This window comes from Nicotiana tabacum, chromosome 18, assembly GCF_000715075.1.
Source record: "Nicotiana tabacum cultivar K326 chromosome 18, ASM71507v2, whole genome shotgun sequence".
In the NCBI taxonomy this organism is placed as follows: Eukaryota; Viridiplantae; Streptophyta; class Magnoliopsida; order Solanales; family Solanaceae; genus Nicotiana; species Nicotiana tabacum.
This window is the reverse complement of record NC_134097.1, coordinates 40,374,884-40,446,972: the sequence shown is the minus strand read 5'-3', so window position 1 is coordinate 40,446,972 and position 72,089 is coordinate 40,374,884. Positions and strand designations below refer to the sequence as shown.

The following is a 72,089-nucleotide window of genomic DNA, read 5'->3' as shown; positions in this document are numbered from 1 at the left end:
CTTACATCATTTTTTTACACCAAAATGGTGTAAACATTAAAATGGTGCAAATTAACTCCAACCCATTACACTATTTTTATACCAAAAAAGAATATTCCTTTTGTATTCTTCTGTTATACAATAAAAGATAATAATAAATTATTGATGAATAGTGTTACACCAAATTTGGTGTAACATTATTCACACACCAAAATGGTGTAAGAAATGGTGTTGGGTTGGAGCACTAAAACACCAAATCTTACACCAAAATAGCATTTGGCGTCAAAAATACCGTTGGTTTGGAGATGGTCTTACCTGCTGTTACTGACCGAACTCTCTCAATATAGAAAGTAAAATAGTTGTTCGGCTTTATAAGGCTTGGTATGTGTAACTGCTCTGCCATAGTAGGCTCGCTCATAGGCGTTCGGCCACACTAGGCTCTATATCTCGGCCATTTTGGGCTCGCTCATAGGCATTCACCCACAGTAGGCTCAATATATAACTCACCATCTGATATCAGGTTTCCCAATAGGGGCATGCCCATCGATTATAGCTCGATGGTGGTCAAAATTGTCGACGCCCCCTTTTTCTCTAACCGTGGGGTCAGAAATCGGGTATACGACATTGGGAGGACAACCCTATTCCCTTTAGAGAATTGGGTTTAGAAGTTAAAGAGTCGTCACCTAATGATTATTGTGCATTAGGACACTTTAAGAAGGGTTTGAGATTAAGGGACCAGAGATTAGGGTAAGGGCTAGAAATTATCCCGAGGGGAAGGTGTTAGGCACCCCTCAAGATCCACTAGTGTGGTTCCCGGCCATGTTGCAATTGTGACTTTACAAGTAAACAATCAAGGATCAAATAAGGATTCGCACATAACATTGCGACCAAGTTGAAAATTTTCAAAGGTAAGTAGAGAGGGCAGAAATTTATGAAAAAGAGATTCGAACAGTTTTACAAGAAGAGATGAAAGCAAATAAAGGGAGGGGAGTCCTAAGTTTATAATTAATATGGATCACTTCAATGCAATACCCAACGATCACTCCTCAGAAGAGGGGTCGCACGTGATATTAGCGCATCGGTCATCATATCCATATTCTACCCTTCCCACCCCGTTAAGGTATTTAAACGCGATCAGTCTCGTTTACTTATTGCATGCTAGTACCCGTCCCAACCTATCAGTCCCGGGGTATCAGGACTTCTGATCTTAAAGGGGAAGGAAAGGGATATAAGCATATATGGAGTTCAAAGGGTAAAATTCTAATTGCGACATACAAAACAAGTAACAAATATAAGGATGAACAAAACAAATAGGTAAGGCTAAAGTAAACCCCTTAATCAAACAAACACTTAGTTTAGCATGTCTTGACACATACTGATTTGGTCTTTAAATTAAACTTAAACAGCGAACGGACTGGTTCAATCCATATGTTTAGATAGAAAGTCTGCATTAGGAGACTTGGATCCAATTGTCAGAAATTAAGGTATTTCAAGCGAGTGATTTAAAAGGTACTGGTTTCAGGAAAAGTAGTCTAATGCAGAGGAGTTTTGAAAAAAATAAAACACAGAAATGGTTGTGAAAGAGTTTTAGAGATAGAAATATCTAAGGAAAGGGTAAGTGGCAACTGTTTTGAAAGACAATTTCAGGGTCTGAGTAAAACGTTTAGGCAGAATGTTTAGAAAGAAACTGTTTCAGAAAAGATGCCGATTTGAGGGATTCAAAGCATACTGAGTCAAGAGAGTTTTGTCAAAGAATTAAGACTTCTGAAATCGTTGCTATATTAAGACGTTAAGGACTAGTTAATAGATCATTATTACTTTAAGTGAATCATACAAGTTTGATGCAAATCCTATAGGCATGATATCTACTTTGATTTTTAAAACCTGTTATTGAACTTGTAAAAGATGATTGTGTTAATTAACCCTACAGTTTTCCTAATGCATATGCATTCCTTATAGGCATGGTCTCATACATTGATTACATAAACGTTAAGTCCTATAGGCATGATTTCTATGTGATTTGTAACACAATGAAGCGTTGACCCTATAGGCATGGTCTCTAGGTGATGTGGAACCAGAAATATTGAACAGCCCTATAGGCAGTATTTCTACAAAAATTTAAATCCTAAAATATGGTTTCTACCCCTACTAATGCAAGAATGTAAAACCCCTCCCACACCCTTTTACTATATTCCCCAAATCCTTTATACAAATTATTACAGACCAAAAGAAAGAATATAAATACATTAAAAACTAACAGCTAGATCCGAGCAGCCTAATTCAATCTTAATGTCCAATAACATGTGATTAACCAATTCCGAATTCCCAAAGCCTTCCTTTTATCCAAAGTGTTTCAAAGTTCCAAGGAATCTCAAGGATTCCCGGTATTGCTTACACTCAGGATACCATTTAGAATTAGAATAGTGCAGTGTGGAATAGCCAGCCCTCAGGCATTCAAGTTCAGTGGGAGCTCAAGGGTCCCAAAGCATGTCTTGCAAGAGAGGGGCAGAACTTAGAGCTAGGAGTAAGTGCAAAGTGAAAAGGAATTGGGGAGCCATAACAAATGGTGGTCATACCCAGCCACATGTGCAGACTGGCACACCCCTGACCATTTGTTTGGTCAAACAAGTTAAGAGCAGACCTTAGAGGTCAGACCTGAGTCTAGATGGTGATTAGGACACCACCAGACCCAAATCAGGCTCAGCATATAAAGGGGAAAAGGGAAGTGGGAATTGATTCGAGTAAAGGGTTCAAAAGAACCTAGTTCAAAGTCATGGGCAGCAATAATATAGTACTGTCATGGCTGGAACTGTACTCTTATACAAAAGAGTAAAGGGAAGGGATTCACATGAGAAGAGCAAATACAGAGTTGCAGAAACATAAGGAAAGAAAGCGTAACAGACTAAGATGTAAACACATGGTGAAAGAGAGAGCATGACATGCTAGGAAATAAACAAATAGTTAATGGGGCATTATTTAACTAAGAATGACATACCAGTTGCAAGTACTAGAATAGCAGAACAACAAAAGCAAGTAAATAGCTAGAAGTCAGCAGGAGCAAAATCGAGTCTTCAGCAAATACTTGAGAGTTCAAAGAGAACTCAAGAATGTTTCAGAAAGTAGAAAGAGAAGAGGAGCAGGGTGCTCAATACTAGAAGTTGAGAAAGTAGTAGTAGAGAAAGTATTGAAAAGTTCGAAGTCTTTTTGTGTATGTCCGTTTTAAGTGCAAAAGGGGTAGCCCCTTTTATAGTGCAGAAGACAAGTGAGAAGAAGGTAAGAAAATAATTTTGAAAGTCAATCATACAGATTTCCCTTCAGCCAAGTGATTGATTTCAAACGGGCATGACAAATAAGGAAAGGATTTTGATTTTAAATCTTTTCTAAGGCAGTATAACAGGGGTAAATACATGGAAATTCATTTAAGGAAATAGTTCAACATTACACGGTTTGGGCTAAATAAGGGAAGACAATCAATCACAGCCAGTAAAAATCAAGGTTTGAGCCTTGGCATGAATGGATCCAACCAAGAAAAGGTGAAGAGAAACTTAATTTGAAGAAAATCATTAACAATCAATCATACCCTTTTGAAAAGGGACTCGGAATCAATCACAGGCTGGCCAAAGGCCTTTTGAAAGAAGAGAAAGTCATATAAAAACCATACAGAGACAAGAGAGAGTTGTTGCAACACTAGCAAAGAAATCAGAGTAGCAAGGAAGGTTAGGTTCATAGACTCAAAGTGAGTCTTTGAAAGAGGGTCAGGGTTCTGAATGGAACCCTAACCCAAGCACACAGCCAAGCTTGTCAAAAACCTCCAACACTAGGGTTTTCTGACTCAAATCAGATACATAGGCGAAGAACAACAAGTAGAATAGGCTCAATAGCCTCTCTCAGAAACTCATGAGAGAATAAGCAAACAGAGAGAACAACAAGTTTGAAACACAGGGAATACATTTAGGCAAAGCTTTGTTGCTTAAACAAGTTCAGGAGAGACAAGCAATACAGGTTTAGGAAAACAGTAGAAGAATCATGCTTAGGGCTTTAAACAAAAAATCCAGTGAAGGCAGGCAAGGAGCAAAAGTTCAGTAAAAAATACAGTAGAGGGATATGCGAGGGAGACACATAAAGCATGCTTATAGAACCCAGTAGGAGAAAGAACAAAACACAAAAACAGAAGAACGTGCGTAATAACGGCAAAACACAAGAACATAGGAGAAGACATGCGAGGAAAGAACATAAGACATAAGCAAAAAACTCGTAAGAAACATGGCATATACAGATTCACACAAAGAAAAGAAGAAGGAGAAGAGACAGAAGTCGTTTTAAGATTTTTGAAAACCCTAAATCGAATCAGACTAGTTTAAAAAAAGAAAAATTGGGGAAAAGTTTTAAAACTTCGAGTATAACATAGATTTACCACAGATCTAAGAAAATAAAAGAAAAAGGAACCTCGAACAGCTTTAAGGTTTCTCAGAAACCCTAGAAATGAGAAGGCTTGGAAAGGGTCTGGTCTCGAACAGGTCTGAGCCATAGCTATGCTTTTTAAGGCTCGAACACGTCGGAACGGAGCCGGAGAGGCCATAGGACCTCAGATCTGTGGAGGATCTGAACGGGCATCATTGAGGTCGAACCTCGAAATCTCGAACAACCATGATTTGGGAGTGAAGGGAGGTGAGCATAGGCCGTCCATGGCCTGAGAAGCCATGGACTCCGGTGAGATTTGGTCGGAGAAGACGAGGACGACGGCTAGGGTTTTTGAGTGTTAGAGAGCGTTTGAGAGAAAAGAGGTTTTAGAGGCGGCTGTCTAAGAGAAATGAGGGTTAGGGTTGGGGGGTTGGTGGAATAAAAAAGGAAAGGGTCGTTTGTGGCCGTTGATCAAAATGATCAATGGCCTGGATTAAAAGGATTTCCGGGCGGGTTGAATTAAACGGGTCAAGGGGCTGGGTTTGAATGAATTGGGCTGGTCCAATTGAGTTCGAAATTAGGCCGATTTCAGGCTGAAATTGAAATGGAATTTGGGTTATAATTGAAATGAATTGAGGCTACGATTGAAATAACCAATTTTTCCTTTTATTATTTTATGAAAATAGTAAAAAATGTTTTAAAAGCAAATTAAAGGCATTGAGTCAACTAATAATATATAAATATTAATTCAAAAATATTGGGATCAATTTTGTAATTATAAAATGCTATTAAATCTTAAAGGGGCTAGTATTGCAATTACATACAATTTAGTTTTAAAATACCAAACGAATTTGTAAAAATATGCAAAAATTATGCCAACTATATTTGAGGTAATTATGAGAATAAAGTAAATTATTTTCCAAAATGGCAAGTTTTGGGAATAATTATTGGAATTTTATGATGTGAAAATAGGCCGTAAATTGATTTAAAAATCATTAAAAATGCCAAAACCCTTTAGGTGCTTATATATGCACATATATATAATTTTGAAAATATATAGGGAAAAATTGGGTATCAACAAAAATACTGTAATATATATATATATATATATATATATATATATATATATATATATATATATATATATATATATATATATATATATAGAGAGAGAGAGAGAGAGAGAGAGAGAGAGAGAGAGAGAGAGAGAGAGAGAGAGAGAGAGAGAGAGAGAGACAAAAATAAACTGAATGTGAAGGCTCGATAAGGGAGAATGTTGTAACTTATGAGACTAGGAAAATATACATAAATTCAAGGATATGAACTTCTCTTTATGTCTCGTTATCAAAGACATGTAGTTACTAGATCATGCCAAAATGAAAGAAAGGTTTAGCCTAAATATACCTTAACTCTATTGAGTCCTTAATACCTTCCAAGAAATTCTTCAAAGAACTCAACTCAATCTACCACAACATAAGGAGATTAAAAATCAGTGTTGAGTAAAGGCAACTTAAACTAGTAGCTCGTTTACGTAAATTTGGGCAGCATCTCCCATGTACCAAGTCCCTCATCCAATATCATATACCAGCAACACCAAGAACAAAACAATAACAACATGCATGCTTCATTTTTCAACCTTACCTCCATCACAATATATCATAATATAGCCCACACACCCTAATCACTTCATACATAAAACGACAACAAAAGTAGTTTCAAACAACCTAAAAATATAACGACGAATGACCAGCCCACCATTCCGTCATTATGTGGTATTGTGAGCACGTGATTTTTGCCTCATACGAATTACTCCAAAAGAATTCCCAAAATTAGGTCTTTTCTTTAATTATGTGTTATTTTAGGTCTTTTCACCACCAAACAACCCCAAAATTGAGTGGTCTCATACCACCAAACAACCCCAAAATTATACCATACAATCCCCTCTGTCTCCTCTTTCCAAATCCTAGACTAGTTTCCCTCGAACATCCCTAGAATCCTTCAAATCTCAGATCGAAGATCCGACCCCGAACCCTAACTTACCCAAGCACCCCCAAATTAACACCCTGAAGCCACATCATTCCCTTCTTCCCTAATCCACGATCTGTTACCCTCGAATCAAACCAGAACTTGTCGAATAACGAATCTAAGTTTTAAACCTAAAACTGCAGAGTCAAGATTCGTTGATACTTTAAGCTAATTTTGACTTTATCTATGTGTTCTTGATAAGAACACACAGTTAAAGTCAAAATCTGGTTTAAAAATTGAAGATTCGAAGGTTTTCTTCAATTAATATTGGCCGGTGAGTTCTTTCATAGTTTGTGTTTATTCTCGTTAGTATTATTCTATTGTTCATCTTTCCCCATCTCTTTTTCTTTTTCTCTGGTCGATTTCAATTAAAAACTCGACCAATCTTCTGATATAAACTATTTTCTATTCGTTTTTTTATTTTTCAGAATGTTTGGTGAATTTGTTCTTGGTTTCATAAGTTTGTGTGGTCAATATGTTTAGAATTTGGAAATCATATCTTGTTTAATAATTTAGTCAATTAAATTAAGGATTAGCTTGAGTTTGGTTAAATATGTATAATAATCGACTGATTAATGTAAGTTTAATTCAGGTGTTTACCTACTTAAGAAGTTTCTAGTTGATGGTAGGGTTAAGATTGCACTAATTGAGTGGACAATTGAGTGGATAATTAAAGAAATGAAAAGTTGAATTGATAGTGGTAAATGCACTAAGTTGAATGCCTATATATAGATACTAAGTTCATACAAAAGGGGGGGGAGGGACTGAGTGCTGAATACTTTGAAAAAGGAGTGAGGAGAAAAAAAAAGAGATAGAAATCCAGAGATAAAAGAAACAGAGGAGATTGAAGAGAAATAATCTGAAAAATTAATAGGTTGTACTGTTTTTACTGTTTCATTGATCATTTGTACATTTTTTGTTACTTTTCAATCTCTGAAAGAACATTTAAATCATCTGAGGTTAAAAAAATAGTTTGAGATGGGTTTGTGAAAGTCTGGTTTGATGTGTTGAAGTTCACTGTTCGATCAAACTTTTCTGGGCTTGTTGCATATAAATTTTCTGTTCAAATTGGTTCTGTTGGTTGCTGAATTTCTACTGCTGTGCTGCTTGGTTACTGATATTCATTTGCTTTCCTACATTTCATATTCCAGGTACATGTTCCTAGATTTATCTCACATGAGGTTTTGATATTGAAATGAAATGAAATCCGGAGTTCCAAATGTGACTTCTGCACATTCAAATCTATTAGTTTGGTTTCATTTTTTAGTTAATTGACATGTTGTATGCTCACATGGGAGCTATTAGTCAACTTGCCTCTGTTGAAGTTAGTATAGCCTTTGCGATAATTTTACTTGCTTCTGAAGTTCTTGATGTTATAGTTGGTTTTGGACTGTTGAGGCAAGGAACTTGATAAAAATATTGACCCTTAGCTAAGTGTTGTGATTAAACCATGTTAGCTAAGGATATGGTATTTTGGAACTGTCAAGGTAATGCAGCAACATACTTCTTCAAACACCTGAGTTTTAGCTGTAATTTTGGTTGAAATAGGTGCTCTTGTTTGTAGGTGAATTTGTATTAGAACAACTATTATGATAATTATAAGTTAGAGGTGAAAGTGAATGATGTATATTCTATTATGTTTAAAGTATTTTGGTATATTGTTAAATACGGATTTGGTTGACGTGTGAGGTTCAGTCATGTATTCATGATAAATATAATTTGATTTATCTATCAGTTTGTTTTAATTTTCCTACAAATCAATTTTTCTATTGTTCCCCGTTTAGGTAATCAAAAATTCAAAGACGGGACTGTTGGTATTAATTGAAGAGCATCTTAAATTAGCATAATAAGTTTGGGATCCAATTTCTATAGTTGGATTAAGTTGAGCTCGCAGGGACTCAATCTAGGATCCACACGTTAACATCTCCTCTTACCTTGTTAGATTTGGGTTTAATTTGGGCCCAAAACCTTGAAATCATTTGGAAATAGACAACAACAGTTCTTGCTATCATGTGTGCTTCATGGGATCAATATTTAATTCTAAAGGGCTATGTGCAGTCTTGAGTTCTCGCAGGGGTTCTATCCTGAGTCCCAGCACTACAGTTGCCTACATTTTTAATGTTGGGCTGCATGTGTAATTTAGTTTACGTCATCAAAAAATCATTGATTCAGTAGCATGCGCAGTAAGCAATTGGGCTCCTTTTTAGGCCCAGGTTTGAAAGATGATTGGACTTTTAATTATTTGTTCTTACAGCGTAAGTTCAAACTTGGCATAAAAGGCTTTTTGAATTCCTTGAGTTTTATTAATTAGCTTGACTTTTTGGAGATGTACTATAGTAGACAACATAAATAGTTCATGGCCCTTCTAAATATAATTTAATTTTTTTTAAAATTAGAATTGAGGTGCGCCATGCCAAACAAAAATGACAATTGCATGGCCCTCATTTAATTAATCTTGTTTTGATCCTTAGAATTCGAGGCGTGCCACTTAGTTGAATTTCCATGACCCTCACACAGTTGCTAATGCGTAGTTGCTTTAGGCGCACTATTTAATAATTTACCTTCCTAAACTTGGGTGCGCATTTATGTGACCCAAATCCAAATCTCAACGTTAGCTGAAATGTGTTGCGAACTGCGGGTGTATTTATGCGAACTGCGGGTGTATTTATGTGTTGCAATCTTCCTTTAATTAATTAATTAAATAAAAGCGGTTTTAAGTAAAAATACACATAGGTTTATAATGGTTTTAAAATCAGATAATTGAACCATTGATAACAGTTTAGCGACCGTGCTAGAACCACGGAACTCGGGAATGCCTAACACCTTCTCTCGGGTTAATAGAATTCCTTACCTGAATTTCTGGTTCGCGGACTGTTAAACAGAGTCATTCTTTTCCTCGATTCGGGATTTTAAACCGGTGACTTGGGACACCATAAATTATCCCAAGTGGCGACTCTGAATTTTAATAAATATCATCCCGTTTCGATTATCACTTAAATTGGAAAAAACTCCCTTACACCCTCGGGGGTGTAGGTAAAAAAGAGGTGTTACAGGTGTTTCTACACACCTTCTATCCTCCAAAACTCCATAAAACATCAGTAAAATAGACATCCCAAAAGCAACATGAAACAACCCACAAAACACTCCACTACAAGTCGAATAACTCGAACTCACGGCTTCTGATCACCGTCCCGTGAGTTCTAACAATTAGGAAGCGAATTTATCAACCTTCCTTGATATTTAAAGATTAATTATAGTAAGTAGACGTTTTCTTAACTATGAAGTACCTTCCAAAACTCAAACTACAAAGAAAAAGAGAGGCGATATAGAGATACTTACATCGTAGGGATCGTTCTAGTGTTATCGCTTCTTGATTTCGTACCCGGAATGTTAGTATTCTTGTAAACCCTTGTGGAGAGATTGAGGATAAGTTTAGGGGTCTTATTCTGGTTGTGGTATGTGGAAAAGTGACGAAAAAGAGGATATAAGGCCTATATATATATATCCATTTTTAAAAAGTCAAAGAGGTGCTAGCTTTACACCCTATTATTGATTCTTCTTCAGACGCTTATATCTTTTTATTCGGATGACATATGAATGAACAGTTAAGAGAGTTAGAAACTAAATTCCAAGACCTTCAATTTGATATATAATATTTCCCAAAAAGACCTCATATAACACATGAAATGTATTTCTCAAAAAGCTTTAGTGATACACCTACTTGTCACCTATGCAGTCTACGCAGTCTCGCAAAACTGCAAATATCAATCTACTCATATGTCGTATCAATGAATGACTTAATGAATTAGAACATAGACTCGTAGATATTTAATTTGGTAGGTATATTATCCCCTAATTCTAAGTATATTGGGAGAAAAGCTCAGTTATATTTGACCTAAATTTCAGCATATTTATGAATGTAACTTGTGATGATCTTTGCCAACTTTTGTTCCACAAGTCACTTGACTTCAAAACATATCACACGACTATCATAAGACAAAAATAACTTATAACATAACCTCCTTATCATTTTGAGCACCCTAGTCTCACCCCAAAAGTACATGTTGTAACATTCTCAACTTGTCGACTTTTAACGAAACTTATTTTCTTCAATTGGTTTAGCTTCTAAGCCTGCCAACCCTCTTGGTACGTGTAGTCCATGATCTTAAATATTTGTAACTTCCAAGTTGCATGATTAACTTACTTTATGTACTTTCAAATATGATCTCATTTGTGAGCTTACATCAATTGATTTACGGCGTACTTCACGTACGAAAACATGGGGTGTAACAATCACGAACCTTTCGGTCGACATAACACTTCTGTCTAGATTGCACCGTGCGAAGCCGATCCTGAATCAATTTAACCTTGTCCAAAGCATCCTGTACCAAGTCAGTACCCAATAGCCTAGTCTCACTGGGCTCAAACCAACCCACCGGAGACCGATATCATCTCCCATACAAATCCTCATGGGGAGCCATCTGAATGCTCAATTGGTAGTTGTTGTTATAGGCAAACTCTGCAAGCAGCAGAAACTGATCCCAAGAACCCTCAAATCTATGACACAAGTGCGTAGCATATCCTCCAATATCTGAATAGTGCGCTCGTATTATCCGTCCGTCTGAAGGTGGAATGTTGTACTCAACTCAACCCGTATGCCTAACTCTCGCTGCACTGCTCTCCAAAACTGCAATGTAAATTGCGTGCCACGATCTGAAATGATAGACACCGGCACACCGTGAAGGCGAACAATCTTGCGGATGTAGATCTCAGTCAACTACTCCGAAGAATAGTTAGTCCCACCTGGAATGAAACGTGAGGACTTGGTCAACCGATCCACAATCACCCAAATCGAATCAAACTTCCTCGAAATCCGTGGGAGACCAACGAAAAATTCCATGGTGATAGACTCCCATTTCCACTCTAGAATCTCAAGCCTCTGAAGCAATTCGCTCGGTCGTTGATGCTCGTACTTCACCTGCTGACAATTTAGGCACCGAGCTACAAACCCCACTATATTTTTCTTCATCCTCATCCACCAATAGTGCTTCCTCAAGTCCTGATACATCTTTGCGGCACCTGGATGAATGGAATACCGCAAACTGTAGGTCTCCTCAAGAATTAACTCACGTAGCCCATCCACATTGGGCACACAAATCCGACCCTGCATCCGCAACACCCCATCATCTCTAATAGTAACATCCTTAGCATCTCTGTGCTGAACCATGTACTTAAGGACAAGTAAATGGGGATCATCATACCGATGCTCTCTGATGCGATCGTATAAGGAAGACCGAGAAACCACACAAGCTAGAACCCGACTGGGCTCCAAAATATCTAATCTCATGAAGTGATTGGACAAGGCCTAAACATCTTACGTGAGTGGTCTCTCACTAACAGGAATGAATGCAAGGCTACCCATACTCACCGCCTTTTCACTCAAGGCATTGGCCACCATATTGGCCTTCCCGAGATGATATAGAATGGTAATACCATAGTCCTTTAGCACTCCAACCATCTCCGCTGCCTCAAATTTAGATCCTTTTGTTTGAGTAAGTGCTGGAGACTCCGATGATCTGTAAATACCTCACGAGACACACTGTAGAGATAATGCCTCCAAATCTTTAATGCATGAACGATGGCTGCAAACTCCAAATAATGAACATGGTAGTTCTTCTCACGGGGCTTCAACTGGTGCGAAGAATAAGCAATCACTCTACCCTCCTATATTAAGACACACCCAATACCAATCTGAGAAGCATCATAATACACTATATAAAAGCCTGACGCTGAAATCAAAATTAGAACTAGGGTTGTGGTCAAGGCAGTTTTGAGCTTCTGAAAGCTCTCCTTACACTTATCCGACCACCTGAATGGAGTACCCTTCTAGGTCAACCTAGTCAAAGGCGCTGCAATGGACGATAAACCCTCCATGAAACGATGATAATATCCGACCAAGCAGAGAAAACTCTAAATCTAAATAGCTGAAGATGGTCTAGGCCAACTTTAAACCGCCTCTATCTTCTTTGGATCCACCTTAATCCCCTCACTAGACACCACGTGACCCAAGAACGCCATCGATCAGAACCAAAACTCGCACTTGGAGAACTTGGCATAAAGATTCTCATCCCACAACCTTTGTAGTACAATCCTCAAATGTCGGGCATGCTCTTCCTAGCTACTCAAGTACACCGAGATATCATCAATGAATACTATGACAAACGAATCAAGATATGTCTGGAATACACTGTTCATCAAATGCATGAATGCTTCTGGGGCGTTGGTGAACCCAAAAGACATCACAAGGAACTCATAGTGACCATAGTGAGTCCTGAATGCTGTCTTTAGAATATCTTATTCTCGAATCATCAACTGGTGATACCCAGACCTCAAATCAATCTTAGAGAACACTCTCGCTCCCTGAAGTTGGTCAAATAGATCATCAATGTGCGACAAAAGATACTTGTTCTTGATTGTAACTTTGTTCAACTGCCTATAGTCGATGCACATCTGCATAGTACCATCTTTCTTCTTCACAACAGAACCGGTGCATCCGAAGGTGACATACTCGGCCTAATAAACCCCTTACAAGAAGCTCCTGAAGCTGCTCTTTCAATTCATTCACTTTGCTGGTATCATACGATATGGAGCAATAGAAATGTGCTGAGTGTCCGGTACCAAGTCAATACCAAAATCAATATCCATGTCGGGTGGTATGCCTGGCAGGTCTTTAGGAAACACGTTCGGAAAGTCTCACCCCACCAAAACAGATCAATAGTATGAGTATTAGCACCAACATCCCTCACAAAAGCCAAATATGACAGGCACCCCTTCCCAACCATCCGTTGGGTCTTCAGATAAGAAATCACCCTACTATGAATATAATCTAGAGAACCTCTCTACTCAATCCTCAGCAATCCCGGCATCGCCAACATCATAATCTTAGCATGACAATCTAGAATGGCATGACATGGAGACAACCAATCCATACCCAAAATCACGTCAAAATCGACCATACTAAGCAATAAGAGATCAACTCTAGTCTCCAATCCCCCAATAGTCACTACACACGACCGATACATACGGTCCATAATAATAGTATCGGCCACCGGCATAGATACATGAATAGTTGAGACTAAGGACTCACGGGGCATATCCAAATAATTAGCAAAATATGATGACACATACGAATAAGTGGAACCAGGGTCAAATAATGTAGAAGCATCCATGTGACATACTGAGACAATACCTGTGATCACTGTGTCTAAAGCAATAGCCTCTAGCCTGGAAGGAATAACATAGAATCGAGCCTGACCTCCACAGGATCGGCCTCCACTGCTAGGGCGACCTCTAGCTTCCTAAGCCCCACCCCGAGCTAACTGCGTGAATGGTGAAGTAACTGGTGTAGAAGTTATAGCCTGACCCCTCTGCTGAACTGGCCCTCCCAGGAGATAGGGACATTGCCTACTTATATGCCCAAGCTCCCCACACGTAGAAAACTCGCTCCATAAATGGTGGTGGTGCCTGAATCGGACCCTGAGAACCATAATAACCGCTAGAAGAACTTGGTGCAGATGAATCTTGAACTGAAGGAGCACGAAATGAACTCTGAGCTGGGAGAGCACTGAGAGATGATTGTCCCAGGAGAGCACTGTATGAACCATGGCTAGCTAATGCACCACGATGAACCTGACAAGCCATCTGAGCGGGCCTATAAGGACGACTCCTGCTATGGTAGGATTGCCCCCGGAAGGAACACCGCTGAAACCACCCAAACCATGAGGCCTCTTGGCCTTCCTCTCCTCATGCTTCTGGCTACGAACCAACTCTAGCCGCCGAGTAATATCAACCACCTCATCAAACCTAGTACCTGATGCATTATCCCGAGTCATAACAAAACGCAACTGATAGTTGAGGCCACCAATGAACCTCCTAATCCTCTCTCTCTCAGTGGGAACCAACCAGATTACATGATGAGCCAACTATGAAAATCTCATCTCATACTAGGTCACATACATACTTTCCTAGCATAGTCACAGACAAATTGACTATGCAAATCCTTCCAAGAAGAGAACGGAGAACTTGTGCCATAAAAGTGGTATAGCATCGGCTGGCCTACTCTGGTCATAGGCTTCCTACCATCTAAAGGTTGCCCCTATTAGCTAAAAAGTGGTAAATGAAACCCTACTAGTCTTCAGAATACCCGTCGTACGAAGAATCTGCTAGCACCTATCCAAGAGGAGGCTTAAGCCTCCCAACCCCCTCTAGTCTTTTCTGCTCCTTATCACTCATAATGAGACCCACCTGGGCCTGAGCAACTACAACTGGTCGGGCTGGTAATACCTCGGCTCTGAAGTCCTTATATCACCTGCTTTGGGGTATGGGCGGCGGGAGTCTGAGCACCTCCTCTGGCTTGAGAAATGGCTGGCGTGGCCGGAACTGAAGCCGCCTGAGCAAGGCTAGTGCAAACATTCAATATCTAGGCCAGAGCCTCCTAAAGTCTTGGAATCATGATTGGCACAACTAGTGCCTAAGCTGGCCCTACCGACTCAAACACATTTGGAACCTGCTCCTGAGCTAGAGCAACTGGTAGGTCTATGGGTAACTGCTGTACGAGCTGCATCTCGGCCTCTACCGCGGCCTCGGCCTCTCGTGTCCCTAGCTGGTGGTACAGGTGGTCGTCTTCCTAATCCGGTAACAAGTGTCCTCACCATATGTGAGAGAATAAAATAACAGAAGTTTAGTTCCCGAAATCAACAAATTCGCACGACAAAAATACAAGAAAGTGAAATTTTCCTAAGGGTTCAGCAACCTCTCGAAGATAAGTACAGACATCTTCGTACCGATCCGCAAAACTCTACTAAACCTTCTCATGACTCGTGATACCTATGTAACCTAGACTATGATACCAACTTATCACGACCCAAAATATAACATGTCGTGATGGCGCCTATCATAAAACTAGGCAAGCCGACATTCACAATAAATCTAGGCATTTGGTATTAAAATTAAGATGAAGCAAGTTTAACATAAATAACTGATATAAAAAACTATGACTCGAATACAATTTTCCCCCAAAATCGAGGTGTTACTACGTATAAAACACCGTCTAGAAAGGTAGGACAGCATAAGTAAAACTAATATATAGAGGAGGAGAGACAAGGTCTGCGGACGCCAAAGCAGCTACCTCGATGATCTCCGAACGAGTAAAAACTCCAAGATCAGCAACCACCGTGGGTGAAAACACCTGGATTTGCACACAAAGTGTAGGGTGTAGCGTGTGGTCAACTAACTCAATAAATAACAAGTCTAACCTTTGGGCTGAAAGCAGTGACGAATAGTACAAATATAGAGTTTAACAGCACATAAAATGTAGGCATGCTTCCAGGTTTAACATTTAAGTTCAATAGAGATAAAATATGCCAAGTGTGACTGATATGAGGAATATGACATCTCTATATCTATATGCCAATATAAATACCGTATGTGCTGTAATATAATGAAAATCTCACATACGCATACTCTCAAAGCACTCAATCTGACTGCCCCAATTCTTGCTCGTCACACTCAGTCACTTCAGCACTGTATGGTGCCTACTGCGACGTGTAGCCTGATCCATATATAGAACTAAGGTCTGTTGCGGCGTTCAACCCAATCCACATATAGCCATAAGGTCTGTTGCAGCTTGTAACCTAATCCGCATATAGCCATAAGTCATGTTGCGGCGTGCAACCCAATCCACATATAGCCATAAGACTTGTTGCAATGTGCAACCCAATCCACATGTATCCATAAGGCATGTTTTGGTATGCAACCCGATCCATAAATATCACTCACATTACGACTCTCAGGCCCCAACTCAGTTACCAATCTCTCTATTCTCTCGGGCTCACAATCTCATGCCAATTAGCCCCAAACAATGACATATAACTCAACAATACTAGTAACAGAGACTAAGATATGATATGCAAATAATGGATGTGACAGAATTCAAAATTTCCATCTAAGCAAATAATTCAACAGCAGAATGACCACAGTGGGTCTCAACGGGATAAACATATAGTCTAACATGATTTCTAACATGAATCGGTAGCTCAATTACTCTAACACATAGAGGACGCATGAATGGCTACAAGGTATAATGATTATGTAGTGTCGCACCTCCTTTTTACCGCGCCCGCGGGGGCGCGTGGGGAGTTTTCTCCAATTAAAGGACAGTCGAAACGGGATTTATTTAATTATTTAAGAGTCGCCACCTGGGAATTTTAAGGCGTCCCAAGTTACCAATTTCAATCCCTGAATCGAGGAGAATATGACTCTGTTTATTATTCTGCGAACCAGAAATCCTGAGTAAGGAATTCTGTTAATCCGGAAGAAGGTGTTAGGCATTTCCGAATTCCGTGGTTCTAGCACGGTCGCTTAACTGTTTTTATTATTGGCTTAATTATCTTGATTTTATTAAATATATTGATGTTACATGATTTTACTACCGCTTATACTTATTGTGATTGAGGACCCTTCTTTGAATCGAATTATGCGTACGTATATTCGTGTTATAAATTTAAAAATGCGGAATTGTGTCACGCGTACGTGTACACGATAACTTTTGGTAATATATTTATTAAACAATCATTTTTTCGAAATTGTGTCGAAATCAAGAATATTTGTTTTTCTTAAATAGTGAACCGTACATCTCGGGTTTTTATGAAATTGATTTAACGCCTTTGGAAAAATGCTTTTATTAAATATTCGCTCGAAATTGCGCGTACGCATAATCCGAATTTTTGCTTTTAAAAATATAATCAGGGTACACGAACGTATCCCTAATTGCGCAAAATATTTGTAATGATATTAGGGTTTTTTCCACAAATTGTTTATTATATTATGAGAAATCTTCATTTAAGATACCCTTTAATTCTTGAAAAAGAATTCATAATTTATTGAATGTTGCCCGTTGATTATAATTTCCGCATATAATTTATGTTCATCCAAGGCTATTCAAATTCAAAATAAAGAATAAGAATATGATTAATACTATTCTTCACAAATACAACATATATACATATACCAAAGAATGAGGGACATATAAAACTCACCAAATGATTTATGAAGGGAAGAAATATTTTTGAACAATTTTTATTTATTTCTTATTTATTGCAACTTCTATTTCTACTTACCATTGATATAAGTATTGCAATTTATGCTTGTACACCTCATTTTATTCTCATATACTTGCTTTTGATCTAATTGGCCTAATTGTTTGGTTAATTTATTTATGAGGGTGAATAGGCATCAAGTTGATAAGAAAAGAATTATTATACAAATTGATTGACAACATTGCCTTACATGCAACGTATTTGTATGTCTTGAAACATTCATAGCATTTTAACATCATAATGAGCCATAACAACTCAACTTACCATCCACTAATGGTTCTATAGATACCTGTTATCATACCACATAAGAACGTACAACTTATATCATTCCATCCATAACTAAATCAAGTATCAGAATAAACTAGCAATATGGTTTTGACATTTTCACTCTATTCTAACAACGCCACAAGGCCTAGTTAATGGCCAATCTTTATATCATGTTTCCTACCTTGACAGTTCAAATATGACTAAACTAATGAGATGAAGGGCTAACATTATTACAAAGCTTTATACGAACTTTCAAAGTAAGACAATTAGCTCATAGCTATCAAATTGAATTCACTACTAATTAACTAACATGAAACAAAAATGAAATTTAAATTGATGAACTTGGACAAATGGAAAACAGAATTTCAATTCAAGCTTCATTGATTAGTCATGTTGAATCTCTTTCCAACTTAAAATTTAAAAGACATGTACCTGAAAATGAAGGTAGAATGAGTAAATTTCAGCAGTAGCAGCAGTAACAAAATCAGCAGAATAGCAGTCTTTCCACAGACTTGAGTAATAATGAGACCCGAGAAACCCAGATACACAGTAACGGTATTTTTAAAAGAAAAACTTCAAATTTTAACTGAACTATGGATTCAAATAAATCCGAACAGATTCAATAAAGGGACAATATTTCAGATTTCAATTTCCTTTCTGTTTCAAATTCCTGTTTTTTGATTTTTCTGTTTCTGATTTTTCTGTTTCTTCTTTCTCTTCAAATCTGATTTTTTCTTCTCAGATTTCTGTTTCTCTCAAATGTATATGTATTTCTATGTGTATTTTCTATGCTTTGGAAATCAGCCTCTCCTTTCTTTCTTTTTCTTTCTTCTCTTTTCTTTCTTTTTCTCTGATCTTTTTTCTGTATGAAAAGCTCTAAATCAGATTTTTTCTCCTCTTCTCCTAAATCAGATTTTTCTTCTTCCAAAATCTGCCCTCTAAAGTCTGTCCAGCTCCCTGTATTTATACAGGGCTGGTCCTATACAATTTAGTGCTGGATGGACCCTTTTCTCCTTTAAAAATCAGAAAGTTTTTCCATTAAAACTACTTTTGAATAATTTAAAACTAAGTGCTAATTATCCTATTTTTTTCAGCAGCCCCATTACTCTTTGTTTCCCATTATCACTTTAAATAATAGCCACTAACTTTTTACTTTCAGCACATTGCTATTAACATATTATCCTCATTGTTTTGTCTCAAAAATGTCCCAGAAATCCTACTGTGATCACTATTATTACTGCCTTAAATGCAAAATCATAACAGAATTTATAAAACAGATTTAAGAATCTGTTCAAACTTAATTATCAACCTGATTTAAAACAGCTATAACCAATTCTCTTAAGTTTGGATTGAATCCTAAGAATGTAAACCTTCTATCACAATTACATCTAACCAACATTTGTAAACTTGAATTCAAACTTGACAATATTACACTGAGTTCAGCATAATAATTCAAACTGAACTTCAAATTGAACTAAGATCAAACATACACAGGAGCATTGTCAATATACTAACAATGCCCTGTTCAGAAAACAACATATATACAGCATACATTTGAATTCACTGATTCACAAACAAACATGATTTAATTGACGAGTATCAATCAGTTGACTATTTACAACATTTGTCAATAATTAGTCTAAAACAATAGAAGCAGACTGTTTCAGTCAGCATTTTCAGAAATGAAAATTCGTAATATAACTAATCGACGAACTTAATCGAGTCGATTACACACATTGTAAACAATCACAATTAACAGAAACAATTCGCATTTGGAATCAAGTAGACGGGTAGGGGACAGTATAACAAAATTGAGTAGAAAATTATATAAAAAATCAAACAAACTAATGAACGAACATAGAATACACGTAGAATACACATAAGCAACAGAAAATTACCTCTGAACCTTCAATTCATCCGGACTCAACTCAACTTGGATTCGGACATTTTTGAGGCTGAACAGACTTTACTCACAGTATTCTCAGTTGAGAATACCTCGATTAAAGTCTCTTAGACCTCAGTCCTTTACTCGAATCGGAAAATTCCAAGATTGGAAAATTTTTAGGGTTTCAAATTCCTGGATCTTAAATCCGAACATTTTTTGGGCAGATTCGAAGGGAACCAAAGATGACACAAGGGTGAGGGAGGCCTAGAGGTCATTTGGTGTTAGTTAGAGGCAGGTTAGGATAGGTTCAGGTTTTACTCGAATCTTCAAATGAAGATTCGAGCAGTTCTAGTAGGATTCGAGCCATGCAACTAACAGATCCGTGATGAGGGTATCTAGGGGAAGTTGTGGTGTTATTTTGGAAGCCATCGGAGAAGGTAAGGTTTTCAGGCCAACCTTCGATTTAAGATTCGAAGAGTTGGGACCTGATTCGAAGGAAACCAATGTTAGATTTGTGTAGAGGATGTTCAGGGGATTCTAGGGTGTTATTTTGGTGACCGGCGGCGTTGATGCCGCCGGGTTTCAGGCGGTGGGATCTTAGGGCGGCTAGGGTTAGGGGGGGTCTGAGGAAGATGATGAACAGTGAGAGGAGGGGGGTGTTCAGTTAGGGGCCGGGGTAGGGGCTTGGGACTTATATAGGGGTGGGGTGGATTGATACTATCCGTTAGATTAGATAGAATGAAGGGCCAGGATCAATTCATTAAACCAAACGATGTCATTTGGTTTAATGCCAGGGTCGGCTGAGTCGGGTCACTAGATCGGGTTACGGGTTACGGGTAAAGGGGGTGAGATCTTGACCGTTGGTTGGATTTGATCCAACGGTCCCTGATACACCCCAATCAAACGATGTCGTATTGACTCGTTTGATTTGGACCGGATGCCTGGGTTGTTTGGATTGGGCTGTGGGGGGGTAGATTGATTTGGGCCTGGATTTTAATCCAGGTCCAATTTTTACAACTTGTATGTATTTTTATTTTCTAATTTCATTATTAATTAATAAAATCCTAATCAAAAATTATAAAAACAAAATTATCATTACAATAATATTAACTATCTTTTAATAACCATTAACGCGTAGATGAAACATTAATCACACAGTGGAATAGAACAAAAATGCATATTTTGGTGATTTTATTTAAATTACCTTTCAAATACATAATTAAATCCTATATGCATGTAACATGTATTTTATTTTAATTTTCATTTTATTATGACAAAGTAAACACTTACGAACATAACACAAATATTTAACACCACGCAAATTCAAAAATTATACACTAAAAGAAATTTATTTTATTTTTTTGATTTATTTTGGAGTAATTTTTCGTAAGGCAAAAATCACGTGCTCACAGCTGCCCCTCTTTGTGCGGAAACTCGAAGAGTTTTCGTGCAAAGATAAAGTGAGCGGATACGAGCGATTTTTGCCCGTTCGAATATTCCGTGGGAAGCATTTTTAGAAATATTTGACCGAACCTCTGCTTCAAAGGTTTCCTACATATCCTTGGCTATAAAGGAATCAGGTCAATGTAGTTCGGGAATTTTGGGTAGCTGGGACTACCGTGGGACTGTGATGTTACTGCTGCTTCGTGCTGTTTTTACTGCTTGCTGACCTCCTTATTACACCTTACTTTAAAGGAAATACAAAAAGCTAAACTAGACTATGGTACATGAATTATAAAAATCTTATCTAGATCATGCCCTTGTGTTTCTTGTTGTCTTGATATCTTGGTGACTCTTGGGCATTTGGCTTATTCCGTATTCCTTTTGGAACTCTTGTTGTTTCTTGCTGGGGATTCTGTTGGACTCCTCTGCTTTATTGATTCTAAGTGCTCTTTTTTCATATGAGCGGGCTTTTGATTTCAACACTTCAATTTCATTCCCTCGTTCTTCAGGTGGGTGCCTTGACTGCTTCTTTTCTTTCTTCATCCTCATTCTCCAGGTGGACGCCTGACTTCTTTTTTTCTTCATCCTTATTCTCCAGGTGGACGCCTGACTTCTTTAATTCTTCATCCTCATTCTCCAGGCGGACGCCTGACTTCTTTTTCTCATCCTCATTCTCCAGGTGGACGCCTGACTTCTTTAATTCTTCATCATCATTCTCCAGGTGGACGCCTGACTTCTTCTTTTCTCATCCTCATTCTCCAGGTGGACGCCTGACTTCTTTTAATTCTCATCCTCATTTTCCAGGTGGACGCCTGACTTCTTTAATTCTTCATCCTCATTCTCCAGGTGGACGCCTGACTTCTTCTTTTCTTTGTCCTCATTCTCCAGGTGGACGCCTGACTTCTTCAATTCTCATCCTCATTCTCCAGGTGGACGCCTGACTTCTTCAATTCTCATCCTCATTCTCCAGGTGGACGCCTGACTTCTTCCTTTTCTCATCCTCATTCTCCAGGTGGATGCCTGACTTCTTCTTTTTCTCATCCTCATTCTCCAGGTGGACGCCTGACTTCTTCTTTTCTCATCCTCATTCTCCAGGTGGACGCCTGACTTCTTCTTTTCTCATCCTTATTCTCCAGGTGGACGCCTGACTTCTTCTTTTTCTCATCCTCATTCTCCAGGTGGACGCCTGACTTCTTTAATTCTCATCCTCATTCTCCAGGTGGATGTCTGACTTCTTCTTTTCTCATCCTCATTCTCCAGGTGGACGCCTGACTTCTTTAATTCTTCGTCCAGGTATTTCCTGACACAAATATTGTATTTGCCCCTGTTTTAAATCAAAGAAAACTTCGTTAGTTTAAACAGGGTGGTTGACTGGGGTATTCTTGCCGATGGTGATGATTCTCTTCGTTTCTCTTTGTTGCATTGGAATGGTTGAAAAGACTGTTTTGTTCTTGTAATTGATCCTTGACTATAGGATTCCCCTCTGTATGTTTTCCTTCAAACCCTTTTAACTGTAATCATATGTCCCTTCTGACTTTGCTGATCCACTTTCGATTTTACCTTTCTTATACCCATATCTTTTATCTCCCACCTTTCGTGGCCGTATTTTGTTACCTTGAATCTTGGTAGTATACCTTGACATTCCTTCTTATTTGTTTGGAATAAAACTTATCTCGAAGCTTTTAGAAAAGTAAGATTATTAGTGACGAAATGCGCTGATTTCGAAAATTATAGAATGAAAATAAAAATCCAAGTTTTGGATGACTGTTGGAGAAAGAAATAAAAACTTATCTGATTGGAGTTACTGGCACCAATGATCAGGGTATGCATTTCGGATTAATCAACCCAGTCTTTTAATCAATCTCCTTTCAATTGTCTCATTTTTGTTTTTGCCAAAATTTCCATAACCCAACTTCATTTTTCATTTCACAGACCTGTTGGACTTGCAACGTCTCAAAGAGTTTTTCACCGATAAACCTTCCTCATTTGTTTATTTCTCACTTCTTTTTCGCCTTAGGGTGCCTATGAAGGTTTTCACTAATAAGACTCTCTCATTTTACTTTTCTCTCAACTTCCGTCGCCTTATGGTGCCCGTGTGGGTTTTCACCTATAAGACTCTCTCATTTTTACTTTCTTCTCTTGTTTGCATCAGAGTGTTATGAACCATCTTCATTTGCTTGACTCAGCATTTTTCTAAGATTGGTCGAAAGGTCTTTCTGGTATGGGGTTAGAAATGGAAAAGGTATTAAAAGCTAAACAGTTCTGGTATGGGTTTAAAATTACAACTCTTGGAATCTTTTTCTTATTTCCAATACAATTTCTGCCCCAGTTTTTGATTGGGGTCGCTTGACATAACTTTTTGTGCACATCATGTATATTGTGCACCCTATGACCGAGCCGTGAGGCGCCTACGTATCCTTCTTTGAGGAATCAGGTCAAACGTAGTTCACTAAATAATAGTGATTTTTTTTATTACTTATTTCATACTTGATTTTTTATTGATTCCAAGAGAGGGTAGGAAAGAAACCAGTATGGCTCAAAGGGGAAGCAAATGGTATAGTGTTTGGATAGCAGAATAAATTGCCTTTGTCATTCCAATCTTCGAAATAATGCTAAATACAAACACTCAAAAAGTTATGCATAATATCTCTTTATCGCGTCAGAATTGATCGCCATGTCTATGCATTTGCCTTCAATGTCTGTTAAGCATAGTGCACCATTCGATAATACTCTGGTCACAATGAATGATCCTTTCCAATTCGGGGCAAATTTGCCTTTTGCTTCAACCTGATGTGGAAAAATACGTTTCAGCACATGCTGACCTACTTCAAACTTTCGGGGACGCACCTTTTTGTTGTATGCTCTTTCTATTCTTCTTTGATATAATTGACCATGGCATATTGCGGTCAATCGTTTTTCATCAATCAAGTTTAACTGTTCTAGACGGGTTTTGACCCATTCATCATCATCAATCTTTGCTTCGGCGATGATCCGAAGGGAAGGAATCTCAACTTCTGCAGGAATTAATGCTTCAGTTCCATATACCAACAAATAAGGAGTTGCTCCTACTGAAGTGCGAACAGTAGTGCGGTATCCCAATAATGCAAATGGTAATTTTTCATGCCATTGTTTTGAACCTTCTACCATTTTCCGAAGTATCTTCTTTATGTTTTTGTTGGCTGCTTCTACTGCTCCATTCGCCTTGGGCCTATATGGGGTAGAGTTACGATGTGTAATCTTAAACTGTTGACATACTTTCTTGCTGTTAAGATTAGCACCGTTATCTGTGATGATCACCTTCGGGATTCCGAATCGACATATGATATTTGAGTGGACAAAATCGACCACAGCTTTCTTGGTCACTGATTTGAATGTCTTGGCCTCAACCCATTTGGCAAAATAATCAATAGCTACCAGAATGAACCTGTGTCCATTGGATGCTGCCAGCTCAATTGGTCCAATCACATCCATGCCCCAGGCAACGAAGGGCCATGGTGCCGACATTGTGTGCAACTCGGATGGTGGAGAATGAATCAAATCTCCGTGTATTTGGCACTGATGACACTTGTGCACAAAACTGATACAATCTCGCTCCATGGCAAGCCAATAGTAACCAGCTCGGAGGATTTTCTTTGCCAACACATATCCACTCATGTGGGGTCCGCAAACTCCTGAATGTACTTCAGACATGATAGCTGTAGCTTGTCTGGCATCTATGCATCCTAATAATCCAAGATCTGGTGTTCTTTTATACAAAACTCCTCTGCTTAAGAAGAATCCATTTGCCAATCGCCTAATAGTCCTCTTTTGATCTCCTGTGGCTTGTGCGAGATATATCCCCATCATGATATACTCCTTGATGTCGTGGAACCACGGTTCACCATCAAATTCTTCTTCAACCATATTGCAATAAGCGTGCTGATCGTGGACTTGAATATGTATTGGATCTACATAAGCTTTGTCCGGATGGTGCAACATTGATGCCAGGGTAGCCAATGCATCGGCAACCTCATTATGGATTCTTGGAATATGTTGGAATTCCACTGATTGAAACCACTGACAAAGATCATGCAGACATTGTCGGTATGGTATGAGCTTCAAGTCTCGGGTTTCCCATTCTCCTTGAATTTGATGTACCAAAAGATCCGAATCTCCCATGATTAAGATTTCTCGGATACCCATGTCTGCGGCTAGCCTTAACCCCAAAATACAAGCTTCATATTCAGCCATATTATTGGTGCAATAAAATCGTAATTGAGCCGTAACAGGATAGTGATGCCCTGTTTCAAAAATGATTACAGCTCTTATCCCGATTCCTTTCATGTTAGCGGCTCCATCAAAGAAAAGTTTCCAGCCAGGTTTTTCAATTTGCTTCACCTCGTCGATATGCATTGTTTCTTCATCAGGAAAATAAGTTTTCAACGGCTCATATTCCTCATCGACCGGGTTTTCGGCTAAATGATCGGCCAGTGCTTGAGCCTTCATTGCAGTTCGAGTCACATAGATGATGTCGAATTCTGTGAGTAATATCTGCCACTTTGCCAGTCTTCCCGTTGGCATAGGCTTTTGAAAAATGTATTTCAATGGATCCAACCGAGAAATGAGGTAAGTAGTGTAGGATGACAAATAGTGTTTCAATTTTTGAGCTACCCATGTTAGGGCGCAACATGTCTTTTCCAGATGAGTATACTTAACCTCATAAGCTGTGAACTTCTTGCTAAGGTAGTAGATGGCCTGTTCTTTTCTGCCAGTGAGGTCATGTTGCCCCAATACACAACCAAATGAATTTTCCAAAACCGTCAAGTAAAGAATCAAAGGTCGTCCTGGCTCTGGCGGGACCAACACGGGTGGGTTCGACAAGTACCCTTTTATCTTATTGAACGCTTCTTGACACTCATCGGTCCATTTAACCGCAACATCCTTTTTTAACAATTTGAAAATGGGCTCACAGGTTGTTGTGAGCTGAGCAATAAACCTGCTGATGTAATTTAACCTTCCCAACAAACTCATTACTTCAGTTTTGTTTCTTGGAGGTGGCAGTTCTTGGATGGCTTTGATCTTTGATGGGTCTAGCTCGATGCCTCGTCGACTGACTATGAATCCCAGCAACTTTCCAGATGGAACTCCAAATGCGCACTTGGCAGGGTTAAGCTTGAGGTTGTACCTGCGAAGTCTTAAGAAGAACTTCCTCAAATCTCGAACGTGGTCGGCCTGATGCTTTGATTTTATGATCACATCGTCCACGTATACCTCAATCTCCTTGTGTATCATATCATGAAACACTATGGTCATTGCTCTCATATAGGTTGCTCCGGCGTTCTTTAAACCGAATGGCATTACCCGGTAGCAATAAGTTCCCCATGGTGTGATGAATGTTGTCTTTTCTGCATCTTCTTCATCCATTAGAATTTGATGATACCCGGCATAACAATCCACGAAAGACCCTATATCATGCTTGGCACAATTGTCGATCAAAATATAGATATTGGGTAATGGGAAATTATCCTTTGGACTTGCTTTGTTGAGATTGCGATAGTCGACGCATACTCTAATTTTGCCGTCTTTCTTTGGTACAGGAACGATATTAGCCAACCAAATAGGATATCGAGTGACTCGAATGACCTTTGCTTCCAATTGTTTGGTGATTTCTTCCTTAATTCTCACACTCATGTCAGGCTTGAATTTTCTCCGCCTCTGCTTGACAGGAGGCACCGTTGGATCGGTGGGCAATTTGTGAACCACTAAATCAGTGTTCAAGCCCGGCATGTCGTCATACGACCATGCAAAAACATCTTTGAATTCTATGAGTGCTTTAATTAACTCCTCTCGGATCTTTGGTTCCAGATGGACACTTATTTTAGTTTCTCGGATATTACTCATGTCCCCTATATTGATGTCCTTGGTATCACTCAAGTTAGGTTTGATTTTTTCCTCAAAGTGAATTAACTCTTTACTAATCTCTTCAAAAACCTCATCTTCATCATATTCTGATTCATAATCACAATATATTTCTTGAATTAATATTTCGGAACCAGATTGATTTTTAAGACTGGGCTGAGGATTTCTCATGCATGCCATATCACTAGAGCCAGCGTAAAAGGAACAAGACTCCTTTCGAATTGGGAGAGGAGTGGCTTTCCAATTATTGAGCTTTGTTTCTGGCCCAACGAATTGAACTTCTGCGTTGCTACACCCTTCTCCGCTTTCCAACATATTCACATCACTAAACAATTTCTCGAACCTTTCAATTAATTCCTTCTCAGAATTGACCCGAGATTTAGGAATTGTTGTTATCGGGCGATTTTTAGCACCGGTCTTGACAAAAAACTTTGACAGATGTGGGACTGGTTTTTGAAGAACCCATGCTTGGTATTTCAGCTTCTTAGCCCTTATCACGTCATTGGCAGTGGGTATGAACCCCAAACCGAATGTTTCCCAGTTCTCGGGGAGAGATACTGGTTGTATAATTCCTTGCAAAGATAAACCCAGACCTTTGCCGGGTATAAAGCCATTTTTTAACATTTCATAAGCTACCATGACTAATGCAGAGGATATCTTTGGATTTGGAAGATATTTCCCCTCTGGAATTTTCTCTATCGATACTGTGTCGGTCACTTGGTATACCCATGATCCCTGGTCATTTTCTGTTCCCTCGACCGGTACAATGGTACTGCTGTGAGCATTTAAACTTTCTTCTCCATACACGACTACTTCTTGATGATCCCATTCAAACTTGACAGCCTAATGTAGTGTTGACGGGACTGCTTTAGCAGCATGGATCCATGGTCGACCCAACAACAAGTTGTAAGAAACAGTTATGTCCAACACTTGGAATTCCATTGTGAATTCAACTGGCCCTATAGTTAACTCCAACACTATGTCGCCAAATGAATCTCTGCTTCCACCGTCAAACCCCCGTACGCAGATACTATTTTTCTGGATCCTCTCCTCTTTAATTTTTAATTTGTTTAAAGTAGAGAGAGGGCATATGTTTGCACTTGACCCATTGTCAACCAATACCCGGGTTACTACGGAGTTTTCACATTTCACGGTGAGGTAAAGAGTTCTGTTGTGCTCGGTACCTTCCACAGGTAATTCATCATCAGCAAATGTAATTCTGTTTGTCTCAAAGATTCTGTTGGCTATTTTTCCCAAATGATTTACAGAGATCTTTTCAGGAACATGAGCTTCATTCAAGATTTTCATCAACGCCAGACGGTGTTCCTCTGAATGGATCAGTAATGACAACAATGAAATTTGAGCGGGGGTCTTCTTTAATTGATCCACAATAGAATAATCATGGAGTTTCATTTTTCTTAAAAACTCCTCCGCCTCTTCTTCCGTCACAGCTCTCTTTGTTGGCGTTGGATTGTTTTTAGTTTTTCTCAACTCTTCGGGAGTAAAACATCTTCCCGAACGTGTCAAGCCTTGCACCTCACATACTTCTTCCTTGATTTCTTTTCCCTTGTACATTACAGTCACCCGTTCATAGTTCCATGGGATGGCTTTGTTGTTGATGACTGGCAGCTGAATTACAGGTGCAATAATAACCCGATCTGTACGGGCTCCTTCCACGAATACAATGGGTTTGTTAGCAACCCCTAGTACTATCACTTTCGGCTTTTCTTGTTTTGCGGCAACTTTGCTCGATGATTCCTCCTCGATAGATGGTTCATTACCATTTCTGTTCTGCTTGGATACCGGCTTCTCCTCTGTTAACTGCTTATCTGGCTTGGTTTCATGAGATTTGATCATCATGATAGTTTGTGACGGCTTCTTTGTATCCCCATCAGCTTGTATGATTTCTATCATATTAGCCTCTTGATGGGCTGGCATTGGATTTCTATTGATATTTGGGGCTTCGGGGTTTTGAACCTCGATTTTATTAGTATCAATCAGTTCTTGTATTGCATTTTTCAAATGCCAACATTTCTCTGTATCATGGCCTGGTGCACCGGAGCAATATTCACAGCTAATGGTGTAATCCAAATTCTTTGGAGGAGGATTGGGTAGCTTGGATTGTATTGGTCTCAGCATGTCTAGCTGTCTCAGCCTGTGGAACAGACTAGTGTAAGACTCTCCCAATGGAGTGTAAGTTTTCTTTTTCTGTTCCCTTTCTCCCCTAAATGCTGGCCTAGGCCTGAAACCTGGTCCGGGATAGGCTCGTGGGTAAGTATTTGGTGTGACAGGAGCACGCCAATTGGTGTGAACAGGTGGCTGATTGTATGCTTGAGCATGGTTAATGGAAAAATGAGGCTCTGAAGGGTGATAGTAGTGTTGGGATGAATCATGGTAATAAGCTGATTGGCGAGGTCGTTGCTGATTATAGTAAAGCGGTGAACCTCTGGGTCCCGGCCAAATTCCTGAATCAACTACTGCTGCTTCCTCCCTCTTCTTTCTTCCGATTCCTCCTACCCCGCCTTGAATAGCTTGAGTAGTTGCCTTAATTGCTGAATAGCTCATGATTTTATTTGTCTTGAGGCCTTCTTCCAGCATACCTCCCATCTTTACTACTTCGTTGAATGATTTCCCAACCACTGAAACCAAATGGGCATAGTAAGTCGGTTCCAAGGCTTGGAGGAAGTAGTCTACCATTTCGCTCTCCTTCATAGGAGGATCCACTTTTGCTGCCTGTTCTCTCCACCGAAAACCATACTCTCTGAAACTTTCATTATGTTTCTTCTCAAATTTTGTCAAAGATAATCTATCTGGGATGATTTCCAGATTGTATTGGAAATGGTATGTGAATGCCTGTGCCAGGTCATCCCAGGTGTACCATCTCCCATGGTCCTGGCGTGTATACCACTCCAAAGCTGATCCGCTTAGACTTTGACTGAAGTAAGCCATTAATAATTCATCTTTTCCCCCAGCTCCTCGCATCTTGCTACAGAAACCCCTTAAGTGGGCTACTAGGTCACCGTGCCCGTTGTATAAGTCAAATTTGGGCATCTTGAAGCCAACTGGTAATTGTACGTTTGGGAACAAACACAAATCTTTGTAGGCTACACTGACTTGCCCACCTAATCCTCGCATGTCTCTGAACGATTGTTCTAGACTCTTGACCTTCCTGAACATCTCTTCTTGTTCAGCATTTTTGGCTGGCTTGTCAATTTCGGTTGGGAGATCAAAACGAGGAGTAGTTGAATGAATTTCGGAAGCTTTGAGGGTGGGTTCCGGGGGTAATATTGGTTGTCTTGGGCCTGGAATGTAGGCTCACTTGGAGATTTATGAAATGTAGCAGGGGGAGGTGCTACGAAAACAGGAGTCATAGGTGGAGGAAAATATGGAACGGGTTTTGGAAGTGGAGACTGCGGTGTCTGAGAGGTGGTGCCTCGGTAGTGCTGGTAAATGGGGAAGTTTGGGGATAATTCAGTGGTGATATTATCCTGAGTTTGGGTCATTGATGGAGCAGGGTTATTTGGGTAAGATGGGGGTAACTATCCTGTAGACCAAGCTTGGTACATCTCAGCCATTTGCTGCTTGAGCTTAAATATCTCTTCTTTCATTTTCCCGACATCCATCTCCTCTATCTCCATACCTGTGTCAACATCTGGGATAGACATACTTTCAGGTATTGGTCCTTTTGATCTTGTGTGATAGTGATAATATGCCAGTATACTCTTTAGAGAAACTAACTGCTTGAATTCTGGAAATGGACAAATTTGTTAGTTTTGAGAATTTAACACATATATAATCACACGTTGAGATGCAATGCTCCTAGACAAATAATCCCTTTCTATTATGCATTTGCTCGGCTGCTTGTGTCGTCCCAGCTTTCTTGAAATTTTTATTTTTGTTCACTTTTATTTATTATATATATCTTTTATCGTGGTGGTCGAATCTTAGAGATTGCCTACGTATCATGCCTCACATGAATCAGACCTTACGTAGTTTGGATCAAAGGCAATCACTTTTATTCATTACACAAAGATGGAATTACATTTGAAAACTTTAAGAAAATGGCTTGAAAACACACACTTAAATCAAAATAAAAGATACAATTCTTAACATCTCACAACGTGCCCCACTTTCCACTTTTGTTGTCAAATATTGGATTATCTGCTCAATGTGGGGCTTGACCCGGATGGCCTCCCAGCGTACGATACATCCTTTCCAACTCCATTGCTAGATGACGAGCAAAAGTGGGCGCATGCTCTGTAAACCTTTCATAATCCATTCCTTGGCAGTTTACATAACTTTGAGATGTGAAGACTGCCAGATCGTGGATTTGTGCCCTGAAACCTTGGAGACGTTGGTCTTGGTCTTGCAATTGTTGCTGATGAGTGGTGGCTATATCTCTGACACGGTTCTCACGATCTACAGCTGATTCTAACAGAGCTCGGAGTCTGGCCTGCTCTAATCTTGCTTGCGCTCTTTCCCTGTCGAGGTCTGCTTGTTGGTGTTCTCTGTTGCATCTTCTTGCCTCTTCTAGTTGTGCACGAAGCTGGTCTTCTGATCGCATCCAATAGTCCTTTTCCTTCTTGAATTGTGCCTTGTCTTTTTCGGATTGCCTATCCTGGCGTTCCTTGTTAGATCTGGCTTCTTCGTTTAATTGTTGGATCCTTTCTTTTGCCTTGCTCAATGCCCTTTCGTTTTCCGCAAGAATGGAATCATAATCTTGCATTCTTTCAAAGAGATTGGCGATGGTTTTTTGATCCTTCCAGCTCCTCTTTGGCGTTTCAGAAAATCTTTTCATTTTTTGGAATCGGGCTTGAAGATTTTCATTCTCACAAGCTAGACTCTTCTTCTCGCCTTCAGCTTCTTGTGCTTGTAAATCTTTCTCCAAACTGAGGCTTCTTAGATTTTCTTTTAGGGCATGGATAGTTGCTTTGTACCCTTTTTCCTTTTCTCCCCAGATCAACCGTTCTTGGATTTTATCATTGAAGTTTTGAACATGGGGTCTTTTTGTTGGCCTTCTTAGTTCAGGCTCTGGTACATCATCTACGCGAGACCGTTTTTCAAACCACCTTGCATATCCAGGATTTATCTCACCCTTTGTAGCGTCTGGGACTTGAGTATCACTTTTCAAGTATCGGCACCCATTCCACATCTGCTGAAGTAGAGCCTCGGGAATAGTGGTTTCTGGGTGTAATTCGATTACTTGCACACTCAAATCTTTATCATCAGGAACTATTTGATATCTCCCTAATTGCCTTAGGACTCTCAGTGGTGCATACGGCTGAATGCTTCTCAATCCCAATAGTAGTAGATAACTATTTGAGGCTGACATGTGTATTACTTCCCTCATCGGGAGCCATCCCAGAGTCCATTCAATTTGATTTGCCGTTAAAGCCTTTAGATGAGATACCCATGCTTCTATCCCTTCTGCAACATGATAATTTTTTGTTCTTTCCTCATAGCTTTCGATGCAATTATCATTGTTTGACCCATACTGTATGATCTTGGGCTGTTGTTGGAGATGCTCCATCACCCACATTTGCAACAAAATTTTGCATCCTTCGAAAACTTTTGCTCCTGATTTGCATAAAGTCAAAGCCCGATAAATGTCTGATAGAATGATGGGAACAAAGGTGTGATTTTCTTTGGTGGTGAGGATTTGCACAATTTTTGCGGTGCGAATATCAATTATTCGCTCTTTATTTGGGAAGACCATGACTCCTAGAAAAGCCACCATGAAAGCAAATCGACGGTGCATCTGCCAAGTGTCTTTGTTTTGCTTATTAGTAAGGCCTTTCTCATGAATTTCAAACCCATCTGACTTTCCGAACCTTGAATACAAAAAGTTGAAGGAACAACATCCATTGATGACATTGCTTTTCCTGATTTGACTGCTGATGTTCAGAAGACCGAAGAATCGATGTACCGAAGGAGCCTTTGTGAATATCAAGCTTTGATTTCTTAAACTTCCGTCAAAACCAGCATATCCAGCTATCTCCTCTAATGTAGGAGTAAGCTCGAAGTCAGAGAAACGAAAAACATTGTGAGCAGGGTCCCAAAAAGTTACTAACGCCGCAATCAGATCATCACGGGGTTTAACTTTCATAATGTCCGTGAGATTTCCCAAATGCTTGATGACCCATTTTTGACCGTCTTCGCCTAAATCATACCACCACATTTGAAGCTGACATAGAAATTCTTCCGTACTTGTGGATGAGGGGCTTTGTGTGGTGCTCATTTTGTATCTGAAATTTAATTTTGATAAAGTCAAAATTCATTTTTGAAAATTTATACTAAAAAAAAATCATTTTCGATTTTTTTTTTATTTATTAAATACCTTTATTTCAAAATTTAAAACTATTTTTTTTTTCGAATTTTTTTTTTTAAAAAAAAAACAACCCATTTTATTCCCTTCTTCTCACCATGATTTTATTTAAGCTGGTCAACAAGCATGTTCGAGGTAAATGAATGCACAAGTAACAAGTAGGATGCATCATGATGGTCTTTTTATTTTGGGTTCACCTGTCCTAGACAGACCCAACCCCTGTGTTGAGTCTCCAAGGCCAAATGTGTATGATGCAAAATAGACGTTCCTACTAGGGATCCGGTACATGGCTGAGTTATTCTAAGTGTAAAACCTTAGGTTGATTGTTCTAAACCTGGATTACCCAAACGGACAGTTTGAGCCGAAGCGGGGGCAACGTACCGGGAGCACGAAAGTCTGTCCGGCCTAGTTACTTGTCCCAACTCCGTCTTATTTGGTATGACTTTAACAGAAAGGTGGGTCACGCGCACGTGTACACCATAAATTCAGAAGACTCAGAAAGAAGGGGGTTTCGTAGCAGTTGTATATATTCACAATTCAAATAATATTAAAGCGGTAAAAAAAACATTTAGCATATTAGCATGTAAACAGTTGAAAATCATAAAGCCAATTAACACAGATATTTTAAGCTCGAATTCTTTAAACCCTGAACCAATGGTTCTGGGTTACAATAACACTGGTTTAAGTCCCCAGCAGAGTCGCCAGAGCTGTCGCACCTCCTTTTTACCGCGCCCGCGGGGGCGCGTGGGGAGTTTTCTCCAATTAAAGGACAGTCGAAACGGGATTTATTTAATTATTTAAGAGTCGCCACCTGGGAATTTTAAGGCGTCCCAAGTCACCAATTTCAATCCCTGAATCGAGGAGAATATGACTCTGTTTATTATTCTGCGAACCAGAAATCCTAAATAAGGAATTCTGTTAATCCGGAAGAAGGTGTTAGGCATTTCCGAATTCCGTGGTTCTAGCACGGTCGCTTAACTGTTTTTATTATTGGCTTAATTATCCTGATTTTATTAAATATATTTATGTTACATGATTTTACTACCGCTTATACTTATTGTGATTGAGGACCCTTCTTTGAATCGAATTACGCGTACGTATATTCGTGTTATAAGTTTAAAAATGCGGAATTGTGTCACGCGTACGTGTACACGATAACTTTTGGTAATATATTTATTAAACAATTATTTTTTCGAAATTGTGTCGAATCAAGAATATTTGTTTTTCTTAAATAGTGAACCGTACATCTCGGGTTTTTATGAAATTGATTTAACGCCTTTGGAAAAATCCTTTTATTAAATATTCGCTCGAAATTGCGCGTACGCATAATCCGAATATTTGCTTTTAAAAATATAATCAGGGTACACGAACGTATCCCTAATTGCGCAAAATATTTGTAATGATATTAGGGATTTTTCCACAAATTGTTTATTATATTATGAGAAATCTTCATTTAAGATACCCTTTAATTCTTGAAAAAGAATTCACAATTTATTGAATGTTGCCCGTTGATTATAATTTCCGCATATAATTTATGTTCATCCAAGGCTATTCAAATTCAAAATAAAGAATAAGAATATGATTAATACTATTCTTCACAAATACAACATATATACATATACCAAAGAATGAGGGACATATAAAACTCACCAAATGATTTATGAAGGGAAGAAATATTTTTGAACAATTTTTATTTATTTCTTATTTAGTGCAACTTCTATTTCTACTTACCATTGATATAAGTATTGCAATTTATGCTTGTACACCTCATTTTATTCTCATATACTTGCTTTTGATCTAATTGGCCTAATTGTTTGGTTAATTTATTTATGAGGGTGAATAGGCATCAAGTTGATAAGAAAAGAATTATTATACAAATTGATTGACAACATTGCCTTACATGCAACGTATTTGTATGTCTTGAAACATTCATAGCATTTTAACATCATAATGAGCCATAACAACTCAACTTACCATCCACTAATGGTTCTATAGATACCTGTTATCATACCACATAAGAACGTACAACTTATATCATTCCATCCATAACTAAATCAAGTATCAGAATAAACTAGCAATATGGTTTTGACATTTTCACTCTATTCTAACAACGCCACAAGGCCTAGTTAATGGCCAATCTTTATGTCATGTTTCCTACCTTGACAGTTCAAATATGACTAAACTAATGAGATGAAGGGCTAACATTATTACAAAGCTTTATACGAACTTTCAAAGTAAGACAATTAGCTCATAGCTATCAAATTGAATTCACTACTAATTAACTAACATGAAACAAAAATGAAATTTAAATTGATGAACTTGGACAAATGGAAAACAGAATTTCAATTCAAGCTTCATTGATTAGTCATGTTGAATCTCTTTCCAACTTAAAATTTAAAAGACATGTACCTGAAAATGAAGGTAGAATGAGTAAATTTCAGCAGTAGCAGCAGTAACAAAATCAGCAGAATAGCAGTCTTTCCACAGACTTGAGTAATAATGAGACCCGAGAAACCCAGATACACAGTAACGGTATTTTTAAAAGAAAAACTTCAAATTTTAACTGAACTATGGATTCAAATAAATCCGAACAGATTCAATAAAGGGACAATATTTCAGATTTCAATTTCCTTTCTGTTCCAAATTCCTGTTTTTTGATTTTTCTGTTTCTGATTTTTCTGTTTCTTCTTTCTCTTCAAATCTGATTTTTTCTTCTTAGATTTCTGTTTCTCTCAAATGTATATGTATTTCTATGTGTATTTTCTATGCTTTGGAAATCAGCCTCTCCTTTCTTTCTTTTTCTTTCTTCTCTTTTCTTTCTTTTTCTCTGATCTTTTTTCTGTATGAAAAGCTCTAAATCAGATTTTTTCTCCTCTTCTCCTAAATCAGATTTTTCTTCTTCCAAAATCTGCCCTCTAAAGTCTGTCCAGCTCCCTGTATTTATACAGGGCTGGTCCTATACAATTTAGTGCTGGATGGACCCTTTTCTCCTTTAAAAATCAGAAAGTTTTTCCATTAAAACTACTTTTGAATAATTTAAAACTAAGTGCTAATTATCCTATTTTTTTTCAGCAGCCCCATTACTCTTTGTTTCCCATTATCACTTTAAATAATAGCCACTAACTTTTTACTTTCAGCACATTGCTATTAACATATTATCCTCATTGTTTTGTCTCAAAAATGTCCCAGAAATCCTACTGTGATCACTATTATTACTGCCTTAAATGCAAAATCATAACAGAATTTATAAAACAGATTTAAGAATCTGTTCAAACTTAATTATCAACCTGATTTAAAACAGCTATAACCAATTCTCTTAAGTTTGGATTGAATCCTAAGAATGTAAACCTTCTATCACAATTACATCTAACCAACATTTGTAAACTTGAATTCAAACTTGACAATATTACACTGAGTTCAGCATAATAATTCAAACTGAACTTCAAATTGAACTAAGATCAAACATACACAGGAGCATTGTCAATATACTGACAATGCCCTGTTCAGAAAACAACATATACAGCATACATTTGAATTCACTGATTCACAAACAAACATGATTTAATTGACGAGTATCAATCAGTTGACTATTTACAATATTTGTCAATAATTAGTCTAAAACAATAGAAGCAGATTGTTTCAGTCAGCATTTTCAGAAATGAAAATTCGTAATATAACTAATCGATGAACTTAATCGAGTCGATTACACACATTGTAAACAATCACAATTAACAGAAACAATTCACATTTGGAATCAAGTAGACGGGTAGGGGACAGTATAACAAAATTGACTAGAAAATTATATAAAAAATCAAACAAACTAATGAACGAACATAGAATACACGTAGAATACACATAAGCAACAGAAAATTACCTCTGAACCTTCAATTCATCCGGACTCAACTCAACTTGGATTCGGACATTTTTTAGGCTGAACAAACTTTACTCGAAGTATTCTCAGTTGAGAATACCTCGATTAAAGTCTCTTAGACCTCAGTCCTTCACTCGAATCGGAAAATTCCAAGATTGGAAAATTTTTAGGGTTTCAAATTCCTAGATCTTAAATCCGAACATTTTTTGGGCAGATTCGAAGGGAACCAAAGATGACACAAGGGTGAGGGAGGCCTAGAGGTCATTTGGTGTTAGTTTGAGGTAGGTTGGGATAGGTTCAGGTTTTACTCGAATCTTCAAATGAAGATTCGAGCAGTTCTAGTAGGATTCGAGCCATGCAACTAACAGATCCGTGATGAGGGTATCTAGGGGAGGTTGTGGTGTTATTTTGGAAGTCATCGGAGAAGGTAAGGTTTTCAGGCCAACCTTCGATTTAAGATTCGAAGAGTTGGGACCTGATTCGAAGGAAATCAATATTAGATTTGTGTAGAGGATGTTCAGGGGATTCTAGGGTGTTATTCTAGGGTGTTATTGAGGACGATGATGAACAGTGAGAGGAGGGGGTGTTCAGTTAGGGGCCGGGGTAGGGGCTTGGGACTTATATAGGGGTGGGGTGGATTGATACTATCCGTTAGATTAGATAGAATGAAGGGCCAGGATCAATTCATTAAACCAAACGATGTCGTTTGGTTTAATGCCAGGGTCGGCTGAGTCGGGTCACTGGATCGGGTTACGGGTTACGGGTAAAGGGGGTGAGATCTTGACCGTTGGTTGGATTTGATCCAACGGTCCCTGATACACCACAATCAAACGATGTCGTTTTGACTCGTTTGATTTGGACCGGATGCCTGGGTTGTTTGGATTGGGCTGTGGGGAGGTGGGGGGGTAGATTGATTTGGGCCTGGATTTTAATCCAGGTCCAATTTTTACAACTTGTATGTATTTTTATTTTCTAATTTCATTATTAATTAATAAAATCCTAATCAAAAATTATAAAAACAAAATTATCATTACAATAATATTAACTATCTTTTAATAACCATTAACGCGTAGATGAAACATTAATCACACAGTGGAATAGAACAAAAATGCATATTTTGGTGATTTTATTTAAATTACCTTTCAAATACATAATTAAATCCTATATGCATGCAACATGTATTTTATTTTAATTTTCATTTTATTATGACAAAGTAAACACTTACGGACATAACACAAATATTTAACACCACGCAAATTCAAAAATTATACAGTAAAAGAAATTTATTTTATTTTTTTGATTTATTTTGGAGTAATTTTTCGTAAGGCAAAAATCACGTGCTCACATGTAGTACCATGGAAATAACCAGATCACAATTTCTATGGTGCACGCCCACACGCCTGTCACCCAGCATATGCATCACCTCAACACCAATCACATAACACGTAATTCAGGGATTCAAACCCTCAGAACCAAGTGTAGAAGTGTTACTTACTTCAAACTGTGTAAATCTCTACTCCGATAATCCCTTGCCTCACGAGTCGACCTCCGAACGCCTCGAATCTAGGCACAAATAACTTGATACAATCAACAATAGCTATAGAAATCAATTCCATATGAAAATGCTAAGTTCTTAATCAAAAGTCAAAAAGTCAACCCCGGGCTCACGTCTCGGAACCCAGCAAAAGTTACAAAACTCGAATACCCATTCAACAACGAGTCCAATCATATCAAACTTTTCCGACTCTAAATCGTCACTCATATCCCCAAATTTTATCATCCAATTCCTAGTCCAAAGCTCCCAAAATTGCACCTTAAAAACACATAAACTAGGTAGGAAATTCAATGAGTAATCAATGTTATTGAATAAAAGTTACCAAAAGTGGTTTACCTCAAGAAATCACTTGAAACCCCTCTTAAAAATTTCCTTACTCCGAGCTTGCAAAGTCCCAAAATGAGAAAAACTTCAAACCCTTCGAACTTAAGTTCTGCCCAGACCTTTCGCTCTTGCGGCCATTTTTCCGCTTCTACGATACTGCTCATGCGGTCGAATTTCCGCATATGTGGAGCTCACTTAAACTCCGCCCACTGCTTCTGCGGTCCAAAGCCCACTTCTGCGTACGCGCTTCTGTGCAACAATGCCCACTTCTGCGGACTTCCAATCCCAGCTCACCCTTCGCTTATGCGGAACCAAACACGCATCTGCAGGCTCACAGATGCGACATACTCATCGCACCTGCGACCACTGGCCAACACCCTTTAGGTACGCACCTGCGACCCCCAGCTCGCTTCTGCGAGCTCGCACTTGGGACCAATCCCTCGCAGGTTCGGTCACACAGGTAAATCACAGCTTCATCACTTCTAAGTCCACAAATTCAATCTGATTCCCATATGAATCATTCCCGAGGCCCCCGGGACGTCAACCAATTATATCAACAAGTCTTAAAATACGATACTAACTTAGTCGAAGCATCAAATCACATCAAACAACATCAAAAACATGAATCGCACCCCAATTCAAGCCTAATGAAAACTAAGGAATTCCAACTTCTATGATCGGTGTCGAAACCTATCAAATCAACTCCGATTGACCTCAAATTTTGCACACAAGTCATAAATGATACAACGGACCTATTCCAACTTTCAAAACCAAAATCCGAGCCGATAACCTCAAAGTCAACTTTTGGTCTAACTCCTCAACTCTCCAAACTTCCATTTTTCTAACTTTCGCCAATTCAATCCAAAAATCAACTCTGGACCTCCAAATCACTATCCGGACACACTGCTAAGTCAAAAATCATCCTACGGAGCTATCGAAACCGTCAAAACTCCATTCCAAAGCCATTTATATATAAGTCATCATCCAGTCAACTCTTTCAACTTAGGTTCTAACTTTGGGACTAAATGTCCTAATGTTTTTCGAAATATCCCCAGAACCAAACCAACCATCACATCAAGTCACATAACAACAATCGATCATAGAATAGGCAGTAAATGAGGGAACGAGTATATAACACTCAAAACGACTGGCCGCATCGTTACAACATGGATTACCACAATATTTTATGTACATAATTTGAAAATTAGCACTGTTTATATATAATCTAGGGAGGGGAGCATGGGTGCATGTACCCCCACTCCTCTCCACATAATCCGTCTCTGATGAGATATGCATATTAATATAATTGGAACAGTAATAAAAAGCTTTGCTTTTTTTCTCTGTTTTGGGGTGAAAATGTGAAACCTACATTTGGCTCCCCTGACGTTATAATAAAGCGTTTTACATCTTTTAAGCTGATAAACGATTAGATTAATTGGAAAAGAAGACAAAAAAAGGTTCTCGCTGTCTAAGACTGACCTCAGCCAGCCCTTTAAAAGGATTAATTCAGGGGCGGCTCAATGGAATTGATGGTCTAAAGTCAAATCTTGATTAGAAGTCTTAATTTTTTTTTAATCAAAAACTTCGTATATATTTTTATTTGAAGTTTATTTATCTAGCTTTTTAAAATATAAAGTTAGATAATAATCTTTTTGTAGTCAATTTCTTCTAATAATATTTTCAATTAAAAATATGTATAGATAATCCATTTAATGTATCTTGAGATATTGTTGAGCTTAAGTGAGATTTTATAAATTTTAATTTTAAAAAAAATTCTTTCCATAAATGCAACTAATATTAATAATGTTAATATTATTTTATAATCAATATATGTATTTGAAAAAGAATCAAATCCTCTTATATAATTAAATATATCGAATTATCGATTAGAGTGTTAACTTATAATTATACTATTTTTCTTAATAGTTTTAATTTGAAAATTAAGTCTAAATCGTTAATATAAATTGACTATTATGTTTTAAGGAACTCTTGAGGTTAATGCAATATATTTGACCTCTAAATAGAAATCAAAAATATTTCACGTGCTTCGAATTATTCAAATATATGAAAATTTTCTTTTCATTTTATTAAAAAATATACTTTTTTTAACTTTAAAATGCATTGAAAAAAAATAATTTACAAAAGTACTACTGCTAGTAAAAAATTAGCCCCCATAATATTGGGGCCTAAGCCTTTGTTTTACTTTCCTTACTCTAAGGACGGCACTGGATTAATTTCATTTCCGACAGATATAGACATGGAAATTGGACATATTTACTTTTCATGGTCCAGAAACTTTTAATGTTATAATGTATGGTTACCAAATTGAAAATGACGTGGAATAAAAAGCTTGTTGTCAGATGACGTTAACTTTCAACCACCATCTCGAAATTTTTTTTCAGAAAAAATCTTGCACTAGATTAATGCTATGTGGTCATATCAATGGTAACTCATAACAATGACCTAAATCTACATTTGTCAATTCACTGACTGGCTACCAGACTAACAGGTACGGTCAAGTAGATACATGTGCCATTGTGCCTGTTATTGTGGTGAGTTATGGGTGCTAACGTGTATTAAATTTCACCATGTTAATCATGTCGATATATTCTTTATATAAAAAGCGCATTACTTTTTTAATGGGATTACTCGACACAATTTGTTTAGAGCAGTAGGTTTTTAATATCTAAAATAAAAAAATTCATATATTATTAAGTCAATCAACGTAATAAATTGAGCTAAATCCCATCTTTGGTAAATTTTATTTGGTAATACAAAATTAAAAACTCCTCTATAATTCCTTTTTTCTCTTACTTCTTGTCTTATGTGTAAGACAAGAGTCTCGTAAGATTTAGAAAGAGCAGTCTTTTTCTCTTTATATTGAATTGTCCTTTATTGGACTTGTAAAAAAGTAATAAAAGGGAGTAACTCACGCACGTGAAAAAATAGGCCTAAAGGCAAAACTAGTCGATTTGCTTCTCCATACACGCGAGATATATGTGAGGCTTAATCCAAATCTGATTTAAATACATTTAAATTTTACAATAATTTAGTTTATAGAACTGCTCTGATTTAAATTCTTTTTCTGTAACAGCCCAATAGCTTGACATATACAAACAACCTCTTTGTGAATTTGTAACGACCCGGCTGGTCGTTTTGAACTTTAGAGTTCCGTTCGGTAGTTTGAGATATTAAGTAGCTTCATATTATGTGAGTGACTTGTTTGCATGGTCGGTTTTGATTTTCGAGCTATTCGGGATTGATTTGGAAGAATGATTCTTATTTTAGAAGCTTTAAGTCGGAAGACTTGACCAAGTTTGACTTTTACGTATTTGATATTGAATCAGAGTTTTGATGGCTCTGATAGGTCCGGATGGTAATTTTGGACTTAGGCATATGCCCGGAATTGAATTGGAGGTTCCTAGGTTAATTTGATACTTTTTGGTGAAAGTTGGCAATTTGAAGGTTTAGAATTTTCCTAGGTTTTACCATGGTTTGATTTATAGCTATCGGGTTTGAATTTTGTTTCGGAACTTGGAATAGGTCCATTTTTTCATTTAAAAACTTGTCTGCAAAATTGGTGTCATTCTGAGTTGGTTTGATAGGAATTGGACGCATGGTTGTCTTTTTATCATTTCTTGAGTGTGATTTTCTATGTATTTTGGTATCTGATTCGTAGTTTCGGATGTTATTTTGATTAATTGATCGAGCGAGCAGGTTTGTACGATATTTTTAGACTTGTGTGGATGCTTGGTGTAGAGCATCGGGGGCTCGGGGTGAGTTTTTAGATGCATTTCAGAGAGTTTGAGAGAGGTTCAGATTTTTGCTGGTGTTATGTTCTCGCATTTGCGACCACCATTGCGAGATCCTTCTAGCTTTTGCGATGTTGGGCTACGGGACCAGCTTTCGCATTTGCGGAACTAAGATCGCATTTGCGATGGGTTCTGGGTTTGCATATGCATTTGCGATGGGGAGCTGGGGCTGGAGCAAGCCGCTTTTGCAATGGCTTTCTCGCATTTGCGAGCCTGCTGGGTTCGCATTGGCGGACAAATTGTCGCATTTTCAGGATTCTCAGGGCTAAGGCAGGCTTCACTTTTGGGACGCCTGTGTTGCATTTGCGGAGGTCTCATTTGCGAACCCATAGTCGCAAATGCGACATCTGCAGTTGGTTATATGTTGTGTATATCGGGACTTAGTAGTCTCATTTTATCATATTTTGAGCCCCAGACTCGGTGGGAGGTGATTTTGAGTAGATATTTTCTTACCAAACTATTGGGCAAGTGACTTTGATCTATTTTTGATTATATAACATTATTATTTATGAGATTTAACATCTACATCATGAGATTTGAAGAGGATTTTGGAGATTTTTGTCTATGTTCTGAAAAATAAAAAAAATTGAGATTTTAGAGTCGAATCGGATTCGGATTTGAAAATCGAACACATATTTAGACTCGTGGGGCTATGGGTAATCAAGATCTACCATTCGACTCGGTTTTTGACTGTAGGTCCGGGGTGGACTTTTGGGAAACTGTGTAAAGATCTTAACTTTATTAATTGAAATTGGTTTCTCTTACATTATTGATGTTACTAAGTCGATTTTGGTTAGATTTGAGCCGAGCATAGGTGAATTTTAGAGGAAAAGCACTTTTAGAGTATTGATTGAGGGCTTTTGAGGTAAGTATCTTGCCTAACCTTGTATAGGGGAACTTCCCCATAGGATTTGGTCTAATAGCATTATTTGTACGATACGAACGACGTGTACATAAGGTGACGAGTATGTACACTGGCATATATTTGTTGGTTATGACTGGATTTGACCTGAGGTTGCTCTTATTACATTGTTTTGGTTGTGAGGTCTCTATACTACATGTTTCCTATTGTGGATGATTACTTGAGTTCATATTACAGGCTAGAGATCACGTTCTAGGTTTTTATTTCCTTAACAGGCCAAGTTGGGCGTTTGTGAAGTTGTTGCTATTCATGTTATATGTTGAACACCCATCCGTTTTCCTTTATTGATTGTCCATGTGCACTGTGTTGGCAGATTTGTGAGTTGATATACGATGACCTGATAGGTCATTTTGAGCTTTAGCCTTTATTTTTGTATTTCGAGACCTCAATTAGCATTGTTTTAACATTTTTCGATTTGCGTGTATAGTATGTGTCTTATTCCGGAAAGCCTTTATGTAAAAATTTGAAGAAAGTGTAAATTCTTACTTTAAAAATGATTTGAGTTGACTACGATCAATATTTTGTGTAAACGGATTCGGATCAGTATTTTGACGGTTCCAACGGGTCCGTATCATAATTTGGGACTTGGGCGTATGCCCGGAATTGAATTCGAAATTCCTTAACTAGATTTAACGTGATTTGTTGAAAACTAGTAATTTGAAGGTTTAAGGAATTCCGCAGTTTGACCGTAGATTGACTTTATAGCTAACGGGTTCGAATTTCGATTCCAGAACTTCATATAGATTCATTTTTTACTAATTATGACAATTCTGCAAAATTTGGTACAAAATGGAGTTAATTTGACATGATTCAGACGTTCGGTTGTGAATTTGAAAGTTCTTAAGTTTCTTTGAAAATTTCATGTATTTTGATGTCTAATTCGTATTTCTAGGTGTTATTTTGATGTTTTGGTCATGCGAGCGAGTTTGTATGATATTATTACACTTGTCCGCATATTTGGTGTGGAGCCCGAGGGGCTCGGGTGAGTTTCGGATAGGATACATATCAATTTTTGACTTTGAGGATCTGCTGGTTTTGCTGATATCTGGTGTCTGTCATTTTGTGCTTCGGGATCGCAAAGCTACTCTCGCGATCGCGAAGGGGAAGTTGGGCTGGGGGCGGATTTCTTCATCACCATGATTTCTTGGTCACAATCACGAAGCACTGCGGGGTTTACCCTTCATGAATGCGACCAGCCTCTCGCGAACACGTAGGGTTATGGGGCCTGGGAAGGGAGCTATGTGGTGTTCTACGCGAACGCGATCCTTGGACCTCGAACGTGAAGGTCAGGGGTGAGAGGCCATCGCAAACGCGAAGAGCATCTTGTGAATGCGAAAACCAGTTGAGCCGTAATGCTAAGCGATTGCGTCTGGTCCTTCGCAAGACCTGACGCCAGTGATTAAAACAAACCAAAAGTCAGGATTTATCCCCATTTTCACCATCTTCAAGTTTGAGCTTGACCTACAAGCGATTTTGAAGAGATTTTTCATCCCTAACTTCAAAGGTTAGTAGATTTTAACTTATTTACTTCCATTTTCATAAACACCCATTGATTTTAACCTTTAATCTATGCTTTTCCATGGTAGAAATTAGGAATTTCGGTAGAAATTGGGGATTTAGAGAAATTGAGATTTAGACCTCAAATTGAGGTCAGATTTCGAAACTAATCACATAACCGAGCTCGGGGGATGAATGGGTAATTGAATTTTGGTCCGAATCTCGGGTTTTGATCAAGCGGGTCAGGGGTTGACTTTTGTTGAATTTTTTCAAAAATATTAAATATTGAATCTTTTTCACTCGTGGGTAGTTTCTAAAGCCTACTTTGAATTATTTGAGCTATATTTGGCTAGAGTTGATTAGTTTGGAGGCTACTTCTAAAGAAAAAGTTGCGGTTGAACATTGATTTGGTAACTTGTGCGTTGGCGTCGACTGAGTCAGCGATTGGGACACCATTAGGATCAACAAGGGGCACGTCGTTGCTTAGTACCACGTTATAGTTTTCATTGTGGTGACCTGACTCGGTATCAATATTCAAGTGAGCAGACTGAGAGTTTGACATTTTAAATGGACCTGAAATCATACTTCAAAGAGCAAGTGTATAATAGGGTGTGTTATGGAGATTCGTATTAAATAACCACTATTATCCTTATCCCCACGGTGGGTGCCAAACTATTTACCCTTAAAATGAGTAACAATTTAATTTATACACGGTTTAAAGAATACGTGATTTAATTCAATACGAATGGTCTAAGAAAAACAAATAATTGAATTAAAGGAAAATAAAATGATCAAACTAACGCGATGGATGATTAAGCCTGACTTTATGATGAACATTGAAAGTAGGTTCCTATCAAGCCCTCGAGACGGGCTCGGTTACCACTAAATAAGTAAGCAGCTGAAGAAGACTTTGAACAGTAATTAGAGAATAAAAATTAACTTTATTGCTTTGATATGCGTGCCAACAATGACCTTAAAAATGAAAAAGGTTCTCCCTTTTATATAGTAGGGGAATTTCAATCCTAGTACAAGTCTAAATAAAGTAAAAATCTTTCTCTTCTGATAAATTGTGATACGCCGTTGATATTGGACGAGATTTGCGCCGTAATATCCGGTTAAGGGCGAATATTTCGATCCCTCGTTTGTCCCGTCTAACCGTCTTTCCCTTAGCCTCGGTTCTTTATTTGCTCGAACTTGATTCTTCTCATGCTTGGCTGTGTCCGATTCTTGGCGCACTATTCGTCCTCCCCGGGCTCTGGTCTCTGGAGCCCTCAGCTTTACCCCAGGCCATATCGGACCGCGCTGTGCTCTCATTTCTTTACCGAGAAATCAGGTGTAACTTTATCCCCGATTTTACTCATACATAAACCTGATACCAATAAGCCAATAAATTATTTTGCAATTCGATTATCGGTTATGGTTAGATTTTGAATCGCCTTAAGGACCACACCTAAAATAGCTAAAAACACACGGACTAACACTCTGTTTGGATCATTTTTCCTTATCGTTTTATAATGTATTGTATTGTTTTATGAATACAATGTTTGAATAGATTGTATTGTTTGTTATTGTTAAATAATATTTTGCTGTTTGGTTTGACTGTATCGTATTGTACTGTAACTGATAAGTTTACTAAAATACCCTCAATTGTTTAAATATTAAATTTATCAAAAATTATGCATAAAAATAATTTTAAAAAACAAAACAGAAGAAGGCAAAACACCTTAAGAAAGGTGAACAAAGGAGCGCGAGACAAAAGAAGGCAAAACAAAGGAATACAACTAATTAGAATTGAGTTAAAAGCAAATTAGGAGAAAACATCAAACAGAAGGCGGCAAAATACCTTTAATGTTGACGACAGGAGTTTGGGAAACAAATAAAGTAGGTTATAGGTTGGAGATTTGAAGTTAAAATAGAAAAAAAAGTTAAAGGGTAAAATAGAATTATGGAGTAATAATTTAGGGCAAAATTGGAAAGAAAAATAGGAAACAATCCCACCACACCAAATCGGTTGTTAAAAAAAAAGAACTTTTCATTGTTTCGGAACAATAAATTTAACAATACAATACGACCAATTTTATTGAAACATTCAAAGCAAACATTGTTTTGGGATAACAATACAGTACAACGGAACAACCCTCCAAACAAGCTGTAAATACGTAAAATCTCTAATTCCGCCTTCCAAAAATCTGTCACCCGAAAACCGTCCGAAGACACGTTCCCTAGGGCTGGGGGCCGGGTCTGGCGGGAGAATGTCGGAAACTTCCTTAAATGAAATCTCCGGTGACCGGTCGGCAGATTTTCCGGCTTCAGTCACCGAAATCACCGGAAATGCTGATCTACTGACAGAGATTCTCCTCCGGATACCCCCAAAATCCCTTCTCCGATCCCAAACCGTCTGTAAATACTGGTATTCCCTTATTTCAAGCCAAAGTTTCCGGCGACTTCAGTGCCGGAGAAAACACAGTTCCAGAAAAGTTGACGGACTCTGTTTCTGCTGGTGGGTTTATGGAAATGACCATTTGGAGTTCATCCCTTTCAATGGTATGCCTAAAAAACAAATGAGTATGATTCCTTTAGCATTCAAGAATCTTGCCACGTGTACAACTTCAAAGCTTCAATCTTTACATTCTTGTAATGGGTTGTTCTGTATTAACTTCAACTTGGGTGTTGCAAATCAGGTGTACTATGTTTATAATCCCAGTACAAATCAGCATAGGTTGATTCCACTTCCAGATATGAGAAAAAATAACACTTTTGAGGTTATGGTAATGAATATGGCTTTTGATCCTATGGTTTCTGATACTTATAGAATTGTATGTGTCATTAAATCAAATGGGGTTTATGAATTTTCTGTATACTCATCAGAATCTGGAGTTTGGGAAGATTCTAAGGAGATATTGGATATAAAGCAATACTCTTTAGCTCGGGGTGTGTTCATGAATGGCTGTATGCATTGGGTTAGTGAAGGTGGGTCCTTTCTAAGGTTCGATTTGGATTCTTTGTGCTTCAAAACTATGCCTAGCACTGTAATTCCTAATGGCTTGTTGAAAAGGAATATAAGGTATTTTGGGCAGTCCGGTGGACATTTGCATCTTATTGAGGTACAAGGTTTTAGTTCAATGAGTTTTGAGGTTCTCGAGTTGGAGAGTGATTATTCGAGGTGGTTTGTGAAGTATCGTGTTGATCTTAGTGCTCTGCATACTGCATATCCACTGATGTTGAGTGAAGAACTTGCTTTACTAGATGTGAATCGTCGAACGTGCAATATTGTATCTGTTATTGTCGATGACAAGGAACAGACATCAAGATTTTTGGTAAGCATGCCAGAAGTTATTATTGAATATGATGCTCGTCGTATGACTATCAAGGAGGTTGCTGATTTAGGGACAGCGAAGATCCCGGTCATGTGGGAAGATGTTTCCGTGTTTGAATGGTATGACACCCACCAATATGTTGAGACAATGGCTTGTGTCTGATACTGGTATGGCTTCTTGTATGTAAGTTTACTTAAAGAAAAGAGCTGGTGATAGATGGACCTCATTCATGTATGCCAAATGATGTGGTCACTGATCATTGAAGACGCCTGCGTATGATGTTTGTGGTCTATTTTGCTGCAAACAAATCTTGTTTTTTTTCTGCTTAATGGCCTCATTGCATGGCACATCAGAGAATAGTATCTGTTGCAATCTTAAGTTTTCTTTCGCGAAGATCAAAATTTGAAAGCTGTGGTTGCTCTCTTCATTTGTAAAGTACCTATGTTTGATAAACTACTAGTTCCTTGCTGATGCAGTTGAAGTGTAAATGAGTTCAACTACATTTACAACCTTTGATCATGTAACAGAGTTGCACATTTACTTGAGAAGTAAAAACTTGATTACGGTGTCATGAAGTGGTAGTTAGGGTGAGAGCCATGGTTTGCCCTATGTTAGATTTTCTAGAGGAGTTTGGCAGAGATGATGACATTGGTAATCTATTGTCTTCTTCTTCTTTTTTCCCATCGTACTACACTTGTTGCTGATGACCTAACTGTTTAAGTAGGATCTCAAGTTTTCTGGCAGGGGATGCACCCTACTGTATATAATCTGGTAATACAGTAGCTTCTATTCACAAATGCAGAAACCATTAAGTTGAATTGGTTTCGACTTGTTCGGAGGTAAAATGTTCTACTCAAGTCACACAGGCAGTGTGATGTAGAGCAACATGGTTGTTAGGTCTGTCTCGTACACCTATCGAATCGACCAAACATATTGACAAAAATATTGACCACAATGCTCTTGTTCAATGGAGAAAAAGATTTTCAAGCATGCCATAGATTCTATATTCTCAAGGATTCATCTTCTGCAAACAAAGAAATGAATTATCTTAAGGAATTTGCTGCAACCTTAAGGAGAAGATTGGCCTAATTGATCTGTTGCATTTATCACATAAATTAACTAAAGGTGATGTTATGAGCCATAGCCATTCGTAGCAGGTATGTTTTTAAGATTGTTTATTGCTGTCTAGGTCACATTTCATGTTGCATCCAAAGGAAGTCAAAGATTGAGTTTGAGCTTTTCCATCAACACCCTTTAATTTACTTCCTGTTCATCTTCTCGAAACGTTGCAAGTATGTAGTTTTGGTGCCACAGCTGTAATTGTGAGTTCATCTGTTGCAATTATCCTCAGTGCAACTGGTTTTAATACTAAGCTAAAGACTGGTTTTAAATATTTCTCCTTTTCTTCTTACCATATCCCAATCTTCCATGTATGATGTAGGTGTACTTATCACCAATAATACAGAGGCAAAACAAAAAGTGAAATGATTTGTTGACCTCTCGCTGCCATTCTAATCTAAGGGGGCATTTGACATAGCATTTATTTTGTGAAAGATGACCTGGTGTTGGATTATATAGAAGGCGAATATAAATGGCCCCTTTAGGTTGTTTCCAACAATCAACTAAACACCTAAGTGAGTCCATTTTCAGTTGTACCCTTCTACTCAATAGAATTATGACTTTTAAATATCCTTCGTTGACCTGGCAAATGCGTTTGTTCTACCAAAATTTTTAGCGCGTGAGTGTCTTTTTTTTTTTTTTGGTTGAAAAGACTACTATTAATTAAGATGCATTGCAGGGTGTTGCATGGATGCTGCAGAATTACAAACATACGGATAATTACCACTATTAGTACTATCTATCCTTAGGAAATTACTATTACAGTTAGTCCAACTAGACGAAGCTTCATCGGATGTTTGACAAAAAGATTTAGCATAAGGTTGTACTTGAAAACTATTACTAATATAGCGTCTTCGTTGAAGCCCCAGCTTATCAACTTCTAGGTTTGCCATAACAAAAGGTGGTGGTTGTTCCAAAAACGTGATGTTGCACCCCATTAGTTCCATGACAAAATGAGCTAGCTGGTCTGCTACGGTGTTTTGCTCCCTGTAAGCATGTTGTAGTAGTGGATCACCCAGCTGGTGAATCAGGTACCTGCAATCATTGAGTATATGTGAGAAATTGGTAGAGGTGCTACGTAGATTTGTAATTACCTGTGCAACATCCAAATTGATTTCCACTGGTGTAAGGCTATGAGCTAAGTGTCACGTCCTTAGTTGTTAACTAAGTACACGTGCGGCACTTGACAACTCGCTCACGATCTTGCACAACTTGTTCACGTTCTTGCTATGTCAAGTTAGCCTTACTACACTCAAGATCGCTAAGAGAATGAAAGAAAGAACACAAGAGAATTGTTAAAGGAGGCTTTGTATTAGAGATAACTTGAATTGTTTGCTTGATTGATGAATTACAAATGAATGGCCCCCTTTATATACTAGTTTCCTAGGGGCTAGTGTGTAAATATTAATTATTACACAAGTCCCTGATATTTACAAGATAAGGGCTTTTTCTAGAATTCTCTACAAGCCTAGAAGATTCCAAGGACTTTCCTAGCAAATCCATAAGGATCTAGGTTCTTCCTAAGGAAATGTCCATACTTCTCTAGAATCTTCTCACAAATGCTAGCCTTCTTCTTATGTAAGCTTCCACATGGTATTAATATATGCCAAATGGCGCCTATGTGGCATGATGACATGGCGGGTCATCACACTCTCCCCCACCTAATATTGCGACGACCGCGGCGCAATGCTGTTGCATAAACTCTCGGATCTTATCTTTGAATTGCCACAAGTCTTCATATCGTTCCCACGTGGCCTCCTCCGGTGATTGCCCTTTCCAATGGATGAGGAACATAGCGGTGGCTTTTTGCCCTTGTTTTCGCCTGGCCTGGTAATCTATGATAGCCTCAATCCCCCGATCATGCGAGGCGGTGATAGTCATTGGCGCTCGACTTGATTGGCCCCTACTCGAATCATCCTTATCTTCATGATATGACTTAAGCATGCTAGCATGGAAGACAGGGTAGATCTTAAGATATGATGGCATGTCAAGCTTGTATGAGATCTCGCCTACCTTGGCGACGATCTTAAATGGCCCCTCATACTTGCGAATCAAATTCTGATGCATGCCCCGTAGTGCTTTGAACTGTCTTGGGTTAAACTTCACCATGACCATGTCCCCAACTCTATAGTCCGTGGGACGTCGCTTACGGTTCGCAAACTTCTTCATCTTCTTAGCTGCCTTATCCAAGTAAGACTTAGCAGTGTCGAGTTGCTCCTCCCATCCTTTGGCCATATGATAAGCCCCTAAACTCTTTCCCTCGAATGCGGCTGGTAAAATGTGGAGTTTGTGGTTGTTGGCCTGTGGCTAGCTCAAATAGTGTCCGCCCCGTGGACTCACTCCGCTGCAAGTTATAAGAGAATTGGGCAATGTCTAGAAGCCTTGCCCAATCTTTCTGATGCGCGCTTACATAATGCCTCAAGTAGCATTCTAGTAAAGCATTGACCCGTTCCGTTTGTCCATCCGTCTGTGGGTGAAAACTAGTAGAAAAGTGCAGTTCCGTGCCAAATATGTCGAACAACTCTCTCCAAAAGTTCCCAGTGAAGCGGGGGTCTCGATCACTGATGATATGCCTTGGTAAGCCCCAATACTTTACCACGTTCTTAAAGAATAGCTTGGCGGCTTCCTTAGCTGTGCAACCCGGTGAGGCGGGCATGAAGGTGGCATATTTGGAAAATCTATCCACGACCACCATAATAGTACCATAACCATCGGACTTCGGTAGGCAAGTAATAAAGTCCATAGTCACGCTCTCCCATGGACGCTCTGCAACTGGTAGTGGCTCCAAAAGTCCTCCGGGCTGTTGTTGCTCCACCTTGTCCTGCTGACATACTAGACAAGTCTGCACATAACATTCTATATCATCTCGCATGCGTGGCCAATAGTAGACTGACTCAACTAAGGCCCTGGTGCAACGTTGGCCTGGATGACCAGCCCACATTGTATCATGACTCTCCCTTATGATCCGCCGTCTAATGTCTCCAAACTTAGGCACGTAGACCCGCCGACCTGTGGTAAGTAGTAGACCGTCTTCTATCCAAAACCATCTCGTCTTGCCTTTGTTGGCTAATTCGATAAGTTGTTTGGCTGCTAGATCATGCTGCATGCCTTCTTTTATAGCCTCCCGAATGTCCCATCTCGCTGAAGTGATTGCCGCAAGCTCGGCTTTCCGGCTCAAGGCATCAGCTACAACATTACCTTTTCCCGGCTTATACTCCAGCGCATAATCAAACTCGGCCAAGAAATCCTGCCACCTAGCCTGCTTTGGTGTGAGCTTCTTCTGTGTCTGAAAGTAGCTAGTAGCCACATTATCAGTCTTGACCACGAACCTCGACCCGAGCAGGTAATGTCTCCATGTACGAAGGCAATGCACCATGGCAGTCATTTCCTTCTCTTGCACCGTGTAACGTCGCTCCGTCTCATTTAACTTGCGACTCTCAAATGCTATGAGATGCTTATCCTGCATCAGGACACCCCCAATTGCGAAGTCTGAGGCATCTGTGTGCACCTCAAATGTCTTGGCAAAGTCAGGTAACGCCAAGACTGGCTCCTCTGTTACAGCTGTCTTAAGGCCTTCAAACGCCTTTTGACAATGCTCCGTCCAAACCCATGGCTTGTTCTTCTTTAGTAACTCAGTTAATGGTGCAACCTTTGTTGAGTATCCATTGATGAACCGACGATAGTAGTTAACAAGGCCAAGGAAGGATCTCAACTCAGTTACCTTTGTGGGTGCCTCCCACTCCTGGATAACACGTACCTTAGCATCGTCCATGCATAGCTCGCCATTGCTAATGACATGGCCCAAGAAGTGCACCTTTGATTGCGCGAACTCACATTTCTCCCTCTTGATGTATAGCTCGTTCTCTCGCAAGACTTGGAAAACCTTCCTTAAGTGCTCCATGTGCTCCTCCAAGGTGTTGTTGTAGATGACTATGTCGTCTAGGTAGACTACCACGAACTGGTCAAGGTAGGGATGGAAGATCTTGTTCATAAGGGTGCAAAATGTGGTCGGTGCATTGGTTAAGCCGAAGGGCATCACCAACCACTCAAAGGCTCCATATCTCGTCACACATGCTATCTTTGGCTCATCCCCTTCCGCAATGCAAACCTGGTAGTAGCCCTTTCGAAGATCCACCTTGGTAAAGTACTTGGCTTGCCCAAGTCTATCAAACAAGTCAGCAATGAGCGGGATCGGGTATTTATTCTTCACGGTGACCTTATTAAGTGCTCGATAGTCTATGCACAAACGCAACGATCCATCCTTTTTCTTCTGGAACAATACTGGTGCGCCAAAAGGTGCCTTTGATGGGCGAATGTGACCAGCATCTAGCAGCTCCTTCAATTGTTTCCTAAGCTCCTCTAGCTCGGGAGGTGCCATATGATATGGGGCAAATGCTGGTGGCTTAGCCCCTGGCTCCAACTCAATCTTGTGATCCACCTCTCGCCTAGGCGGCAAGTGCTTAGGCAACTCCTCGGGCATGACATCTTTGTTCTCCTCAAGCAACTTCTCTATGCAAGACGACAATGTTTCTTGAAAACTCTTGTTTTCCTCCAGACTTGTGATGGTTGCCACGAATGTCGGCTCCCCCTTCTTGATCCCCTTGACAACCTGCATAGCTGAGAGTTGTGCTTGGCTCTGTCCGTGTGGCATAGTCATTGTAGGTACCATGCAAACTCCTTCTCGCTCCATAACCAAGAGACGTTGGAGGTAGGGGTCGATTAAAGTATGACAATGTCTAAAGAACTCTTGCCCCAGTATGATGTCAAAGATATCCATAGCGGTTACGGTAAAGTTTGTCATACCTTTCCAAGTTCCCAATTTGACACCAACTCCATTAGCTACCCCACGAGCATTCTGTATTTCGGCATTCACGGTCTTGACGCGAGAATTGGTTGGAGCAAGCTTCAATTTCAGTCTCTTTGCGGCAGCCTCAGTCACGAAATTATGAGTTACTCCAGTGTCCACCATTGCACGAGCGGGCTTGTTGTTGATGGTGAGATCCACGTACTGATTGCCATTCTCGGTAGGTTGGATAGCTTGCTTCGTGACAGCACCACATAATCCGATCATACCCAACTGTGCGGTTCCCAGACTCTCTCCTTGTGGCTGCTCCTTCCGCTCACGTACCATGGCACTGAGGCTCTTGAGGTCAGGACAATTCCTGAAGCCATGTGGCCCTCCGCATATATAACATCCCTTCTTCTCGACCTGTGCCTTCTTCTCGGCGTAGCCCTGACGACCACTCGACTTTTTGAAATCTTGAGTCTTGGAGTATTGTTGTTGTATCTCCTTGCTTTTGCCACGGTCTCCCCCACCTTTGACATTGTTAACCTTTGACTCCTTGCCATTGCCTTTGTCGTGCTTGTCATGCCTGAAGTCCATCAATGATTCGGCCTCCACTATGGCTTGATCTATATTAGTGACTTGTCGGCGTTGCAACTCCTGCTTAGCCCAATTTTGCAACCCGTCCATGAAGTGGAACAACAAGTCATCATTGGTCAGGTTGGGGATTTGAAGCATAAGGGTAGTGAACTCCTTGACATAGTTATGTATGCTCCCTGTTTGCTTCAATTCCCTAAGCTTGCGCCTTGCCTCGTACAAGACATTGTTTGGAAAAAACTGTCGCTTGAACTCCATTTTGAACTGATCTCATGTGCTAATAGTACATAGACCTTTATCCACGTCAGCCATCTTCCTTCTCCACCAAAGCATGGCAGTCTATGAGAGGTACAATACCGCAGTGTTTATCTTGGCCTCGTCGTCCCTCACTTTGTCGTGTCTGAAGTAGTTCTCCAAGTGCCAAAGGAAGTTTTCCACTTCTTGTGCATCACGAACACCTTTGAACACCGGGGGTTTGGGAGCCTCGATCTTGGCCTCCCTCGTCACCATAACATTGTTGGCTATCTCGATCACGCCAGCATTGACATGCTCCTCGAGTGACTCTATCTTTGCCTTCATAGCATCGATAGTACTCAAAGCCTCCATGAGTCTGCACTCTAAGGCAGTGATGGTTTGCCTTAGTTCCATCTCAGTCTGTGTACGTCCCTCCAAGTCATTTCGGATACTCTCAATCTCTTCAAGAGTGTGCCCCTCAAGAACGTTAAGGGTGCCTTACACCTTCCCCAAACGTTGGCCAAAGATTTCCATGACGTCCATCCCCGCGTTCATCTTCATCACCCACTCTTTACCGAGCGAGACGTCCTCTGGAAGGACCTCCACTTCATCCTCGCTCGCCTCAGTGGCAGATGGTTCTTGGGATGTAAGCCCTTCATTTGACACAACCTCAGATGGCACCTCCTGGCTCTTGTTGGTGGCGTTCCTCCTTTTGCTACGACCAATCTTGCCAGCAGCATCCTGGATGATGTTGGCTTGGGTGTTGGCAGCGTTAATTTCTCCGTCGTTCGCCATTCCCTTAGTTGAAACCTTCGCTCTGATACCACGTTGTCACATCCTTAGTTGTTAACTAAGTGCACGTGCGACACTTGACAACTCGCTCACGATCTTGCACAACTTGCTCACGTTCTTGCTATGTCAAGTCAGCCTTACTACACTCAAGATCGCTAAGAGAATGGAAGAAAGAACACAAGAGAATTGTTAAATGAGGCTTTGTATTAGAGATAACTTGAATTGTTTGCTTGATTGATGAATTACAAATGAATGACCCCCTTTATATACTAGTTTCCTAGGGCTAGTGTGTAAATATTAATTATTACACAAGTCCCTGATATTTACAAGATAAGGGCTTTTTCTAGAATTTTCTACAAGCCTAGAAGATTCCAAGGACTTTCCTAGCAAATCCATAAGGATCTAGGTTCTTCCTAAGGAAATGTCCATACTTCTCTAGAATCTTCTCACAAATGCTAGCCTTCTTCTTATGTAAGCTTCCACATGGTATTAATATATGCCAAATGGCGCCTATGTGGTATGATGACATGGCGGGTCATCACATAAGGCTCACTGTAGTGGCTTCTATATTACCTGCATATCCCGTTACCCAATTCCCTTTGTCGTCCCTGATAACTCCACCAAAACCTGCCCGAGTATGAGGGTGTTTTATAGCCCCATCCGTGTTAAGCTTAAAAACCCGTTTTGGTGGGGGTTCCCATTTGAGATGTACTATAACACTTCTCTTTTCTCTTTCCCTCCTTCTATGGCCGACCCTCTCCTTATCCGCCGTTTATGCACCATTTCATATATGTCAACACACCCAAAAACACCACTAAACTCCATTCACTGTCACCTTAATCATTAAACCTAGGGGTGTACATGGACCGGGTTGGTTCGGTTTTTATCAAAACCAAACCAAACCAATTATATCGGTTTGGATTGATTCGGTTTTGTCGGGTTTTTTTGTTACATGAATATTATTTCAATCTTACTTTGTTAAATTATAGATAAAGTTTTGATAAGTGAATATATGTTTAGTAAATATGGAAAAAAATTAACAAACATATGATCTATTAAAATATTCTAATGGGAGAATTTTTTTAGTAACACATGATAGTTATTTTCTTAGTCGTCTAACAATAAGTTTTCGTTAGTTTACGCTTTCAAGGTTAATACATAAGAGAATTCCAAATATTTTTACATTTTCTAAAGAAAATTCACTATAAAGTCTTAAAAATATAAATAATATTTATAAATTTATATGTCGGTTTGGTTCGGGTTTTTTTACTCAATACCAAACCAAGTCAAACCAAACCTAGTCGTTTTAATCGGTTTAGTTTGGTTTTTCGGTTTGGTGCGATTTTCCGGTTCGGTTTGAACACCCCTAATTAGACCTATTTCAAAGGCAAAAAATAAAAATTGATGCTGAAAACTAACTATTTTGACTTGCACTCTTTTTCAGTAGAAATTATGGAAATTTCACTCTTTCTCAGCTGAAAGTATTTTGGCTTACACTCAATTTTCGTCCCAGATGAGTTGTGTATTTCAGCTAAAAAAAAGTAACTAAATCCAAAAAGAAATTAAAAAACTGAATTAAAAAAAAAGAAAGGGTTATAGTAGTTTTGTTTGAATTACAAAATAAAATCTCTGAATAAATTGTCATCTTAGCGTCAAGCTCAAAACAAAGGCGAAGAAGGGAAAAAAGGGGTAAGCAAAGGTGAAGAACAGCAGGGGTACGACGGGTAAGCAAAGGAGAAGTGAGGTGTGGGGAGGGGGTTGGGGGGTTGGGGGGGGGCATAGGGTTTGGACTTTGGATGAAGAGCGAGGGATTCTCTTTTCCTCTTTAAATTAAGCAATGGCCGAAGTTCTATTGTTGGATAATGCATTAATTTTGCACCTAGCAGAGTTTTTTGGGATCCCGACAAGTTGCATTTGTTATTTCCATTTTTTGAACTATTTCTCATTTCAATTTGATATAGGAATATTTGGGAGAAAGACAAAAAATCTTTTGTAGATTCGAATACTGATCCTACAAGTTTCATTTGTTGTTTCCATTTTATTCCCTTTGATGTTGGAATATTTGGGAGAAAGACAAAATTCTTAGGTAGATATCTTGATCTGGACAACTTATTTCCATTTGCTGATACTTTTACATTTCAATTTGAAATTCGAATATTTGGGAGAAAGATACAAAATTCTTTACAGCTTGAAATATGGACGCGATGTGCATGATAATGAAGTGTGTCTGTCTCGATCTTTATTTCTTACAGGGAAATTACTAGCTATGTCCATTTATAAGTAGTTTTATAAAAATTGGTCAATTCATAAAATATTATTAATATTAGCCAATTAGTTATTTGTAGAAAAATAAAAGGTCGAATTTTTACTTTCTTTTGAGAGGGTGTATTAGAATAGATTAAGTACATTATAAGGAGTTTGAATCTCAAATTTGGGATAATTTGGCGGAGTTTTTAGGTGGTTTGAATTGAAAATTCGAAATAGAAGATGAAATATGAAAAAAAAATGATATGTGTATCGCATTGTGTATCATTTTTTATCATATTTGTATCAAATGTGTATCACATATATATCCATGTATACCTCTGTGTGTGATACATGCGTGATACATGTGTCACGAAAGAATTTTTCGAACTCGATTTTAACTGTGAATTTTGATACCAAATCAGTCCAAATCACCTCCAATCTTCCTCAAAAATTGTATATTGACTCATCTATATGTTTTCAATGAATTTCAACCATACACATTGAAAAAGGTCCTTTTTCGCCTAGATTTTTGGAATATTATGTGTGTGTGTGTGTATATATTTCATCACCTTGTCTGCTACCTCCCGCGTGTCCGTTGGTCTGTCAGCTGTGTGCATTAAGTCCGCGAGGCTGTGCAATTTTGTTCATCGCGAATACGAGGATTGTTCCGCATTCACGAAGGGATCACCTGAGCAGTGCATATAAGTCCTCTATTTTCGGAATTTGAGTCATTTTATCATATTTTGAGCTATAGAGCTCGGATATGGACGATCTTTGTCACGACCCGAATTTTTCACCCTCGGAAGTCGTGATGACGCCTACTAATGAGAGCTAAGCAAGCCAACTCTTAACTACTTTTATCTTTTATAAATTAACTACTTTTATCTAATATTAGTAATGGCATAAAAAATGATTGAATTAAATAAATATGCGGAAGACTTAATTTAAAGTGACTGAATGTAAATGCGGAATCCAACATAAATCTCTAACCAAGAACTGGTGTCACATTACTCACGAACTTCTAAGAATACTGAATACAATCGTCTGAAAGAAAATAATAAACTGTTTGTCTCAAATACAATGAGATAACAGACTAAAATAATAGATAGAGGAGACGTCGGGCCTGCGGACGCCTGCAAGGCTACCTCGGTGTCTCACTAGTCTGACTGCTCACACCCGCGCTACTGCTGCTGTTGTCCGAAACCTGTATCTGTGCAAAAGAGCACAGAGTATAGTATCAGCACAACCGACCCCATGTGCTAGTAAGTGCCTAGCCTAACCCCGGCGAAGTAGTGACGAGGCTAGGACCGGACAATCAAATAAACATGTGCAGTTCAAGTGTGTGTGTGTATATATATATATATATAGACAACAAAGGAAATACTAGAAACAACCAATCAATGTGGGAGGGGAAACATGCTGTGGGGAGGTAACAGTTTCAAATAGAAATATTCAATAAAAGAAGGAGACAACAAAGTCATAATATCAACAAGTATCAAAAGGAATCAACAATTTGCACGGCATCACCCTTCGTACTTTTACTCTCTTCCTTACCCAAGCAATATATAAAATAAAATTGTACACGACATCACCCTTCGTGCTTTTACTCTCTTTCCTCACAATATAATCAATAGATATCAGTATGGAATGACACATCGTATGACACGACATCACCCTTCGTGCTTTACACTCTTTCCTTACCATATCAAACAATACACGGCATCACCCTTCGTGCTTTATCACTCTTCCTCACCCAAACAACAATCACAGATAAGGGGCAAGGAAGTAAACTGGATAATAATCGGGATTCCAATAAGGGCACAACAATTAACAATAAAATTCCCGGCAATGAATATATCAACAATTCCACAATTATCTCGGCAAGGGAATAATTCAATAATTCTTTCTCTTTCTTTCATTTCTTACTTAGTAATTCATTTTATAACTTGAGCCAACGCTCCTCAAATATTAAATATCACCATTTCTTTCACATGCACTTCACAACATATAGAAGTCATCATTTAATCATGGAGGATATAACCAAATTCGAACATTCGCGATATAAGGACTTACGGTCATGCTAGACACCAACGTATAGATACTCGTCACCATGCCTATACGTCGTACTCGACAAATAGCAAGTAGCAATTAAGACTCAGCTCATATTCCCTCAAGCTAAGGTTAGACCAAACACTTACCTCACTTTGCAACCAATTCAAAATTCCAACAAGCCTTTGCCTCGCGAATTCGTGCCCGAAATTCTCAAATCTAGTCATAAACAATTCGATTAAGTCAATAAAAATTATAGGAATTAATTCCATATGAAATTCTACATTTTTCATTTAAAATCCGAAATTGCACTAAAAATTCGCCCGTGGAGCCCACGTCTCGGAACCCAATAAAATTACATAATATGAAACCTCATCCAACTACGAGTCCAACCATACCAATTTTAACAAAATCCAACAACAACTCGACCCTCAAATCTTCAAATTAAACCAAGAGGGTTTTCAAGATTTTCCCAACTAAAATCACCAATTAAATACCAAAACTAGTAATAGATTCGGGTAATCTAACCAAAATTAAGTAAAGAACACTTACCCCATTGTTTTCTCTAAAAATATCCCGAAAATCGCCTCTTCCCGAGCTCCAATTTGCTAAAAATGGAAAATGGGACGAAGTCCCATTTTTAGAAGTTACATTCTGCCCAGAATGTTTTCGGGGTTACTGTTCATGTGTTATTACTGTTCACGGGGGTACTGTTCATGGTTACTATTCATGGGGTACTGTTCACGGGTTACTATTTCTGCAATTTTCTAAAATTTTCTGCAATTTTCCTAAGTCCAAAATCACTCCGAGACACCTCCGAAACACTCCCGAGCCCTCGGGGCTCCTAACCAAACACATACACTAACTCAACAACATCCTACGAACTTAACCGTGTGATCAAATCGCCAAAATAACGTCATATACCACGAATTAAGCTTTAAAATCCAAGAATTCTTTCAAATTTCATAAAACATCAAATTTTCCATTTTGAGTCCGAAACACGTCAAACGACGTCTATTTTCAACCAAACTTTACAGAAAGTGCTTAAACCATATAAAAGACATGTACCGGGTGCCAGAATCAAAATACGGGCCCGATACCATCACTTTCTAATCAAATTTCATTTCCATTTTCCTTAAATATTTTCAGAAAACAATTTTACTCAAAAATTTATTTCTCGGGCCTGGGACCTCGGAATTCGATTCCGGGCATATGTCCAAGTCCCATATTTTCCTACGGACCTCCCGGGACCATCAAATCACGGGTCCGAGTCCGTTTATCCAAAATGTTGACCGAAGTCAAATTTATTCATTTTAATAACAAAACTTAGCAAATTTTCACAGAATTTCATATTTGAGCTTCCAGCTATGCGCCCGAACTGTGCATGCAAATCGAGGCAACTGTAAATGGGGTTTTCAAGGCATCAGAAGCTCGGATCTTGGAGGTAATTTTTACCACATGGATTGAGTAAGTGTTTTCTACTTGGTTTTGATTATGTTTTATGATTCCATCTTCGATTTTGATAATTAATTGGTGATTTTGAAAGAGAAATTGGGGGTTTTTTTGTCAAAACTTTCCTAAAGTGAATTTTTGAGTTTTGAACGTCGATTCAGTGTCCGATTTGAGTAAAATTGTATGGTTGAACTCGTAATTAAATGGTTTGTCAAAATTTATAAGTTTTATCGGGTTCTAAGGTACGAGCCCGGGTTTGACTTTTTGGTTGACTTTAGGCTTTTGATTAAAGATTCAACCTTTATCGATTGATTTTGTTTCTTTTGGCATCATTTGTTGTTGTTGAGTTGCTTTTGGCTAGTTTTGAGCCGTTTGGAGGTTGATTTGTGCAGGATGACATTTTATAATATCAGTTGGCTTGCTCAGTATTTGATTTGGCTTGCTTGAGGTAAGTAACATTTCTAAACTTGGAATTGAGGATATTTATCCCTGGAAACTCTGTTATTTGTGATATATTGGGGTGACATATGTGCTAGGTGACGGACGCGGGTGCGATTACCGAGGTATTCATGATTCAGGTAGTTCTTCGGCTATTATTTGCATTGTTTTGCGATCATGCTTCTTGATATCATGTTTTTCTCCATTTATGTGACTACGTGGGATATTGTTCATGCTAGAAATCATGCCTAGGCTACCTGTTCAATTGCTCGAGACATGATAGGACTATTTTCGTCACGTTGAGCTATTTGCCTTAGCCGTAGTCATATTGTACAGTTATGATAGTTACATCCGCATATTATATCTCGGTCTCTATGCACTTTTGATATGATGTCTCATATGTTATTGGTGTCCTTATGCATGACACGAGTTTGACTGAATTGTGGCACGTTGGTTATTCCATGTTATATAATTGGATTGTATTTCTGTGAGATGTCTGCATATTCAGACTTGAGCGGATTGTTGATTGATGTGGGTCATAATGTCGTATTGATATAGATATTTGGATCGGGTTGCATGCCGCAACAGTTGTATTGATATTGAGGTAACGCATATGTCAGGCCCCACATTGGGCTAAGCTGTACTGATTTGAGGCTACGCGTGCACCAAGCCTCACTATTGGGATAAGTGATTATGATTATCACTTGGATAGGATCTGCCCCTCCGGAATCTGACAAGCCAGCAGTGGGCGCAGACACAATTTTATATACACATGCTCGATGATGGACAGTTATGTCAGGCACCCGTATAGTTCTAAGTGTCATTATTTCGATGGATCCATGGCTATGAAGCGGGATTTTTAGCCACGCATCTAGAATGTGATAAGATTGTGTGTACTTGATGATTTCACAGTGAAATAGATTATTTAACATGTACACTTGACATGTAGGCACATAGATGTACCTTCCTCATGCTAGACGGTAATATGATATCTAATGATTTGACATGAATATTTGACATATAGGCATAGAGACACATATTCCTCATGCTAGACGATAATATGATATGTGATGGTTTGACATGAATATTTGACATATAGGTATATAGACGCATATTCCTCATGCTAGACGGTATATGATAATTGATGACTTGATATGTATATTAACATGTAGGCATAGAAATGTACTTTCCTCATGCTAATTGGTAAATGGAAATTCTTACTTGATGTGGTGAACTGAAAAATGCAATTCTTTTGATAAACTCATATTTAAATGATTTTGGTGGTAAGTTTTGGCTTGACTGTCATACTTGAAAAACATGTCTACTTTCCCGTAACTATGAATAAGCAGAGCATATATCTCTTGAGTTATTACCTTTATTGTCATCATTATCTTATTACAAGTTATTGGATATTGGTGTTGAACTGGACCTTTTTCCGAGCTCGTAAGTGCTTTCAACCCTAGGTTAAGTTTGATACTTATTGAGTCATGGGGTTGGTTATATTCATACTACACTTCTGCACTTGTGTGCAGATTTTGGAGCTGATATTGCTGTGTGTGGCGGGAGCTGGCATTGAAGATGTACTTGTGTTCCGGTTATAGCTGCCTCTTGTTCTTGATAGCTTTAGATTTGTAAATCTTTTTATGTATATTTTGGACAGAGAATGTATTTATTTTGTACCAGCTTTGTAAATTATAAGTCTGAGATGTTCATGACTTGTACTACCAATCCTTAAACTTGTATAAAAGTTCAGTTATTTCATCATTTATTTCTCATTAATCTCTTCTGAATTGTGTTATTGTTAATTGACTTACTTAGCGGGTTGAGTTAGGTGTCATCACGATTAGTTGGATTTTGATCAAGACATAAAAAATAGAAGAAAGATGAAAGAACAACATACATACAAAGAACATATGAATTAAGATCCACAAGGGCAGACTAATCTGGCAAAAAGAAGTTATAGCGATTTGCAAAGACAATTAATAATAATGCTCTCTATTTAACCTTTTATCTCTATGTATTCAAATCCGAAGCAACATATTCTAAGAAGTCTTTTGGGAATTTCAATTGCTGTAAATGAAAATTCCCTTGCTGCAATTGTTATTTTTCCCTTTCGTGAATTTTGATTAAAAGAATATTCAAGCGATGATATTCTATTTCTCCGAAAGCACTACCTAGTGTTTGACCAAAAAAGTATGGGACCTTTTTGTCAAACTAATTAAATAAGAAGATAGAGGGTCAATCCTAGTTAACTATTCTAACAAGTAATAATGCTCTCTATGTCACTTGACAACTCGCTCACGATCTTGCACAACTTGCTCACGTTCTTGTTATGTCAAGTCAGCCTTACTACACTCAAGATCGCTAAGAGAATGGAAGAAAGAACATAAGAGAATTGTTAAAGGAAACTTTATATTAGAGAAAACTTGAATTATTTGCTTGGTGAATTACAAATGAATGACCCCCTTTATATACTAATTTCCTAGGGGCTAGTCAATATTAATTATTACACAAATCCTTGATATTTACAAGATAAGGGCTTTTTCTAGAATTCTCTACAAGCCTAGAAGATTCCAAGGACTTTCCTAGCAAATCCATAGGATCTAGGTTCTTCCTAAGGAAGTGTTCATACCTCTCTAGAATCTTCTCACAAATGCTAGCATTCTTCTTATGTAAGCTTCTACATGGCATTAATATATGCCAAATGGCGCCTATGTGGCATGATGACATGGCGGGTCATCACATAATGCTCTCTATTTAACCTTTTATCTCTATGTATTCAAATCCGAAGCAACATATTCTAACAAGTCTTTTGGGAATTTCAATTGCTGTAAATGAAAATTCCCTTGCCGGAATTGTTATTTTCCCCTTTCGTGAATTTTGATTAAAAGAATATTCAAGCGATGATATTCTATTTCTCCGAAAGCACTACCTAATGTTTGACCAAAAAAGTATGGGACCTTTTTGCCAAACTAATTAAATAAGAAGATAGAGGGTAAATCCTAGTTAAGGATAATTAATTCTAAATCAGAGATGAACACCATGAAAAGAAAAATATAGCTGAGTAATAGTATGAAAAAAGATGCATTAAGTAACATAAATGGAAATAAAGGAATAGATTCACCCAATCTTGAGTGGGGCGGATTCTCTTTCATTTGATAAAGAAGAATGATAAACCGATAAAAGAATCTTAAGACCCTTTTCGAGTCCGGTGGAGGGTATGAGATCACAAATCCTCTAATCTCTTTAGAAAAGTATATTTACATATTTTCTAGAGAGAAGGAGAGAGAGAGAACCCCCTTTTTTATTAGTCATCCCTTCCTATTTATAATGGATATCCCTAGAAAACCCTAAAAAGGTATAATTAGAGGGAATATAGAGGGAATATCCAGTAGAATATTCCCTTTGAGGATTCCAAAGCAAACTAGATATTACATCTATCTGCACTGCTCGACCTCGACCTTATTGATCACTGCTCGACCTTGACCAATTGTATCCGCATGCCAAATTTCTCTGATCTAATTTTGACCCATACACCTAGAACATGATCTATGTCTAGGGAGCATGGGCGGTGTCACTTGATATCGCTTTGTCGAAAATATGTATTACTAACCTGTGACACCGCTAAAAAAATTGATATTGGGTGGTCCATATGGTTAACTCGTCTTTCATTGGGAAAGTTCAGGGGATCAAACCTCTCTAGCCACATTAATTGCTTAACTTTTTAGCCTCATTGTAAGTCCGACTACTATGGAACGAAAATCATTCATACTCATTTTCTAACTTTTTTAGCCCCATTATTAGGAAATAGCATGGACGAAGCTCATTCATAACAATCTAAGTGATAAATATATTCTATTTCTACAGAATTACTAATCCTAAATTTTGTAAAAGACTATGTTATGAATGAAAATAACATCTTGGAGGACATATTGGTAAATTTAGCAAGTTATGTCTGGGACCCGGGTTAGAAAATAGTTAAATACCACTACGATTAGTAAAATAAGGTATGGGTATTGTTGAGAACTCTTCCCTTGTCTCTGTTTTTCTTGCTTCTCCCTCCGGACTATCTCTTTCTGTTCTCCTCGACTCTCTCTATTTCTTCTCTGGATCTCTTTCTTAGTTCTAGTTATTGTTATTGTAATGATTGAACCTTTGAGTTTATGATTTAAACCAATAATTTTTCTCATTTATTTGTGTTGTGAATTCGGGTTCATAACATTGATGCTTTCATCGATTCGAACTCCAATGGCAACAGTGATACTAGATAAATTCAGCAATGGTAACCCAGAGACCTGGGTTTATCGGGTGGAGCGTTACTTCAAATTCCTTGGCTTCTCCGAGGAAGACTGGTTACCTCTTCCTTACTTTTACCTTGAAGGTGAGGCCCTCGCTTGGTTTGATTGGCTACATCGTAACAAACAGTTCTACGATTGGAACCACTTCAAGGAGAAATTATTTTTGTGCTTTCGAAAATGGACCTTCGCAGATTCCAATAGGAGTGTGGCTGATTCGTCCCTGGCTTATCATCACTACATTAGTTATGCTACTTTGTGTTCGTCTAAAGCCCAGGTATCTCCCTTCAGGTCCAACTTCTATGGGTTAGAATCTACACTCAAAGTGGGAAACTCAGAAGCGCAGCATGTGTTCGATGAAATACCTACTAGAGCTTTCACCAAAGCAGTGAATGAAACTTCTTCTGTTAAAGCAACGTGGAAAAGCACAGATTCCCACGTCTCTATTTCAAACGTTGCTGCTGATTTGAACGATAATCAGTCACCTAAGGTGTTCGGCGAAACACCTACAACGGCAACTTCCAGCATTCATTTTCCTTCCACAGTGGGTTCAATCCCTTATCTACCAGTCCTTAAACTTCATGCTTCTGGTGCTCTATTCTATGATGGAGACAAGTCCGCCATTGACGAAGACAAGGTGTTTGATGACAGTTCCAAGTCGACCACTACTGCTGTCACACGTGATGATATTTCAGAAATTTATATTTCCCCTATGGTCGATGAAAAACGAGATTTGGATTCCTTGAATAAGCCTGAAGACTTAGTAGACGCAACAGAGGATCTTGATTGTAAAGCTAAGTTGATGCAGGAAGGTGCAAATGTCTTTTCTGCTATTCCCTTTGCAGTGGCTTATGGACAGAGTGCTTCTAATTTTTTCGAGCTAGAACACTTAATCGAGCCGGACAACAACACAATTCCCGTACCCGATGGTGTTGCTCATCCAGAAACGCTAGGTCCAAAACTCAGCAATTGCCAAATGTTCGACAAAATTTCTGGATGGAATCAAACAGGCTCACTGATTAGCCTTCAGCTTGCAGGCACCAGGACAACATTTAAGTACGTCTTGGATCATGGTGGTAAACTGTTTTCAACTTTCAATCAATTGTTACTAGTTAAGGATTGCGTGACTCGATTCCCATTCGATCCCGGAGCGGATCTATTCATTGTGAACCTTGGTGGACCTGTTACTATTCTTGGCGTGAATTTTAAGACCTTGAGTCTAACCGGTCATACTGAGTACATGCAGGCACCACTATTGATGGGATTTACCGTTGCATCTCCAGCTTTTCATTAGTATTATAGTGCCGAAAAAGATCCTTCATCCGACTTGATAGAGTTGAAACTGGGTGCTGAAGTGGTAGTAAACAAGGTGCCGAAGTTGTTCGATCAAAATTTTCAAAAGACCAACACAAAGTTTGCAAGAACTGGCACATGGAATATAAGTGATGACCTTATACTAACAATTAACAACCAGTCAAGAGTTGAGCTCAATGACTTCCAGGTAGTTATATTAGATTGTCCTTACAAGGTCGCTAACCTTCTCTTGGGTGAACACAAGACGAAAGCAGGGGATTTATTTCAGAAAATTGAGACACCACACAATCTTACATATGTTGTTGTTATTATTGCATGTACAGTTCTCTTGCAACTTAAATTTGTCATGAATATGCAGCAAATGACTAGAGTTCTTAGAGCAACTAAGAGAAGTGATTGTGCCGATAACAGTTTTCTATGGCTTTACTGTGATTTTGACATACAGGTCTGCATTTGGGTCGACACAGGGCAAATAATCGAGGTTGGTAGTTTTTGTTTTGACTAGTTTATAAACAACAGTCAAGATGGTATATGTGCTAAATATGAATGGTGGTACAAGGCATCAAACTATCAATTTTACTTAAATAACAACGGAAGGAATGTGGATGCACTTGGTGGAAGTCGCTATTTTGTTGGTAGTGATGATGAAATAATCAACACCGTGAAAACCTGTGAGGGTGAAGATAAAGCATGTTTTGAGCAAAAGATTGGAGAAATGGATTCAAGGCTTGACAAATTTAAGAAGGAGTTGAGAAAAGTCGCTGCCCGTGAAATTGTTCTTTATTCAGTGATATTTGAGCATGAATGTTCTGTCTGCAAACTGCACATATCTGCCAGGCACCTTTCTAAACTTTACCATCATGCTTGTAAATATTGGTGTCTAGACAAAAGAGCTACAGTTGCTAAAAATATTGTTTCTAGCCTTGTTTTAGTTTCCATTATCCTAAGAGACCATGCTTTCCAGAAGGCTTTGAAGAGATTATATCCTGTTGTCAATGGATGGGTGATGGAACAATGTGTTGCCAGACTAGATGGGGCTAAGTTCAATATGGTTTTTCATGAGTCAGCTCGTGAGATCCCAACTGTTGCTCTATATCTAATAGCTGACTCAAAGGAGTTGCATATTCCAGCATTGTGCTTTGCAACATTATTCTCATGGGAACTGTTTGATAGCCGTTTTTCAGACCCATTTCTTATTGATGTAACACCTGATCCACATTCAAGTCTTAGTATAATCATCGCTATGATATCAATGTTGTTCTACTCGAACATTGAGGACAAGGTTCTTATTGAGGATGGGGGGTATTGTTATGAATGAAAATAACATCTTGGAAGACATATTGGTAAATTTAGCAAGTTATGTCTGGGACCCAGGTTAGAAAATGGTTAAATACCACTAGGTTAGTAAAATAAGGTATGCGTATTGTTGAGAACTCTTCCCCTTCGTCTCTGTTCTTCTTGCTTCTCCCTCCGAACTATCTCTTTCTGTTCTCCCTCGGCTCTCTCTATTTTTTCTCTGGATCTCTTTCTTAGTTTTAGTTATTGTTATTGTAATGATTGAACCTTTGAGTTTATGAATTAAATCCATCATTTTCCTCATTTATTTGTGTTGTGAATTCGGGTTCATAATAGACTACGTAATTCTATTTCTACAGAAATATTGTCTCTTTTTTTTTTCCTTCTATAACATAGATGAAGAATAAAAAGATAGAATATTTATGCTTGTGCTGAAATTTCTTTAAATATTTACTATCGTTAATTAGTAGCTTTATGATTCAATATTCATTTTAGTTTTTAAATATGACATCACTTATGAAAAATTCTGCATACGTCACTGCTAGAGAGCATACTTGACAGGAAATAGACACAGGTCCGCTACTTCAATTCCTGTTCCATTAGCATTTGCGATCCTAGATAAGGAATTAAGCATTATCATTACTATGCATTGTTGTTTTTAAGTTTAGACACATAGAACTTGGCAGAAAGAGCTCTAAACTTTATTTCCCCCCTTAATTTACATTATGCAGGACATATATCGAGCTAATGAAAAGAAATATTGAGCTGAATGATTCCAAGTTATTAGTACTACAGCTTTGTTTCTTTCTTCCACAAAATTGCAAATATTTCTACAATGCTTTTGCTTTGTCCTCAAACAAAGGAAATTAAATTCACTGTCATCTCAAATCATACGGTCATAGTTGGGCCCGCACTCACCTTCTACCGATCATTTGTGTTCGCTGAAACACTAGGGTTTGAAGTATCGCTACACTAGGGTATAGTCAAATAATCCATAATTTTGGGTATTAAAAGGAGATTAAGTTCCTTAAGGAAACACTGTGAATTCAATGAGCTCAAATTAATATCTGCTTCTTCAACATTTCTGTTCTTGCATTTCTTTATTTCCAGAATTACTTTGCAAATATAGATTAAGAACAATTTAATCTTAACATAAAAATCAGCATTAATTGATGCAATGTTTTGATTGTTAGTTTCCTCATAAATAATACCTACGTAAGTAATACGAGAGTCTACAATATTATGCAGGATAGTACATGAAATAAGAATGTGGGCACTAGCTAGTAATACATGGATTAAAATGACTAAATTCACTCTCATATTTATAATTATAATACTTTTAATTTGTCTTAGAAAAAAACAAACGCTTTAAATTTTACATTGCATACTAATATGTAATATATCAAACAAAATATTTAATAAAGAATATTCATGCATCATATAATTCTTATATTACTAATCTATGTATTGTTAATTCTTACATTACTAATTGGTACATTATAATCCGGCATAACTTGTCGCTACAAACATCGACCCCTAACATAACTGCTATGTGGTCATCTCAATCATTCATGACAATAACCTAACATTTGCATTTATCAGTTACATTGGCTTATGTGTTTACCTCGAAAAATATGAGTAACAATTAAAGATAGTTTTAAAGATAATGTTTGCGTCGAAAAATATGAGTAACAATTAAAGGTAATTTGTAATTTTAAAGATACGTGATATACTCTAATAATAGTGATTAAATAATTGATATTGAGCTTAAGTAAGAAGAAATAATAGACCAAATCAATGTTGCTGAAACAGTAGGGGCCTCGAGCTCGGCTATCCAGGGATCTCGAGGTCAGCTAAAATCAATAAAGTATGAACAATAAAGTAAAGGCAATAAAGATGAATAATAATTGTTGAGCACGTTAAACAAGAGAAGAATAAGAATGTTCTATTGCAGTGAATGATCTCATCCTTTACAAAATGATTGGGGTCCCTTTTATATAGGAGGGGGAAACCATAATATAGTACCTTGCTGATAAAGGTAAAGAATTCTATTGGTACAGGTGTATAACGGCCTAGTACGGATCCGTACCATTTCGTACAACCCTTATCCTAAAATTAATGCCCAGGTCCACGTGTTCCTGAGGAATTCTCGCTCTTTCTTGATTGATTTCGAGATTATGTTGCCCTCGATGCGGTCCGTGCCAGATATTCTATTAGCTCCCTCGAGGCAGATGTCCTTCAGCCGAATGCGATACCCATTTCGAGTCTTTCGAACTCAAGCCTATAGCCCGATTTAAGACTTCAAAATTGTGCTCCTCGATTTTGACCGCATACAAATAGTCCTCGCATTTCTTAGAATGAAATGATATGAAACGATTTGAACCTCGATATCCCGAGCCTCTGGCGATGATGTCATTCTCATGACGTACGCGTTCGAAGAGATCGAAACGTCCCGTCGTTCATTTCCCCAGAAGCATTGAATGTACCGCCGGTCCATTTTCCCAAAAGCATTGAATGCGCCGTCGGTTTCGTCGTCGTCTTTCTATAAATAAGGGGTTACTTGGCTGAACAAAAACTATACCCATTCTTTCTTCATCAACTTTTAGCCTTTTCCCTTCTCTATATCCTCCTCTAATCACCTATTTTTATGGTTCAAACCTGTGACCACAAGGTCACATGGCAGCAACTTTATCAGTTATGCCATGACTCCCTTTTTCAAAGTTTTTCCCCACTAAGTGGGATTATACTGAGTTGTTATTGTTGTTGTTGTTGGTGGTGGCTCGAAACAACGAGAGA

General features: G+C 38.5%; 1 protein-coding gene across 1 annotated transcript; it reads left to right on the top strand.

Moving 5' to 3' along the window:
* The first annotated feature begins 47,473 nt into the window (after positions 1-47,473).
* On the top strand, positions 47,474-50,068 carry LOC107820182 (F-box protein At5g07610-like). The gene has a single exon (XM_016646407.2). The coding sequence runs from the start codon at positions 47,613-47,615 to the stop codon at positions 48,837-48,839; it is 1,227 nt and encodes a 408-aa protein (XP_016501893.2). The 5' UTR covers positions 47,474-47,612; the 3' UTR covers positions 48,840-50,068.
* The last annotated feature ends 22,021 nt before the right edge of the window (positions 50,069-72,089 follow it).

Excerpts from the sequence above, each read along its gene's own strand:
- LOC107820182 (XM_016646407.2), top strand. The coding sequence starts at position 47,613 with ATGTCGGAAACTTCCTTAAATGAAATCTCCGGTGACCGGTCGGCAGAT.